This window comes from Excalfactoria chinensis, chromosome 2, assembly GCF_039878825.1.
Source record: "Excalfactoria chinensis isolate bCotChi1 chromosome 2, bCotChi1.hap2, whole genome shotgun sequence".
NCBI classification, from domain to species: Eukaryota; Metazoa; Chordata; class Aves; order Galliformes; family Phasianidae; genus Excalfactoria; species Excalfactoria chinensis.
In genome coordinates, this window is record NC_092826.1 from 140,624,646 (window position 1) to 140,692,302 (window position 67,657).

Sequence of the window (67,657 nt, forward strand, 5' to 3'; positions counted from 1 at the left end):
ACCCTCAGCAGGTTTACCAATGACACCAACCTGAGTGGTGCAGCTGACGTATTATAATGAAGGAACATTACTCAGAGGAACCTCAACAAACTCATAAGGTGGGCCTGTGTGAATGCAAGAGGTTTAAAGTGCATGGTTTTGCACTTGGGTAGGAGTAATCCCAGATACATATACAGACTGGGAGGAGCAGGCCTTGAAAGTAGCTCTGCAGAGAAGGACCTGGGGCTACCGGTGGATGAAAAACTGACCATGCGCCAGCAGTGTTCTCTTACAGCTCAGAAAGCATAAATGGGATCCTGGGCTCCATCAGCAGAGGGGTGGCCAGCAGGGACGGGGAGGGGATTGTCCCTCTCTATTCTGCCCTCATAGGGCCCAATCTGCAGTGCTGCGTCCAGGTCTGGGACCTCCAATATAAGAAAGATCGTTGTGGTCTCTTCTAACCCAAGCCACTCTATGATTCTATGATATGATTCACACATAAACCACCAGAATACAGCCTAAAGTATATGAAGATTTTAAAAAGGATTAATAACATCTAATTGTCTCAGGCCACTGGAAGAGTGGAGGAAACCCTAATAAGCATACAATAAATGAATATGCCGAGACCTTAAATTTTTCCTAAAAAAAGACAATAATTGCAGCTTTTTTTACTGACATTTAGAAAATGAGGAGCTTCCAAAACTAGACATAAACAATTGAAGTTAAATAGACAAGAGTTCTGGGAAGACATTGCTACAGCTGCATATTTCCCATGGCTCACACCCCAAAAAAAAGGTACTGGAATTCAGCACTGAGAAAAAAGCTAGAGTAAGCATTTTGCCCTGAACTTGTGAATCCCATCAGCATGGCCAAAAGTAAGTGGAAATGGAGTCTGGACTGCTTTTGTGGTCAACCAGGATTAGATCCATGGGGAGATACCATCATGATGAAGTTTGTAATCCTGCATTCAAATCTACTGCAGAATAAATTGGAAATTTCAGTCTCTAAGGTTGTATTTCTGCAGGCTTCTATTGCCATGACAATTCTTTCAAACTATTGAAATTTAGAGGAAAGGTGTGGGAGGAGGGGAGGGGGGGGAAAGTTGGGTCTAAGTCGTTTAACCACAGCTCCAAGAATAGGCGATTTTGTTGTGCAGACGTGACAGAGGAATGTTTAGTTTTTTAACAAAAAAAAGAAAAAAAAAAAAAAGGAAGAAGAAAAAAGAAATGCTTGAAACGGCGCAACTTTAAACAATCCAGAGCTTCGAAAGCTTTTAGAAACAGGGCCTTGAATTAGCATTTAAATAGTGAAGATAAAAAATGTCCAAAGTGAAAATGACAAAGGAATTATTTCTTCTTTTCTATGCAGTGTATGAAAGGGTGATCATTGTACTTGCACCATCACAGCAAACAAGTGGATTTTAATAAAACCTCCTATGTGAAATGTAGACCATTAGTTTGAGACCACGTTACATAAATTTTTTAAGCTTTCATATAGCAGGAGTTGATATCAGCGTGTTTGATTGATTTTGTCTCTGCTGGGATACATTTTCTCACATGGCGGTAAGGCTATGGCACAGATATTTGAGCACAGTGCTAACTTCAGTACTTCTGCCTTTTTGACTTTCTTTGGGCTGCTTACTCCCTGCCAGAGCCATCTGTGGGCAGAGTGGGCAACCAGCAAGATAAAAATGTTTGCCCCCCGAAGAATCAATTTCCTTGTTCAACTCCCCTAGTCTCGTTAATGCTGTCAGTGTAACCAAGGAGGAAGCCCTTGGAAGAGGAGACAGGGCCAGTTTTAGCAGAGTTGATGTTGCTGAAACAAACCTAAATCCGCGTCTTGCTTTCCCACTTGTGTCTTGCCATTTGAGTTCTGTACTTGAAAAAATGCCTTATGGAAAATAAAAATAAAATAAAATAACTTTAAAAAAGCTAAGATAAACCAATGGTTTCTGCATGCAGAAATAAACTCAGGCACATGACCTGTGTGAATGATCAAAATAGACTACTTACCTCTTTAATGGCAACCCACTGCTGAAAAGCTGTGGGTTGAAGTAGATGCATCACATAAACTTATTGACTTTTCTTTATGTTAAATCAGTGATATTCGACTTGATTTTCTTATTTACATGTTAAAAATTTCCCTTCCATGTGCCTGTTTAGAAAAGTTGAGGCAGCAATGCAGTGATGGGGCTGTTAGTTTATATGCTGCCAGTTAATCTAAAGAGACTTCATCAGTACAAGTCCATTTTATAAACCTTATATGATATCAGATACTTCTAAAAATATCCAGGCATGGAAAAGTTTGCTATATTTTTTGATTGAGCAAATAGATATATTTTTAGGAATGTAATATTCTCTTTCAGAGAATGGTCAAAATGGAACGGAAATTAAAAACAGAACAACAACAAGCTGAAAAGAATACTGAAATAACTTCTTTTGTTGCTGTTACCAAAAATTCTTGAGTATAGTTGTAAAACATATCTATAGAACTGTAGGTTGTTGCTTTTCTTAGGGATAAATAAGAAAAAAGATAACGTGTAGATCCACTACGGAAGGTTTACACTGGATTTTGAGGTGGGAATAACATTTTCTAGAAACAGCTTTGAATAATCATTTAATTGACTTGTCCATTGATTAACAGTTGTTTAATGTCCACCACTGACTGTTCTTTGCACCACACAAATTAGGCAAATATATATAATATAGATTATCATATTCCTAACAGTTGGAATTAATCTAGAAAACAGGATTTAAGGAGAGGCCAGGAAACTGCAACATAAGGGGGAAAGGGCAGAAGAAAGTAATTGTTTTGTCTGAAGCAGAGAAGGGGACGCATGATGAGTCCTGTTTCATAAGAAGTCCTTTGAAAATGCAACAGGAATAATTTTGTCCATGTCCAACAGGACAAAAAGATTCCCTAAATCTAGAGGAAAGCTGTCATGGATTTTCAGGTGAAATTCTGAAGGTAAAATCAATAAATCCTTACATTAACCGCATTAAGAAAGCATGGACTCTCCACCTTTGAAGGTCTTTTGAAAAGGATCAGATAAACATCCATGGGAGTGATGAATGAGGAGGCCTTGAGGTTAACTTGAAGTCTCTTTGTCCACGTTACCCTGTGTTTTGAAGGACTTCCATCAGTGCCAACAAAATTCTCTTCAGGGCTGGGTAAATGGCCTTTGAAACAAATAAGAACCTCAGAGAATTCAGGGGCTGTAAGTTTATAAATTCATTTATGGTTAATGTTTCCTCTTCCGTGCCAAAATATTCTTTTTTTGTTCTTTCCCCACAGAAAACAAATTAAAACCTGGCATTACTTACCGTGCCATTGAGGTGAACTTCAGTATGAACTTCATCATGCAATTGTTACAACTCTTGCGAAATCACAAACTGTGTTATTTGTAGTAAGGACCAAGACAGAAGATGGTGCTGTTCTTAGGGATATTCTCCTTTTTGGTGATGGTAATATGAGTTTTCTATATTAATGCAAGTGAGTTAATGATTCTTTATATAAAGAACCAGTCAAAAATGTGGAAAATAACACAATAAGACAATTTCCCATAGATTTAAGAGAGATTTAGTGAAAATTTTATGACATTAAGTTTTTTGTTAATACCAGAGAATAGCAGAAGTGTATGTAGCAAAATCTGTTCTGCCTTCTAAATTCTGAAGTGTAAGAAACAATAGACAGTTATTGGTCCAGTCACTTACAATACAGGGAATTGTTTACAGCAGCAGGATGTTAATAATTAACCAAAATATCACAGAGAAGCATTCATTAGTTGTCTTTAATTTTCAGTGAATAGGCCAGTAGTGAGCTATGATTCTCCTCACTACACAAACTAATGTTGTCATGATCCGACTCTAAGCAATAAAACAGAGATGAAGGAACCATTAAACAGGTAGATAGCTTCTTCATTACTAACTGCTAATCACCATTAATGATTTTTATTCCCCTCATCCAGGAAGCAATTTTGTCCATTGAAGACACACTGAAAAGTGTAACTTAAAGTATGACTCATTCTTTAATAAAGCAATATTTAATACTTTTGAGCCTATTTTTATCTTGGGAACTATGAATGCAAAAAGATTTAGGATCTCAGTATTCTGTCTCGCTTTCTGGCCTGCTCATTAGCAAACCTTATTCTCTTTCTTGTTAACACACAGTATTTCTGTCTCATGATCTAGGCAAAACAATTGTGTGGTTGGACTTCTGCCCATTAGAAATGGATAGCTTTTTTATTTCAAATGATAAATTGCCTCCTTACATATTGAAAAGATCTCTATGGACTTCTGTGAGAATTCTAACATCTGGGGCAGGATTCAGTTACCTGAACATATGTGGCTGTTGATATCTTAGATGTTCTGATTCATCCTATTTACCTTCCAGCTGGTCAGGAATAGTACAGGTGTTCCTAGATGCACCAGTGTGAGTGTTTTCAGTGACCTGGGGTTTCTCAAATGGCAATAAATATCGTGTTAGGACAAGTAACAAATGGCAATAAATATCATGTTAGGACAAGTAAACAGAGCACCTTGGCCAGAAATTTCATCTTCTGCATACGCATATTTAGATGGAAAAATAAGGTGCCTTATAAAGTGGATCTTGCCCCTAACCTATAAATCTAACTATGACATCTTTTTTCTAGAAGAAAGTGAATCTCCTCCAGAAGATGTCAAAGCTTGGGTGAGTTTCTTTGTCTGTTCTTCTTGTTATTTGATTTTAAGTTTCAAGGACTTGGAAATTCTTAATCATATGTATACAGTACCTACCAGAATGGGAGCTCAAATTAGAAGAGAAACCAGCTCTTATTGCAGCCCAGTAGCTCAAGCAGCAATACCCAAATGGTGGTCATGGTGTTGACCCTCCAGTTTTAGCACCAGCAGAAGATAAGTCAAGTATTCACCATGGTGGTCCTAGGACCACAGATTAGCCCCAAGACTGCGGTTATTCTGCAGATGGCTGAAAGCTGTAAAATGTTTGACCAAAAAGTAGGGGTTCTGGTTGCATTGGTTACAGTCGTAATGAGAAGAGCAAGAAACATATTATTATTTTGATTACACAGTAGTAACTGAGGAATTACACAACGTGGTAATTCAGGAATGTCAAAAGAGAAAAGGGAACCATAATTAACTAGCCTATCTTGCAACACAGTCCCTTATTTGAGGAAATGACATAATAACATGGAAGCAATCTTTCCTACAAACCTAAGTACTATCGAAATAGTTCACATCTCAGACAATTTGTTCACCTTAGAGAAGTACTGCTATGTATGATATGTTATCATATCTTTTGAAGGAAAAAAACATGAAATATGTACAGATGAAAGTATTAATGAGTGTTTCAGTGGGCTAAACTATGATGATTGTTAGACATATATATAAGTTTTGAGGGAGAATATATGCTGTGATTTTTTTTCCAACCAGTCATCTAATTCAACGTCTCTTCATTTATCGGTCCAAACTTTCTTTCTAGAAAGCACGGGGTTTGATTTTAATTTTGAAGACTATGTAATTAGAATCCTAAAGCCACCTTTGGGGTTCAGGAGAAAAACCAAAGATGAAATCAGCCCAATAAGGAAAAACCTCTGAAATTGCAACTCCAACCTCTTTTTATATATGTATTTCTTTATGTCTTTGGGATAAAGCTATCTGTGACATTTCCTTCTCTTTTTTTTTCCTCTTTAAAAAATTCTTTGTTTTCTTTTTTTTTTTCTCTATATCAGAGCCAGGAAAAAGCAGCTCTGTTGAGTCACTCACTCTGGAGACTTCTTTTGAATGCCTTGTCAAACTTGTTCCTCCATTAGCACCTACTTGTGACCAGAAAGGCTATGAAGCTCCCTCTGAGGATGGCACAGAGTAAGAAACAACTTGGAGCATTTTACACATTATTTCAGAATATAATCTCAGCTACAGCTCAGCCCAGGAGACACAGAGGAGTTCATGCAAGTGTTCAAGCTGTTCTGCACATCAGTGCCTTCATTCCTATTGAGCTTGAATCTGACTTACTGAGGTGTCTCAAAAACTATAGAGGAGGAAAAGTAAGGTACTTTTGTTGTTGTTTATTCTAACATTCCACAGTAGCTCTGCCAGCAGGGATTTAGGTTATATTTTTAACTCCTCCTGGATGAAAAGATCGTGTTTGGGGAGGACCTGTGATCTTCTATCTTCCGCTTCTGAGAATTTGTTTCACTTTGTCCCTAACACATTTAAAGTGCTACTCAGTCATACCTTTAAATGTTGACTACAGCTGACTGGTGCATGGTGCTTCTCTGTGGCTTCCTGCCCTCTCTGCTTGCTGAAATCACCAATTCTGTAGAACACTGGGGTTTCCAGGTCACTGAACTATCTAGAAATATTTAACATCATTGTGCAAAAGAAAGTGATTCTGCTATTATGTTCTCCTATCTGACCAGAAGTTTGCAGGAAGTTGGGCAGAATGCATTGTCTTCATTTTGTGGCTTTCCGAGCTTTGTTCCTCATAGAGACAAAAGGAGTCGGTAGAGAATGACTGAGCTCCACTATCAGGAATGGACAGTGTGACCAACTGACCTCAGAAACAGCAAGTCATAAAACTTCTCGTTTGTTCTCTGGTCGGATGGGGGAAGTGTAGTAATATCCCTCTCTGATTCTCTTCTTGCTCTGTTAGGACACCCACATACTAGCAAACACCAGGTCCATACAAGGGGGGGTGCGGCAGAAACTTGTACAGGAAGAAATAAACTGCATACAAAGCAAAGTTGTAACCTTATCGAAGAAGCCTTGTCGGAGGCAGGAAACCATTTATAACTCCAGTCCGTTGCTGGAAAGTCCATGTTGTCAGCTGTAAGTAAGGCAGCACTTGTGGCAACAGTGATTCTCTTCTGGCAGGTTCCATGAGAACGAGCAAGGAAAGTCAAGCTGCATTTTGTATGAGACACTGCAATGAGGTGCAGCAATCAGCATTAACATGCAGGCAGGGAGGAACCTGGTTTAAGAGCAAGAGTAGATCCTTGCACCTAGGATGGAATAACGTCATGCATCATTACAGGTTGGGGAATGAGCTTCTGGAGAGGAGCTCTGCGGAGAAGGACCTAAGGGTTGTGATGGACAACAGGTTGATCATGAGTCACCACTGTGCCCTTGTGGCCAAGAGGGCCAAAGGGACCTGGGGTGTATTAAAAAGAGCATGGGCAGCAGGTCAAGGGAGGTGATCCTCTCCCTCTACTCTGCCCTGGTGAGGCTACATTTTGACTGCTGTGTCCAGTACTGGGCTCTCAGTTCAAAAAAGACAGAGATCCCCTAGAAGGATTCCAGTGAAGGAACACAAAGATGATTAAGGGCCTGGAGCATCTCCCAAATGAGGAAAAGCTGAGCGACTTGGGTCTGTTCAGCCTGGAGAAAAGAAGACTGAAGGGAGACCTGATCAATGTTTATAAATATCTGAAGGGAGGTGGGAGGAAAATGGATGAGGCCAGGCTCTTCTCTGTGGTTTGTAGCAATGGAACAATGAGTAATGGCCTAAAACTTGAACATTGGAAGTTCCATACAAATGTGCAGAAGAATTTCTTTAAGGTAAGGGTGATGGAGCATTGAAACAGCTGCCCAGAGTGGTGGTGGAGCCTCCTTCTATGGAGATATTTAAGATCCATCTGGACACCTACTTGTGTGACCTACTGTAGGGCACCTGCTTTAGCAGGGGGTTGGACTCGATGATCTCTTGAGGTCACTTCCAACCTCTGCAATTCTGTGATTCTGTGATCGTGTGATTTAAGATTCAGAATGAATAACAAACAGCATTTCACATGACTGGCAGTTGCAGTGAGATGTATTGCTTTGCCCCAAAGAGTGCAATGAAATGAACATTTTCTCCCAATATGAACAGCCAGAAAGATGAAATCTGTCTCACAGACTGATTCACCATTTCTATTAATAAAATTCTATGTATCTCAATTCCTGGGAAGTTCCACGCAGTGAAATAATTCTTGATGTCTTGTTCCTACACAAGAACAGTAGTAATGAAACAGTCTGAAGTTTGGATGGGTGCAAGAGAGCAAAGGATCATGAACTGCTTGATTTGTGTGATGCACTGCACTTGAGAGCTGCAGATTTCAGTGCTGACAGCACTCATTTCCCCATCGTTATTAGATCACTCTGTGCCTCTGATCACACATATCCACATGATGTTATGGAAACACTGAGCATCAGCAGAGAAGGAAGTTGCCTCCAGATGTTAGAGTGCAAAAAGGACATTTTGAAAACCTGCTAGATGAAGATGTCAATTCATCTGTCATTCCAGATGTCCAAAGATGTCAGAACAGGTTTATCTTTCATCTGTTGCTCTGATAAACTACACAAGTTACAGGAATGTGGTTTCACATTGCCTCCTTAATAGAAATGGGTGAAAACAACTCCCACATCATATCACTTACCCTCTATTCTGTTCAAAGATAATTCCTATTCTTTAAATAATTTGAGACAGTTGGAAACAGGAAAAAGTGAGTAATGCTTGTGCCCTGTTGTGCCTCATAATCTCTGCTTCTTAGATTCGTGTCATGAATTCAAGGTACTTTAATTAGTTTTTCTACGTAGATTTTCTCCACTGGGTTATACTGAGAAATACTTTTCCCCTTTTCTCTGCTCCGACTGCACCAGTCAGTATTTTGTGATCTCTCAGCAATGCTTTTCAAGCAGAAGTGATCCTCAGACTTCACTTCATCGTGCCAGGCTCCAGCCCACTGTGCAAAAGCTGCCAGTTCTCTTCAGCTTTTCTGCAAGATCCAGCCTGGCAGAGGCATTTTCATCAGCTCTGAGTGTGAGACAGCTCATCCCTCACACCGATCTGATTCACACTAACAAGACATACATGGGCAACTGCCAGTGGTAAATTTGCAGCCCTGCCAGTTTCCCAAGAATGTGTTGGTTTCTGCGTAGCTCCATGAATACTATCTCTCACATTTGAAAAGGTCAGAAGTTTGTTCCCTTTAAGCCAGGCCAAATGAAAGTCTTGCAACCGAAGATGAGACGTTGAGCAATAATTCTCAAAAGGGTAAAGAGAAACAGCTGTGAAGGAGAGAACAGAGCTGTTTATACAAAGTGGTTCATTGTAAACCTTCAGTGAGATCAGAGCAGTGCCAGCCTGGTGGTTAAAGGACACGAGTGGGCTGAGAGCTGCATTTAAAAAGAACTAAACAGCATGAACTGTATCTTTATCTGCTCAAAAGCACTTATAACATTATGAAGGAGAGTGAAAAAAGAGATTCAAAAGGCACAAAGAGGGCAGAAATACTGGGTCACAGTGGTATCAGAAACAAGTCAGGTATCTTACACACCCAAATCTATAGGTGCATTTGTGTTATATCATGTATAATGCTGTTTATCATATGGCCATCCCTCTTGTTTGGACAAGGAGGTAACAGTGGCTTTGCTACATACTTCTTCAAAGCAATATTTTATTGTTCCTTTTTTTCCCCTCAATACTTCTTCTCAAGGGAAGTGTGGATACAGAGTTCAGCAGGTAACTTGTTGGGTTCCTTCACATTCAGCCATTGCAAAGAGCAATATTTTGAGTAATGAAGAAGAAAACAAAAAATGTAGGTAGTATAACTGAAATTCATTTAAAAAAAGAAGTTGTCAAGTCAATGATGAGAGGAAAGACAAAATTTCAGAGCAAGTGTGACACCAGAATATCCTTTTAATGTGCAATGACTTCTTGGGTAAACAAATGCTATAGCTCCATGTGTTCCTCCTTCTTTCCCTTGACCTTTGTTGCTGAGTGTGATGCCATATGGGATGGGACATCCTTTTTGTCAGTCCAACCCCCCAGCTCCTTACACACTCCTGGCCTAGAAGCAGAGAAGTCCTTGGTTCAGTGTGAGCTCTGCTCAGCAACAACTGAAACATCAGTGTGTTCTCATCACTGTATTCACCAAAAATCCAGAACACGGCACCATACAAGCCCTTATGAAGAAAATGAGCTCTGTACTAACCAAAACCACGACACAGAGATTTATAATAAGCTATAAATATTGGCTCTAACATCATCCTGTCAATAACATAATAGCAAGAATGATCTGAAAACCAAACCTGAGTATTTGCAAGTCAGGAAGTAATTAAATGTCCCAACATCTTTCTGAGGTAATAAAAAATAATATAAATAAATAAAATATAAAATACTCAGGCAGAGCTTTCTGCTGGTGTCCTAATTGATGCATAAATGCAGATAACTGTTTTCCTATGAATTGGGCATAGATATTATCTCCAAGTCAGAGGGAGGGAAGCAGAGGCAATGACATATCACAGGTCAGATTTGCAGAAGTATATGAATGAATTAGGAGCAGAAGTCCCTGGAAGATGGTGTACAGATTTGAATTCCTTATTAAGTCAAGTGTCTTTGAAAATCCCACCTCAGGGAAAGAAAAATGAAAGCTGGGTGTTTGTCTTCTACATCCTTGTTTAGGTGCATACTATGTTTTTACATTAGAGCGCTTTGAAGCTCTCCAAACATTCTCCAGTTTCATTTACCACTTTTACATGGACACCAATTTCTTCTTCTCCGGTTGGCAAATATTGCCTAATGTGGTTTGCCTGAGACCAGAAATGGAATTGGTGACTGGGCCAGAAGCAAAACCCAGGGCCCTTCCTCCACTCCTATTTTCTAGACATTATCTCATTTTATTTGAAAACTACATGTTGCAAGTTCACTGCTATCACAGCCTGCATTAAGCTTTAATATGGGATGACTTGGCTCCCGTTGTGATTAAATTGAACTCTTATCATAACCCAAATACAAGTTCTCGTGTGTTTTCCCAGAATACAACAATATTGGCTTAATACCAAGCTGGCACTCTGCACTCTGGATCTTGGATAGGAAATGATATTTATAGACGTGTACACATGCAAGCACTCCTATATACACACGCACGTACATGCACATCCACACACCATTACAAGCATCAGGATGTGACAGTGACACCAGGGACTCAGAAATCTCCAGAAGACCCATGGAAGCTGCAGATTTATTTGAGACGTAAAAAGAAGCATTCATCCAGTCTGAAATATTTAATCACCAGTCCCTTCTCTTAATGGTTCTGAGGCAGTTCCCAGTATTCAGAGGCTGGCATTGAGTCCATGTCATATGGTTGCTCAAAAATCCTTGAATACTCTTTAGAAAATGATTAATTTTGCCTTGATTTGTTCACAGCCTTGCTGGTACCCAAGACCCTCACCTTCTTCCCCTGGGGATATTTATTAAAGGCAGGCAGCCCTGCTTTCTAACGCTTTTGTAAGTAAGGATGGAGAAACCACACTGAACATCCCACCTTTTTGACTACTCTGGCAACTCTCTCCTTGTTCTGCTTGTTTGCCGGACCTATTTTTTTTAAGGAACGGAGCCTTTCAGACTGATTTAGCAACACATTGTGTCTCAGGGAGCCAAAGGGACAACAGAGGTGCTTTGTGCAGGCCCAGACTGGCTGCCCTTCTTGGGCAAGGCCCAGCCTGAGGAGAAGGGTCTAATGTAGAAGTGCACTTGGATGGCACTGAAAGCAGTCTGTCAGGCCATCATGGGGTCTCTGCACCTTGTCGGAGCCAGTCTGGGGGGAAGGAGGAGGGAAATCTCCATCCCAAGACTCCCTGCCACGCTGAGGGACTTCAGAATCAGCCTTTGGCCTTTGTAGAAGCTGGGAAGGGGAAGGGCAGCTGCGGGGAGCTCACTGTGTTCAACACACTTAGGCTGACATCCTGGCAATTTACCCTCATCTTGGCAAACCCTATTTATCTTATACTTCCCAAGCTCTCCAGGATGCTTTTTTATTGCCTTCAATGGGCATTTCTCCTCTTCTGAGTCACAATGTGCTTTGTTCATCCCTCTTTACCAAACAGTGGAAAGGATGCTTTACAAGAAGCACCCAAAGGAACTAAGTGTAATAAACCGTCTCGGTGCAAGAAAACAATTGTCTCAGAGGACTCTGACACACAGCAGTCTGAAGGCTGAATACAAAATGCACTTTCCACTACAGTGAGCCTTTGCTTGGCACAGCCTTTAATGAAATGACTTATCTATGTGGGCAGCAACGCTTCCCTTTCGGGCTCATTCTTCCAGCCTCCCTCTCCCAACTCAGCCATTGTCAGCCTTCCAGTCACAGCTGCACTGTAGTCTAATAGTCATCATTTCTTTTGGCCCCCTTTCAAACCACGACTGTGTTTTTAAGTTATCTGACAAATCTCTAGCAGGTTCACAAGGCCCTGAAATGACTTAATCTGTGGAGGAAAGGCTGCAGGTTGCATTTGCTGAAGTAAATACTTGTTTTAAGTTTCCTGCCCTTCACTTAACTCAGATGAGGAGGTGTGTTCCCCTGTGCCATAATGCCAGCAAGCAACAAATTGAATCATGTATGGTGTGAACAGACTGAATGATGTAAAGTGTGATTTTCTGCTGCACACATTTGCATTGGTAGTGATCTACAAATGGCTTACAGGCTTCAGGTCCAGCCCTGACAGACTGGGGCAGTGGTTTTCTCTTTGTATTTCTTTCACCAAAATGTTCAGTAGACCTCCAGCAGCAAAGGGATTGCTCATATGTTGTGATTGCTTAATTGTTATGATTTAAGCAATGCTTTGCCATTAGAATCATAGAATGGCCTGGGTTGAAAGGGACCTCAAAGATCATCTAGTTTCAACCCCCCTGCCATGAGCAGGTTCACCAATCACTAGACCAGGCTGCCCAAAGTTACATCCAGCCTGGCCTTGAATTCCTCCATTAGCAGGACAAGATGCAAGCTGTGCCGTTAGTACCTAAGTTTGTGCTATGTCATCATTTGCTTAGCAAACCAATTTTCCTCTTCAGTCACCTCTTAATACCCTTTAGCCTGTATCTTACACCTGAATTAAATGGACAGCACTTGTATTTCAGGAAGGAGGTAGAAGGGGAAATTCTCTCACAGAAATATCCATGTTATAGCACACCATGACCTCAGGGGTCCTAACACATCAGCAAGGCAAAATATAAGGTGAAAACACATTCCCTTTAAATGGTAGCAACCTGGGTGCCTCAAAGTAATGCTCTCTGTGTCAGCCTAACAGGACCAGACTATTTGAATTGCTTTGCATTGCCTTTACTCCCAGATTATGCTCTTTCACTTCTCAATAGAGTCCAAATTTAGCCTTTATTTGTTAGGTCCAACCTTTCACTCCCCAGTGACTCCTCAGTCTCCAGTATTGTTTCTTGAAACACCAGAGAAGGTGATTAGTGAGAATTTGAAGTGAGGAATGTGGGGGAACATTATATCTGTCAAATGAAGGAACATTAGAAGAATTTGGGAAAAGGGGGGAAACATTTCTGTATAACTCTAAGAGACAGATTGTTAGAAATTACCTTCATCAGGTCAGTCCATAGAGGCCCAAGTCTCTCCAAGTACTGATGATCCTTATCCCTCCCTTCTACTCCACTGTCTGACTAGTACATTTTACCTATTCCTAGATGTTTCACTTTTACAGTTTAGGCTTTAATCCAACTCCGTGCTCAAATCCTTTGCCAAGTAGGGGCATGCTGAAATAACTGGATCAGTGATGATCTGAGAGAACAAAAAGTAGAAAGAGAGATAAGAGTTCAGGTTCATACAGTGATGGATACAGGATGGAGTAAGTTCAGAGAATAGTGAGTGTGCCAGGGAGGTACAACATCCTGAAAAATAGAAGGTGCCAGAAGCCCTGTGGAAAGGATGGGAGCTAAGCAGCCTGGTTCCTGTTTGTGAGGTATGCTGATGGATGAGGAACATCTGTTCTGAAAGGCAAAGAAGAAAGATGCTGCAGAACAAATGAGAGCTGAGTGAACAAACTCCTACAAATGCAGTGGCAAAGCTTTGAAATCCACCTTCGTCAGAGCTTAGCAAAAGTGCTGATCCAACAGTATATTCCAGTACAAAGCAGCAGATAAGCAATTCATACCGAGATAAGTGCTAAAGAAAAAGACTTGCAATCAAAGAGGACAGAAGTGTTATAGGGTGAAGAGAGCAGAAGAGATGCAGAAGAGATAAACTGTTTTGACCAGGGATGTTCACTTAGAGCAGCAAACTTCTTCTGTCACATCTCTGGTCTGCTCAGCTGAAGGGGAAAAACAGAGCAACCTTTCTGAAAGTGTGTGAAAAGAATCAGAGAACAGTTCCCACTGTGGCTCGTTTTTCTACCTCCATTTCAAACACACTTGGTCCTGTTTGTTTCCACAGTGCAGGGCTGACCTCAAAATCTTCCACAAGATTTGTATCGTGCATGCCAGCTGGCTGCAGTGATCCTGCTGTCTACTTCTATTTTTAATACCCCAGGTTGCAGACAATTTTATTTAGCCACCACTCTTCTTGGGATTGCCTTAAACAGCACTGTTCAAAGCAGCAAGAGGCCCTCTGATAACATCCCCAGGATCCAGTGGTATTACAGGGCATCAGAAAAGGAGGCAGAACTGATCTTGTGCAAGTGAGGGTGTTTAATGGAAGATCAGTTCCCAGGAATCTATTCCTCCTCAACTCTGGAGGAACTGATTGAGGTAATGCTTCCCTGCATAGGCATCGAGCTGCAGCTGTGTCAGCTCAGTGAACTACCAGCTGAATCTGGGACAGAAAAATATGGGGAGAAAAAATGTTGACTTTTATAAATAGATTTTTTGTTTGTTTGCTAGTTTTTTGAGTGCCACCTTTACAAAACAATTTTTTGGATTTAGGTGGTGTTGAAGACCATTAACACAGAGAAAGCTCACTTGCCTGTCCATTATGAACATTATTTTATGTACCTAGGTTCAAGCATTCTCCTAGAGCCTGGCAGGCTGCTATTTCCTCTTACTTCTCTGTCAGAGCAGGATTTGTCTGCAAGCACTCCCGGGGAATGATCCAATTCTGCCTTTGATGTCTTGTCCTAAGTCTCACGAATGACTAAGATCTTGAAAATCTTAACCAAACAGTCAAACTGCTTCCACCAGCTAAAGGGGCAGATTCATCAGATGAAAGTACACTAAAATGACAGCATTATCCTAGTTTTCTGTTACAGTGTAATCATGGAATTACAGCATCATCTAGGTTGGAAAAGACCTTCAAGATCACTAGGTTCAACCATCAACCTGACCTACCAACTCCCATCACTAAACCACGTCCCTTGGTGCCACTCAGTTTCTATCTAAACCCACATGTGACAGGGAGGTGGTTGATACAACTGAATAGAAAATCCTATATCAGATTGGTTTTTGGACAAGACTATACTGAATACCATTTCAAGTGCTTTAAATTCAACATGACGAGGAATAATGTTTTATTTGTGGTTATTATTTGCCCTTGAGGTGATAAACCAACCTGTAAGTTCAAAACTGGAGTGCAACAATCAATTTAAAACATTGTAAATATTCTTACTCCTGTTGAAATTCTTATTTTTAATTTCTATTTAAAACTTAGGTCCTGTATTGGTGTTCCTTTTCCGTATGTATGAATAGGCACATGCAGGTGAGACAGGAAACTAAATTCCTACTAGATAAACAAGACCTCTTCAATAACATTAATGAAGCCTCCGGTTAATTCAGCTAACTCTAATTTTGTCATCTGAATAGCTCTCCATGTTTTTCTGGCTAATTGCAGTAGAACTCCAATGACTTTTGTGGGAGCTTAGAAAACTACTAGTGAACTCCTAAAATTGGGTGACTTGGCCTGTGCGTCAGAACACATTTCTGCAATAATGGAATTGCATTCCACCTAAAATATAAAAAATACATAAATAATAATCTGTTCTGAAACATTTGTATGAAAATAAGTTTCCCATACCCTAAAAACATGACATTTAAATTATTAAGACATATCTGTCCAAGCCATACCTGTATATACAGAACCAACTGCAATCTGAGACTCAAAATTCACACAAGAACTGTGTTAAATCTTTCCTGGAATAACAGGAGTTTGAAAAGTGTGTTCCATACAGACTCATTAGTACTTTTATATAACTCTGGCCTGTATATATGGTTTTGCATATGTATGGCCACATGCATTAAAGTTTGTACACCTACACGTACACCCGTTTTACTAAGTCACATGGAAGTCATACACTAGCCTGAGAATCTAGTTTGGCACAGTGTGCCTACCACAACAGAGTGTGATCCCATGGTGCTTTCTGTGCCTCCGCTATCACTCATCTTTAACTTTTCCAGTTAACAAAATTTACAGACATTGCAGCTCTTGCATTTCTATTCCACTTTCTTTATGCGTGCAAAACACGCAACTGAACTCTATCAGCTTTGCTGATAGAATCAGGCACTGTTTAAATCACTTTCTCTGATTCACATTAGGAAAAGAAGTGCCCTAGTGAAACTCCATAGTTTTCTAAGGCCATTATTAAAAATTAACAATGTTTCCAATGTTTGAATGGGCTCAGGAAACAGCTATTATTTATAGAGAAGCTAAAGTCAAGGCTTCTTAACAATATTGGACTGGACTGACTAATTGGACAAACAATCCCTTAAGAAAAGAAAGAGGCTATTGTTCATACAGTGAAAAACCTAACATAATAATTAACCACTCTGAGCATTTTGACAGAAGGTCAGATGCAATAGAAGAGAGACCAAAGTGCTTGAAAAGTAATGTGAAAATCCTCATGTGACAAGGGAAAGTACTTGGAAGTGGACATTATCGGTACTCTAACACGCAAGTCTGAAAGTGCCTAAATCACTTACTCAAAGCAGAAGTTGACTTACGATCCTTTAAAGACTGAAGTTTAAGTTTCAACAGCTTCACAAATTCGCTCCTGCCAAAGCTGGAGGCAGCCAGAAATCAGTTAAAAAGAAAATAGACGTTCCCAGGCTGCATTTCATCCAAGTCCATCCCTGGTGGTGTTCAAGGCCAGGTTGAATGGGGCTCTGAGCATGATCTGGTGCCTGATTTAGTGATTGGCGACCCCGTCCTTGGCAAGAAGTTGAATCTAGATATCTTTGAGGTCCCTTCCAACCCAATCATTCAGTGATTCAATGATTCTATAACTGATTCTGTGATATCAAGAGGATTAAGATTAACAAAGCTGCCAATTACTTCACTTGATTTTAGTTTTCTAAGAGTTAATTCATACATATCCACTGTGCAGAGGTAAGTTACAACTGAAAGCAAATCATTCTGTACTGAAAGTGTCACCAAGGCATACTCATTTATTTCACTATACATTTGCAAGAGTAATAAAATTGTCCAGTGCTTGTTTGCTGGGCTGAGAACAAGTTGTACCATACATTTGCAACCATACAGCTAAACTCTCCACTCTCCAGTCCAGAGTGTCTTCATTCAAACTGCAAATTTAGAGCAACCCATGCACATGCTACCTCCTAAACCTGTACTGTATGAAACAGCAAACTTTTCCTGGTAGTAATTAAAAGGGTCTCAACACTACCAAGACTACAATAGAAAACACGTTCTGGTCTCCGTTAACCAGTGTAACTCCAGCCTATAAAAGCACCAGTAGATCTCTAGAAGAAAAAGGAAAGTTTAGAGCATTCGTGAGTTGGAAATAAAATGTACTGCTGATGGACAGTGTTTCAGAGAACTCCATATATAGCTTTCTAATTCATTTGTTTATGAATTGTATCCTAATCTCTATTTGTAGTATTTTACCAACTGAACAATGAATGACAGATCCCTTGAGGAGGATTAGTTCAGATGCAATCATACACACTGGGGATGTCTTCATGTAGACAAACAGAATATCTAAGTATGTAGAAGTCTTTATTAACTCTAATTTTGAGATTTCTTCTGTATAAAAAAATGTTGTAGTTCCTTTTGCATATATAGAATATATGTGAGAGTTCCTACCTATGGCATTTAGACTTCCTTTAGGGAATTTGTTCCAGTCTTCTAGCTTTTGTAACCCAAAATGTCCTTGTTTCACTCAATCAGAATTTCTGCCTTAACAGATATTTTACACAATACTGAGTTAGATTTTTAAGCACTAAAAAATTCACCAAATTCAGAGACTACCAAGCTGACTCCTTTTCTCTACGAATCCTTTGAGAAGAGTGTTCTGTATCTGATCTTGTCTAACTGGTCTTCCATTATTCTTATTAATTACTTTCTACAGTGTCATTGCATCTCAGCTGTACTGTATCTCAGTGCTTCACAATCACTACTACTGACACCAGGCTTTTGTGAAGTAGGTTAATGTTTGACTTTATGAACAAGGACAAAAAGGCCAGGGATGAGCAAAAAACATGTGATGCCCTCACCACTGCAGCAGATGTGATGAACTTCTTCCAAGCAGCTAGTCAGGACTCTTGCAGAAAACAATCACCAATTCATGGGAATCAACACTGGGATTTATGTTCTGCTATGGTGGGGTTTTGGTTTGCTTGTTTGTTTTTTTCATTAAGGAACAACTTAGATAAACACTTTCTTAGATAGAAAGCACTATAGTCATCTTTGGCTAACATCCCAGATATGGCATATGGCAAGAATTTTCTTGACATTCGCAAGAGTAGGTGAGATTTTCTGGTTGTTTTATTTTTCCAAGTAATGAATTACAAGTTTCACATTCCTTACAGTCTTTTACTTACAAGCTCTGTAAATTGAAATGTGAACCCAGATTCATAAACCATTCCCTCTATATCAGGCAAAGGCTTGCACAAAAAGATGCAAATCTCAGCAATGACAGGAGTGAAAGAATATTTTAACATGAAATACCCACCTATGGCAAATAAATCCTAGTCTATCAGTTTGTTTCTCCTTCATCAACAATGAATGTAAAGGACAACTTGTTGAAGTATTTCCTTGTGTTCAAGGAAAGACTGGATGTTGTGTTGAGGGACATGGTTTAGTGGGAGCTATTAGTAATAGGTGAACAGTTGGACTGGATGATCTTTTAGGTCTTTTCCAACCTTGATGATTTTATGATTCTATAAGTACACTTTGAAGTTTAACAGAAATGGACTAACACAGATTTGCAAGCAAGAAGACCTCTAACACCATACTTCTGGGTAAAAATGCTTCTGGTATGACATTCCAGGCTTCCCCACCAGCAGCATGTGACTTAGGGCTGTTTGGGCACAAAGTAACATGTCAACCTGAAACCCTTATGCATTACAAAAGTGCCTAAGATTCACTCTTCTGCCTGGCTAATGAGCAACCAGAACTGAGATCAAATCTCAAACAGGAAACACAAAGCACTGGTATCTGCTACCCTGTGTCATAGAAGACATCGTGTGCTACCCCTACAATTTAAAATTCAAAAGCCATAGTTAGAATGTGATTTAGCTCCTCTTTCACTCCTCAAACAGTGATTAAAGGTTTCGGAGTAAAACATGCCTGGCTCCAAAACAGAAGAGTCACACTTACAAGTGACCTCTTTTCCCATTTTATATCAGTAATCTATAAAATCAGACAGGCCCAGTGCTTCCCCCTCTTCTCTTTAATTCATGCTCGGTTCTTTTTAATGAGTAATAATATAAAATGTTGAAAAAAGGAAAATGCTGAAGATCCCCATAGGAAGGCAAATGAGTACTACAGCTTGTTGTTTTTATAGCCACAGCTGCCTTTTTGCTGGATTGCAACCTGCAAGTGCTCCATTTACTTTTCAGGGAAGGAAAAAAAAACCATGACTGCTTCCAGCAGCAGCCACTTTTTGCCAAGAGCTGTTGTTTGGCTCTCAGGCTTCCAGAAAACATTGTTCTGTTTGTATTCAATGGCAGAAAAAAAGAAAAAGAAAAGGAAGACAAAAAATTAAGAAAAAAAAAAAAAAGAATGAATAAGTGGTCCCTCAATGTTTTTGTCTTAGGGAAAGGGTATGCCCTTTAGAAAAAGGGAGCTTATCACAAGATAAATGGAGAAGCATTTAGATGGAGAGACCACCTCTAACTGTGAGCAGTCCTTCTCAGGGTGTTGAAAATGAAGTGTGTAGGAAAAGAAGCTTATAGAAACAATACAAAAACAGTCAAATATTATCATTAAATTGATCAGTTTTTTTTCACAAGCTTCTTAGCTCCTGCCCTAATACAAGAATAGTAACAGAAAGGAGGAAATGGCACAATGAGGGCAATTCCTGGTAAATTTTAGAGCATGACAAATCAGGAAGTTCAGGAGATCATAAAAAGGGGAGTGAGTTGAGTTTCTAAGGTTCTTTTCTTAACCAAAACCTGTAAGTCTATTAACAGAAAGACTGAGAAGACTGAAAACCTTTCATTGAAACAGTCATGGCTTATGGGCAGTGGGGTGTATGCTTCAAGTGGGGTGAAGTGAATCTCTTTGAATACTAATCAAATCTATAGATCAGTTGCCTTTTCTTCAGTCTGTTACTTCCCCCCATGCATTCTTCGTTGCTGTGTTCATTTTGTGTTCTGTCTTCTTATTTCGAGATACAACAGTTATCATGGGATTACAGGCAATTGGGCTGAGGTCAGATTTGATGTGTTTTCATATACAGAACTGTGTAAGGGTTGCAGCATGGTTACATTCTAGCATATTCTAGTTTATTCTCTTATATGCATACACTATTTTTCTTCACTGCCACAGAACCCACAAGGTGTCCAGCAGCACTTTATGGTCAGTGACTGCTGTATTTCATGACACATACTGTTTATTTGTCTTCTCCTTCAGTGTAGAAGAGAAATATGCACAATATAAAGCCTCGTTCCGTAGGTGGAGTGCTGAGTTGTGCCAATATGTGTTTTTCTGGAAGACACATATTTTGTAAGATGTCTCTATAAGGGGAGACAATGTGAAGAGGATAGTGGGATCATCCGTTTGGACATAAGTTATTTAGGTTCCATATGAATTCCATATGAAATTAAGAACCTTGAATGGTTCTTGTTGCAAAGAAAACTAAACAATATAACGTTAGAGATGGATTCAGTGTGATTATGTGCTGACTAATATTTGCAAAGAACAGATATAATAGGCAACTGACCATTTTAAAGATCAAAACTAAGGTCATAAAAGTGATTCGGTATTCTAGACAAAATAGAACAAAATAGAACAGATTTAACACAGACTTTCTTTTTGAGCACATGTAAGTCTGGGAGCTCCTTGTTGATTCACAGAGGCCTCCTGACATTCTTGCCTTCCTTCCTTTTTCTCAGGATACTTTTGGGCTTGGAGGAGATGATCCTTGAATAGCAGCCAGCTTTCTTGGGCTTGGGTTTCTGTCAGTTCATCATCTATCCCCAGGTGGATCTCCATGGAATCCAGGTAGTCACTGAGAGAGGGCAACACCCCTTCCCCACCTCCTCTGCCTGTCAGTCCTACAGAATATACACATCTATCCCTACATTCCAATTGTGAGTGTCATCCCACCACATCTCAGTAATGCCAGTGACATCACAGCCCTATAGGCATGCATATGCCTGCTACTCCTCCTGTTTGTTCCCCATGCTCTATGCATTGGTGTACTAGAGCTGAGTTCCCATTGAGGCTGATTTACCAATTACCATTCCCTTACTCTGTACCTTAGGCACTGTCTTATTGGCCTATGATCGTACTAAAGACCCAGGGCATCCATTACTGCTGTCAGCCTCAAAGTGCAATGATTTGAGGATCCCCACCCCCAGCATGTGTTCATGGTATTTCTAGTTGCTTATAAATTCTTGCTAGTTGGAATCTCCCAATACTGAAGAATTCATGACCAAGTATGTCATCTTGATTTAAGTCAACTGAGAGGTGGATACCATGTGAATAACAGGTTATTGCTCATGCTTCAGGAAGGAACAACATTTCTTAGGCAATTGGTGATAATAGGAAGCATTGTTGAGTCCTATAATAAGAATATAGGGCCAGTAAGGGTTCAGAAGCACTCTCCAGAGATGAGTTCACTGTGTCAGTTGTACAACCAGCTAAAGGAACGCCAGGTAGGTAACTAGCTCCATTAACTGCTTTTACCTGCCCATCTTTCTTGCAGATGGTTTATACAGGTTGCAGAAGATTAGGAATGGCCAAGGGCAAGGATCTATGATTACTCTGAACCTCCTAAGTACCAGAGGTTTGATTTTACGACTTAGGTTTGGAGAGACTATACAAAGATGCATTTGTCCTCAAGGGTAATTCTGGCCAAAACCATTTCTATCACATAAGACAAATTATACGCTAAAAATAACATTAAAATAATAATAATAATAATAAGGTGTTTTCAATGACATCAGGCTTCAGTCAAAAGAAACTCTACTGTTCTTGACACAGATGTTTACTAGAGCCCAGACTGCTTCTGAATCATAACATCTGTATTCTTAATGGGATCTTATTGTGTGACTCTTGGCACGTTCCAACTTCAGCTGGGTAAATGGAGAGAGAACACTGAAACACTATGAGAAACTCCTTATTGGTATTATTGTGTTATTTTAAATTTTAAAAACATTAAGCTGTGAATTGTGACTGGTGCAGCTGGTGGATATGGAAAGACAATGGAGGCTTCCTGGCTTATTGGTTGTCATTATGTTATGTTTCAATCGCCTTTCTTTCCTTGAATGTGTTAAAAGCCAATGTAAAAGCAATGTAAAATCTAAAATTAAATTGCCACAGCTACAATGGGAAGGTAGAGCATGTATTTACTTCTAAAGATAGATGACTACATTTAGGATCCATATCTCCTTCGATTGTCTATAGAATTAAAGGATTGGCATGAGTACATGCAGGCATGAATTCAAAACACTTTACTTGTGCTTCTTCCAAACTACCTTGTGTTGGTGCATGCATAAAACAGATTTGTCAGCACTATAAACCACCAGTCGAGTACATCTCCATCAGTGTTGCTGTCTGTCCAAGGAATGACTGGTGGGACTCAAACAGAAAGAGAGGAGAGTGGATCATCTTCACACTGTTCCTCTCTGCCAAGACGTTTGGGAGAGCACAGCTTAGGATGACCTGTGCAGGCACAGACAGCTCTGTTCACATTGTCTGGGAATGGACCCTGTGCTGTTTCATTTACTAGCATTTGTGTAGCCAGCCTCTGTGAGTATTTGATATGCCATGAGGTACCCAACAGATTGGATCTGAGACCATGACAGGTGGTCCTCAGCCAAACTATGGAAGCATCTGCCTTTGTTTTTTCATCTTTTCCTGTCAGGACAAGTGTTAAATACATCCCTAGGAAACATGAAAGCAGAGATATGGTCTCTTTGTCAAAAGGTCAGGAACCATTAGTGCATAAAACATAGGAGCTCTTTTAAACAGCTCTGTTCCAGACTTCATCTTGATTCCAGGGAGATTTTGCCGGGTTTCTGGGCAACGTCATGTAAATACATTTGACCACTTGACATTTGATAGTGGGTTTCGATACTTGCTGCTTCGTGCTTTTAATACCTTTGCCTGGGTAACCTCCAAATATTTTAATGTGTGCTGATAACTTTTAAGCGTGCTTGTCCAACATAAAGCAAAATCATTTGTGCCAGGAGTGGGGAGACCATTCGTAGCTATGGCTTTGCATTGTTTTGAAACTACTGTTATCATATCAGGATCTGAGTGTTAGAAAAGCACTTTGTGCAATTAAGATTTTCCTTCTCTAAAAAGAAGTGGGAGCAGATTTAAGTCTGGAATTTCACTCTAATGTGTTTTTACATCATTTCCAGGAACTTTGGAAACACTTTCAGTCTGAATACACTGACAAATAACACTTCATTTGCTTTGATCTACTTTTTGTTTCTTCACTAGGGAAATAGTTATCATACATCTTTCCTTCTATTTTGTTTGTTACAGGAACAATCAGCAGCAGCAGCTAGAGCATTAATATGACATAGGTTTACTATAAACATAATAGGAAGTCAATGTTGCTTTTCTTCAATACTTTGTGCTTTGAAGAGCAGAAAAAAAAGAGATACTACTTTGTGCAAGAAGTAGAACACATTTTGAATCTGCATCACTATCAGTGTTAAGTTGCTTGTCAAGGAAAGCTATTTATTTTGAATAATTCCTCCAACTGTTCTGTGCGGTCAAGTTTGTAAGGAAAAAATAAATAAATAAAGGGCTGATTTGGGGTCAAAGGATGGAATTTGGTTCTGGAAATTCTGGATTTGACAGGTTCTGGGAAGTAGGCATGCAGTCTTTGTACCCTGCTTTATTTCTAAGTATTTTTAAATAGAGTTTGATTCTAGGTGAGGGCCTATTTTGCCATACAAAGAAGCTTTCTCAGTCTTACAGATGGGCACCTGAAAATGCTATAGCAGAGGAGATACAGTGTGCTGTAGAGAAACAAAAAAAGGAACAATGAACATTTCATGTGTTAGCACAAATGATTTTGTTTATTTTTAAACCACCCCAAAATCCAATCATGCTGTATGTACATTGACAATACACAGGATAACGCACCAAAAGTAGACAAGATAGATTCTGGTTTAGTCTGATGGCGTTTCGTTTTTGTTTTGTTTTGGTTTGTTTTTTTTTTTCTTTTAATCTTGTACATCTGCCCAACTAGATGAAATGATCCAACCTACATGGATTCCTATGTCAACCCTCTTTCATTTTCACTGCCCACACTGTCTGTTCACCAGAAGACATCTGTCATTCATATTACCTGTGGGGTGCTTGTCCAAGGGGTTAACTGTTCATGTAGGTTTCTCTGGGCCTCATTCCTTATGTAAAATGGTTTGGTGCAGAACAAGTATATCAGCACCTGTCTGCTTCAGCTATAGTCTATAGTTAGTATGTGAGACCAGCTACTGTTATGGGTTATTCAGGAAATCAAAGGTAGCACACACACAAAAACAGAAAATCGTCTTCCATTTTGTTTAGAATGTTAGTTTTCTTCATGTTTCCAGTGTAATTTATTTTGCTAAGCTCTTATGAAATTCTTTCCACTTGTTTTCTGCTCTTATTTTCTTACAAAACAGTATACTAGGCTTTCTGTATAAAACACATATATAAACATTTATATATATATATATATATATAAAAAACAAAACAAATCAAGGAAATGACCCTCCAAATGGACTTACACACCTGTATGTATTTGTCCCTCATTAGAAAATATACTGCGTGTATATCTATCAATTGTCCCTGAATGTCATAGCACTTGCTATTAAAATGGGGTCAGGGAGAAAGGAGTCTTTTTTTTTCCTGGTTTCTTTTCAAATATAGAGTTAATTTACATAAGAGAAGCAAAAGTCGAGCAGTCACGGAAACAATCAGGTCCTGTTTACATATCAGCACCAGGTTGTTCTTGTTGCTGTTGTAACTACTGCTCTTCAATCTCACTTCTAGTTATTACTTCCCAGGAATTCATATGTCCACACATTTTTTGGTTATCCCTTCACAATTGGATGCAGGTTCAGAGAAGATGAAACACTGAAAAATGTAGATAGATCTTGAAAACCTGGAGCTTCTTGTTCTGCTCAACAGTATTTCTGGTCCTCTTTCTTGGAGATTACCAACAATTTAGAAAATTATGGTTCTTTCTACATAACAAATAATTTTTAGCAGCCTTTGCTTCCAATATTCTATTTCTGGGAAATGCCTAAAGATTTTTTTTCACGTGCATGGCTGACATTAAATACCAGCCTTGCATTTCTGTATAGATACTTTTCTCTGGTATAAACTCCTATTAATGGTACAGATGAAGTTTTATCTCAGCAAACTACTGCATGATGTGCTGGGAGAGCCAACCGTGCTGAACACAACAGCAAATTTGATACTAGTGAGAGAAGGGTTAAATATCAACCCAATTTGTATAGATCATTCTAATGAATTCTTGGCCTGAAGATGTTGTAATTGAAAGACCCCAGATATAAAAAAGCTACGGAAAAACGGAAAACCATATTTAATTACAAAACAAAGTACTTCTTGCTGGTTTACAAAGAGTCTGTAACACTGATAAAATCTTCTAAAACCAATGCGTTTCCCCTCCCTCTTGTCCTTCTTTATTTTGGTTTCATTTCAACTCTGGAGTTCATATCATCTCCTTCCAGATCATACTCTTCTACTTGGCCGCTGGTCCACACCTTCACACGATCAGTCAGGTCACTGCTTCTGGGAGCCAGGATGAAGTCATAGATCAGGGCAGCACCTGCTCCTCCAATGATTGGGCCAACCCAGAAGATCTGGAACACAGTTTCAAGCCCAGTTAATACATAAAGTGATACTGAATTTGAAGCTGTTCTGCAAATTTCCACTTTTCTGAATAAACTTCAGAGTGAAACCACAAATTGGATAAGAGACCCAGAAGTGGATATCTGTGACTGTATTGTCAACTCCTGTTATTTAAAAGCAGGTATCTACCAGTAAAACATCTCTGTTGCTCAAGCTATATTTGGCAGGCAGAGGGGAACAATCTCTAAAAGCAAGAAAGGCATTAGATTCATTTCTCACAGTAACCTTCAGCGATAGGTGAATTTGAAAGTAGTCTTTAGTGAGTGTCTACTTAGGGGCCTGATTAGCTGTTAGGTACTATTTAGCTAGGGACATTCTACAGGAGGCAAACAACTCTTGGAGGAAGATACAATAAATGTATTGTAGGCAACAAGATGATTTTAATAGAAATAATAGATCATTTTGAGGGATGTAAACGACCAAAGTGATACTGAATCTGAAAACGTTTTCTTTATCCAGTGAAATCAGTGGTTTAATAGGCATTATTATCACTCCCTATTTTTCTTTCCCTCTAAAAAAGCAACACATTTTTCCTACACAGTTCTAAAAACACTGTCTCCTTGCTTAGCTTCATTATCCTAATATCCCAGTAGAAGTGTCCAAGTGGGAGATAATTGTACAATTTCCACAGTGTCCTCATTTTGGAAGTATTACTCTTTAGAATAAAATGGCATTCATATCCAAAATTTCATAGCCTCATTGCAATGTCACTGAACTTCCAATAAATCTTGTGCAAATAGCTGCTAAAACGAGTGTGAGTTAGAAGAAATTACACTGAGTTTTAGTAATATAAGTAAATGTTCGTGAAGTTCCTCATTTTAATCACAGAGAATAAAGATCTGTAATGTTCCCAGTGCACTTATCCATGGGATTGCATAAGCAGATATTTACAATAAGAAGATATTTACATGCATTTATAATAAGCAGATACTTATTTACTTACTTAAATAATCACAAGGGAAAATAACCAGAGAAAATTAACTGCATTACTTTGAAAATACACAGTCATCTTGAGGAATTTGCATCTCCCAATGTTAGTCAGGAGCAAAACGAGATTATTTTTGTTCAGTGAAGTAGGAACAGCAACTCATCAACAGCTAGTTATTTGGATTTACATATTTCTGATCTTGTAAATTGTGCATAAGCAAAATCTCTTGAAAGTTAAGCAAATTTTTTCAACTTACCCAATGATTTTCAAAGTTGTTGGCAATCAGTGCTGAGCCAAAAGATCTGGCTGGGTTTATTCCACAGCCAGTGTAATCAATCTAGGAGTCGAAAAGAAAAACAAAAAAAATAGTGGTGAGTTATCAAAGTACACATGGCATCTTGATTACACAGCATTACCACGCACAGTGTAGAATTAAAGTCAGTCACTGAGGAGGAGGCAGAAGGATGGAACTCCTGCCTTGCCAATTATCTGCCTTTTCTTCAATGGCCCATATTGAGGTAGAGCACTGCACACACCAAAGGTAAGAGCTAAAACTTACTGCAAGGAGATGTCCCAAGGCAACAGAGAGACCAATGGCCAGAGGTGCTGATCCTGAGACATCATTCCTTCTCCGGTCTGTGGTGGCAAGGACGCACAAAACCAGCTGGAGAGTAGCAATGATTTCAATTCCTAGTCCTTGGCCTGCATTGATTCCTTTTGCGAGCTGTATGGAGACAGGAAGGAAAGAAAAAGTCTGATATTTCTATCTGCCTTCACACAGAACAACAGAGTTTCATGGGATGTGGTAACTCAGTTCAGACCTCTACAATCATTTATTTACTTGTGATTCCATTTCTTAACAACAAAAATGAAGAGAAATCCGTTGAAACACACAATATTGCACTCAGGTTAAGGTATAACCACCTTTTGTTAGTGAGAAAACATGGTGGTTGCATCCAGTGTGTCCAGCCAATGCAAACACTCAACCAGTAGACACAATGAGAATGTACCTGGTGTACATGTGAAAGACAAATCTGTTAATGATTTGTCTTCAGTAGAATACATCTGTAAAAATGACCTCTGGTGCTATAAGTTATTTATTCATTGCTTGTGAGAATGAGGATGCTGTGGTCAAGTTAAACATTGACCAACTTGCCTTTAGCAACAATTGCCAAACAAACAGGAGCATGAAGAGGCAATGAAGAGACAATCAGAGTAAGAAAGTAGCATAGCTCTGAATAGCCTGAAGGTACCCATCTGTCATCACGTCACATTAATCTTTTCTTCTGCTACCACTAATTATTTTCTATTGTTCAATATGAACTCCTCAAAAAAAGGACCTTATGATGGCAATTTCCAGCAAAATACAGGTAACAAGGGCCAGATTCCATACCAAATTTTAAGTCACCTGTATGCAGTTTAGTTGCCTGGAAATGCTCCTCTAACACCATTTGAAATATCCTGGATTGTTCCTGGCATTCATGTGCTACCAATAGATGTGACAGCAGTTCTACAAGAGGCCATGGGTATTTCAAATGGCTCCAACTGCCAGTTCAAGCACTGTACCTCTGAACTTGGAGACACAATGAGCAGTCAGCAGGGATGAGCCAACTCAATTGATGTCATGTTGATGATTATTTGAGGGATGAGTGAAAAGCTCTGTCATTTTTGGCTATATTGACTAGATTTCATTTGACTATAACAAGAACTTTAAAACAATTCCAGTATAGATTAGTTTTAGGTGTACCTTGAACTGAATCCCACCCAATGTCTTTGGTAGGTAGAATAAGCATCCACAATACGGAAATCCTAAAGGGTTGATGGAGGAAGTATTTCAGTTTATCTGTGAGATAAAGTAGGTTCTCCAAAAGAACTCACACTGACATATGTAGATATTCCTATTGTATTATTAATCATGGAATCAGTTGAGTTTCTTAATAATGTATGTGTTGTAGGACATATAGAAACAACAGAAATTTACATAAATGAACATTAAAAAATAATGGCCTTTTCATTTTTCTGTAGTACTATTATTAAGTTTTCTTCAACAAGTAACCATGGATCTAAATTAATTATGATATAACAGGTTTTGAATTCTGTTTCTAATCATTGTGTTCACTGGTGTCTTCGTTAAGACAAATCCTTATGAGCTGAATGAATTGTTGTTAAACAGAAGTATCTGCATTGCATAGATGGGATAAAATATGAGTTTGGACACATGTCAGAAAAACTGAGAATGCAAATGACTCACTGTAGGAAGCATGAGCAGCAAAACTTACACTCAGTAACAGAGCTATCAGTAGGCTGTCCCATCTGTCATAGCCTCTGTGTTAAAAACAGCAAGGCCATACATAACAAAAACATAATTTCTCATTATGGTGATCTGTCAGAAAGAATGAAACTGTGGGAAATCGTGTATTAAATCTCTTTTTGTGGTTTTACATTGCAATTTTCCTAAAATTAATACTTGAAAAGCCTTAAAACTTCAGAAGGTTCTGTTAAACTCCTTTGCTTTCCACCTTTGCTATTCAGTTTTCTTGTTTCTTCTCTGTAACACAGAATAATACCATATTTGTAAAAAGAAGAGAATATTGTCTGTCTTCAGCTAGCAAAAATCCTATCAGCTACATTAACAAACAGTGAAAATGTATTAATTTCTAAGAAATGACATCTGAAACATAAATAACTTTGTATCTTGTTCTTTGAAATGCAGAACAACTAACCCTTAAGTTAGAATTCATTTATCCATGGATAGAAGAGAATCTTGGTTCAAATGATGGATATTTTGGTTCCTACCACATCCATACAGTAGAAACTAAAACCATCTTCATGGTCTATGTGTGAGAAATATAAATTATGTACGTGTGAGTTGGCAGTGAAAATGACACGATCTAGAAATCCATACTGAACAGCTGATACAGTACTAAATTAATATTCTATTACTTTTATCCTTTCCTTTTTAAAATAATCACTTCATTTGCTGCAAAGACATTTGGGTTGCAACTCAATAATTTAAATTTCAAGTGCATTCTAGTGATAGAAAAGATTCTGTACTACAGAATCTGGAAGATCTTATCCTACATTTGGAAGGCCTAATGAAAAACAAGCGTATATGTAAATGAGTGTATACAGATGTCCAAAAGTGGATATGAAACTAAATTCCCCTCTATCATAATGCAACTTTCAAACCCCAGAGCGTCTAGATCTGAGATCTGAAGCATTCATGTTGAATTATGAAAAAGCCTTGGCATTTGAAATGAATAAATACTAATCTAACATGGGACTTTTCCTTTGCTTAGAAGGTCTTCAAGAAAAACAAACAAACAAACAAACAAAAGACAAAAAGAGTAAAATTATGCCTTCAAAACCTGTGATAATTCTTATCTTTGAGAAGAGGAAATCATAGTTTTCCTTTCCTGCCAGGAAAACACATCCTAAGGTTGACGTGACTTGAGGTCATTCTCCCTGCTAATCAACACTTATTGATGGGCTGTGTGGAACCAAATAAAACCTGGAAATATCATAGGAAACCTTTTGCTTTCCTCTAGCGTGTAATATTACGCAGATTGCCAGGGATGTAAGATTCTCCACTGTGAGAGCAAGAACTCTGGGCCATGTTCCAACTGCAGACTGAGGCAAGCCTTGGATGTCCCAGTTTGCTGTGCTTATAAGTATACTATCACATATGCTGATTATTTGCCTACTTGTCAGAGCTATGGTGTCACTACAGTAGTAGGCTGACCCTCCTAGACTACAGCAACATATGGAACACCACGAATCTTCACCAAAGTTAAGGTCTCCCTGCACAACAGGAGTAGTAGGAAGGTTCATTTTCTAGTATTCCATGTAAAGAGACGTCAAATTAAAATGAACAAAGATGTACACATGCATATATCTGTATTTATATAGTCCTTGGTCATAGTGGAGTTCAATATACACAATGGTAAATATAACTGATCTTAACTGATCTTAACATCTACTATTCTGCTGCTGAGTATAGTCATAATTTAAGAGGACCATATCTTCTTAAAAAGATGGAAAAAATAGTTCTTAAATAGTCATAATAATCCCTTGTGCAAGATGTAGTCACCTCTACTGTAGCGCTGAAGTGAAACCGTCCTTTTCCAGTGATGTGTACCACACTGAAATAACATTCTCTGCTACACTGGTAGGCTGATTACCAGTGGTCATGACCAAATATGTGTGCAGGAACGTGGGCTGCTTTTGTCCTTGATGTATCTCTGGGAAAACGCCTGGCTTTTTTTCACTTTACTCCAATAACTCCCACACGCTAGTGTCATTTTAGATGGCACTTTGTGTTCAGATGAATTGTTTCACTGAACCTAATTTCTAAATCCCTGCACTGTTTTGACAAGAAAAGCATTAGAAAAGTACCTAAGAAATGGGTTGCTTTATTGGCAAGATCTGAAGATTGTAGTGGGACATAAAGATAGCTGATCAGCTGACTCACTGCCTTGGCTGCAGTACTTTGATCTGAATAATTCCCCCTTGACTGCAATAGCACCAATATCATAAACAGAAGCATAGATGCAGACAACCCACATGAGGTACATCCTTCCGTCAGCTGAATCCTGCCATCAACATTTTTACCTGAGTTCAGTGTGACTCAGAACAAGTTAGTGGGGAATAAAAAACAAAATGGCTGAGGTTTTCTAAATTAATAACATTCCTATCTCGGTCAGAAAGCACGTGGCTCCAGAGAAGAAACTGGTTGGAAGCTAAGTACTCAGGCATGTTGAATACTGAGTTCTGCATCACTGGAGATATCCAGCCATTACATAAGGAAACCTGCTTGAGGTGAGCAACTGCTTTTTGTTTTTAGGGACTGAGTAGCACTTGCTTCCATCTCTCTACAACATCAAGTAGTTGTGATTTATCTGCAACTGAAACCATGGAAGATTCAGGTAGGTGCCCGTGACTGCCACGTTTAGCTGACTGACTTCCTCAGCTTCCAGCAACAGTGTGGGCAAATGGTATGTTTTCTTTATTTTTCCCTCCTCTCTCCTTTTTTTTTTTTTTTTTTTTTTTTTTGGAACAGGATATTTATTAGATGTCTGCCTTCAAAAGAGAAACAGGGACAGGAAATTAAACTGGCCCAAGGTAAACCCAACTGTGTACTTCTCCAGTGGCTTCACATTTTTCTCATCAGGAATCAAAGTATATCAGGCTCAAAGCTGTTTCCCGTTAGATGGATAAGAGAGTTGTTATGCAAGGTGGTTTCATGATGTGATGCCATGCCTGCCCCATATCATCCAAGAAACTCAGCAAAAGGCAGCATCTTCTAGGGTTAACCTTGCTTTCATATACCAGGGATTAGTTTCTCATTATTCTTGAAAAAGATCAGGCCTCTGGAAATGTGGAAATCTATTTTTCAGTATGGGAATGTCAATAGTTATGAAACACTTCACAGCAAGCAACACAGGCTGATGTTTTTTCAAGACAGAAAAGTGAAACTACGGCATCTCCTCAACATTTATGCATTACCTTTCCTTAATGTATTTTTAATATTCATGCTGGAACAAGAACTGCTGCAACAAATAATATCTTTATGTCAGAAGAGTCTTCTTTCTCTGTGTATCAAATTCAAATAAGCTGCCATTTGCAGCAGGCCTGATGTTTTCAGCACTCCAAGTTAGGAGCTTTTCTCTTCAGTGGTAGTTTTTTCTTAAGGTAAAATTTCTGGCATTTCTTTTCAACCCAAATGGAGTCTCCCTCCCTGGCTATTTTACTGGCAGACTATTTAAACAAATCTTTTAATGTTTTCTTCTTACAGCTTAAGCTTTCCCATATTAGACTTTCGTTGCTTTCCTTGACAAGAAAATCTTTTCACACTGGTTTAAATGATTTATGCTCTCCTTTTCATCCTTACACTGGAAATATTAAATACACTTCTTCATACCAAACTAACATTTAAGTGTTTCGCTGGGCAGTTATATGATATGCTGCTCTTTGAGTGCAATCTCAGAAATTAATCTTCCTATTTCCTTCAAAGCTGCCTGTCGTTTTGTTTGCCTCTCCTATTTCTTTCAGCTCTAGGTTCTACGATGCTCATAACTTAATAACTCCTGTCCTAATAACATCCCCCTCTCCTACTGGAATAGCTGTACATCTCCCTTTAACTCACAGTCCAGATGTATCCTTACCTAGTTAACCACAGCTATTCTCTTCTCTCCTTGCAATTTAATAACATTACTCTAAAATTGATGTTTCTATACTCATTATTTACTCATTAGGGATTCAGAAAGTAGAAAAGTCACATTCCTTTAGTAAGTGGAGTGAGGCAGAGATCTGAAGGGTTTCATTTAAAATTATATGGCAAGAACACTCAGATGGAGCTGCTTATGAGGCAAAGGATTAGCTTTGGATTGAATCCTAGGTCAACAATAGAAGCATTCAGCAGAACCTAGGGACAAAACATATTGTCCTTTGTTAGATTATCCTTCCTACAAATACAGCCTTAAGAGTTCTAAAGGGGGCACGTTCTGTTCCCCAAGCGCAAATTATGTTTTCCATTCTTTGGTCAGCAGACACCCTGCAGCAACAAGGCTAACCTCCCTCCCACCCCATCCTCCAGCTGATGGGAACCTGGCATGGGCTTTGTCTTGCAGCAGCCTGGGATGCAATAAAGAGAAGAGTGATGGCCAACGACATGCAGTAAAAGCCAGTAACTGTACGGGACTTCAATTTAACACAGATAGTTGGAGAAAGGCCATTTGTTGAACAGGCTCATTGTCACTTTGACTTTCTGATGTGACTCTGAGAAACAGATCTTTTCTTTTCTTTTTTTTTCCCCTATATGAAATAAAAAACTACTATTCAAATGATGCAGAATAGTAATATTTTCCTTTGCCTGGCCAAACACAAATAAATTATTCATTTTCAGTAGAATATATGAAGCATTCATTTATACCAGTGTACGGTTTATGGACTCTTGTATTGTCAGCCCAAAAGGAGATAGTGTTTCTTGAACTCAAGAAACCTTTAGATCTTGTACTAAGGGACATAGTTGAGTGGGGAAATATTGGTGGGCAGTTGTCCTGTACTATCTTTGAGATCTTTTCCAACCTTGGTAACTCTATATTTCTATGATTCTATGATTCAATGGGGAACTGAAGACATATCTGAATCTTGAGTTTTGTGCAGTCTGCCTTTCAGAGTTGCTCCTGGAATCACTGTCTAGATTCAAACAAAAGTCACAATATAGTCAAACTTCCCACTTCTGAGGTAGTTTTAACTGTCAGTCTTGTGCAGAACATTCAATGACTTGACTTATTCTTATTCCTAGTTTTTCAAATGCATTCATCATTAACTCCAAGGTAAATTATGTGAATATATGTAAGGAAACTTGTACCACGCTTCTGTTTTCAAAGCCTTCATTGACTTGTCCTGGCACAGAAAGTGCAAATAGCATGGAAAATTTGTTTTCTGGTGGTACCTCTCAGTGGTTACTGCAGAAGGGATGCACAGGACTCTGCTTGGAAAGTACATGGAGGATTTCTTGGCTGCTTTCCCATCCTCTAACATCAAAAGAGAAACCCCTTGCAGAGCTCTCAGCCTACTTTTTTGGCCTCCTGCTGTTTATAGAGTTTCCTCCAGGATGCCTGACAGGCCTGTATGTTTGATTTAACAAAATAATGTTGTGCCATAGCTTCAGATATCACGGACTCCAATGGAGCAGCAAGAGGTGAATACCAGCACTAGTTTTGGCTCTGAATGCCAGAAAGGGTAGTGCTTTCCAAACAGGTCGTATGTTAAAAAATACACATACACAACATACAGCTTCCACACAGGGCAGGAAAACCTCTAGCAGGCATTCACTTGATCCATGACATAGGCATTAACTTTGTACTAAGGGTTCTGAGGAGCACACTGAATACAGAAAGGCAGGGGAACACAGAAACTGAGAAACAGGCAAGAACTGTGGAGCTGTGGAACAGTGGAATAGTTTGGTTTCTTTAACTAAGGAACAAAGATCTTTTTTTTTTTTTTTTTCTAAGAACAAATATTTTTTTGACATTTTTAAATTACAATATCAGGTAAAGATCTCTCTTTTATTGAATACTCTCAATTAAGTTAGAGCATGACAATTAAGCAAGAATGTACTACTGCTCTAAAGAAAACAGGCAATTTCCTCTTGAGACAAACAGGAAATTTTTCAAGGGCTATTTTTTCTTCCTGTAGTACTTGTAATGTGTTTCAGTATCCTTGTTTTAAGAAATGCTTCTCTTACAGGTAACAATATACAAGCCAGATAGTTGTACTTCTTAAGACTCTCCAACTAAAGAGATACTGTTCTCAACACACTCAAAGGTCCGAATTATCTCCTAAGATACATGAGTGTTGCTGCAATGACTTGCTGTTTTTAACACTGTATCAAGAGGAGATCCATAATATTCACTCTAACATTTCTTATGGAAATTTCCATTTGTCCTTAGACTGTGATTCTTGCCATAGAATCACAAAATCCTGAAATGGTTTGGGTTGAAAAGGACCTTAAAGTCCATCTAGTTCTAACCCTTGCTATGGGCAAGGGCATCTCCCACCAGACCTAGCCCAGGTTGCCCAAAGCCTTATCAAATCTGCCCTTGAGCACTGCCAATGGTGGGTCATTGTAGCTTCTCTGGGCAGCCTGTGTTAGGATCTCATCACCGCCACCATTTAGGCCATGCCAGATCTTGATTTAAAATTAATACTCACTAACATATATTCTTAGTGTACAGTAAAATTAAATTAGAGTTAGAATTACCCAAATTAGAACTTGGGTTAACCTGATCTGAAAAGTCATTCTATATGTCTGTCTGTCTGTCGGTCAGCCTATCTAACCATGTATCTAACCACATATCTATCTATCTATCTATCTATCTATCTATCTATCTATCTATCTATCTATCTATCTGTGTCTCTCTCTATCCTTCTACCCATCTCTTGTGTGTGAGTTTGTGTATGGAAATGTGTGTAGCCCAAAGCACAAAATACCCCAATATATATGACATAATACATAGAGTGCCATGGAAAGGAGAACAAGTTTAGCTGTTCATTCACCAGTCAGGAAGGGCAGTGGAAAAGTTATTTTCCTTCTTGACTTCCTTCATACTTATTCCTACTTATTTGGACAGCTGGCAAAAAACAGAAATATATATATATATGTTCCAAAAAACCCACAACCATGAACTAATTTGAATTACAACATTGACCAGTCTTACAAATTAATAGTATTTTTAGCTCTGTTCCACCTCTGGATGCTGACCCTGTTCATGGCTTGAAAACTACTTTGGACCACTCTGTTTTACACTCTGATTAACATGTAGATGGGTGATCAGTGAGGGCTTCATCATATGTCACTAACATCCACTCTACTGCACCTCTGTCAACCATTTATGGAGGCATTCCAGAACTGTGGAGATGCGGCACTGAGGGACGTGGTCAGTGGGCATGGTGGGAGTAAGCTGGGGTTAGACTTGTGGATTTTAGTGGTCTTTTCCCACCTTAGAGATCCCATGATTCTGTGTAAAGCTTAGGACATGGTTCCCTCATCATGGAGCAGAAGCACTAAGCCGGTTTTTGCAGAAACAAAAATAAAAATAACTTCTGAGTCTTAAAAATAGAATTAGAGCCATAACCCTCGTTATTCTCAAAGGTACTTGGAGGATGGGCGATAACATCAGTTTTCAATCTCGGCCCAGATATTTCTGCTCTCTCGTGTGAACTCCTTAGAAAGCAGCTGTGGCTGTGGCCATTCCTGAGCAGGTGCCTTTCCTATGTTCCACCTTCCTGGCATGCTGTGATTCAATACAATGCTGGCAAGCCATAAAAGACAGCTGCTGCAAGATTGAAATCGAATAAAGAGCTATTGTTGTGCTGCTTTTTGTTAAGAAACAAAAAATTATGGACTAATCTCATGTACAGGAACCATTTTGCTCACTCTGAAAATGCAGCTGCTTCTGATCCTGTGTCACAGCCCCAGAGCTTAAGCACAGAGATATCCAGGCAGTGTTGGCCTGAGGATCCTAAATGTGATCAAAAACAGGGAGGTGATAACAGGGACTGAAGCTGATCGCATGGAAGCTGGAGAAGGGCATTAAAATATCAAGGGAAAAATATCAGGAAATTTTGAATAAGCACAAGAGTTCAGGAATGCAACAGCATATCTCATCCATCCAGTGGCACCCTGGCAACCACATTCTCTGTACTGAGTCAGAAAAATAGCGGCATCATATAATTCTTAATCAATCACTGACTCAGTTGTCCACTCATGCTGTCAAGCTCTCCATTTATTTTGGAAGCCCTACCAACGCAACCAGACACTGCTTAATTTGAGGCTGAAGGAAAGCAGACACTGGGTGTGGGCAGAAGGAGAGGGAAGTCACAAAGGGAAGCACTGAGTCACCAACACCAAGCATTCAAGTCCTACTCCCATGGTAGGAGGGCCATGGCCACTATGTTTCATAGGACTATATGTGGGAATTCTGGAGCTTCCTACAGCCTGTGATGCCTTACAAGGCAGCTAAAGGAGGCAGAGACTCAATCACACTGAAAACCCAAAGGGTGTTCCATGAGCAAGTGACTTTCCACATTGTAGGAGTGGTATCTATCTGGCTATCCATCAGTTTTAAATAAATACTCCAGACCTCCAAATCATAAAATCACAGCATGGCCTGGGTTGCAAAGGACCACAGTGATCATCTTGTCTCAACCCCCTGCTATGTGCAGGGTCGCCAACCACCAGACCAGGCTGCCCAGAGCCACATCCAGCCTGGCCTTGAATGCCTGCAGGGATGGGGCATCCACAGCCTCTCTGGACAATCCACCAACCACACCTCCTCTGGCTGTTCTGGAAAGTTCCTCAGTTCCACAAACAACGTTTCTCAGACCGTGAAGCAGTTTTGAAAACAGAGTTCTTCTATTTGTTATTCTTGGTTGTTTTCTTTTTCATTGTATCGACCCTGAGCAAAACTACCTGTGGGTCTGTTTTTCTTCCCTACAATTTTTGATCCACTTGGAACATTATATATATATATATATATATATATATATATAGTTTTTATAAGTGTTGAGGCAGATTTTTCAAAGTATTTCCAGATGGTGGCTTATGAAAGCAGAGTTCCTGGCATTTAAGTCAGTATATAGAAATGCAGAAACTAATGAAAATTATTAATCTGCAAAGGAGTGTCTGCATTTTTTCAGAAGATGATTATTTTCACATGAAATGAACAACAAAATGAAGCAAACAAATAACAAAACAAAAAAAAGAGAGATAGATAAATTTGCTCAGCACGTTTTTAATTGCATGATGACAGTTCTCATGATAAACATTGCTGAACAGCAAATATTGTGTTACCTTACAGGTCAGACGTCTCCTCTCACCCGTCTTTCCTGCTTGAGCTCTTTGTTGGACATTAATTGCCCATGATGAGTAGTTTCTTCCACTATCCAAACTACAGATCTGTCCTCACTCGACAATAGCCAGCAATAGCCAACTCTGTTGGCAGATGAGTGCACTTTGGATTATGTTATCTCTATTCTTACATTTTTACCTAATGGAGATTTGTAAAATGAAGTAATGCAGTTGCCAAAAAAAGAAAAAGATACTAGATGATACAAGTATAAATATTCAGACTTTTAGTACAACAAACACTCTTTCCGATTTTTCAGTGCTCAAAGTTTTTGCTTTGGCAGCCATGCTACTACTGAATTACATGGGAAGTTATGTCTTAGAAGGATATAATAATCCAAGCACCTCTCTGAATATTTTCCAGAATTTCTTACTTAGAACCATCCAAAAGTTAAAAAAAAATATTCACTGACTTCAGCTTAGATCTACGTCCTCATATGGGACGGTTTTGCTTGTCTCTAAAAATAAAACAGACCTCCATATTAAATAAAGTAGCATCCTGCTTTTTCCTGCTCTCTTTCTCTCTTCAGCCCTGTACCTTCCATGACTGTTTTCTGTGCTCTGTTTTTGCTTGCATTTCCCTTTTCCCTTTGGGCAACAAGAAAGGCACAGATAGATACATCACACAATCAAGGTTCCCAAGGCTGGAGCCTCATCATACCAGGTTTCCTCTACAGTAAAGGAGGAAATCTAGGTCTCTCTAAAGGACAACAGGGAGGGTCTAAGAGATGAAATACCTTTATTTGTCTCTCCTCTCTATGAGATGGCATAGTACCTAAAGAACTGGTATCAGCTCTATGGCCCCTGACCTAGGACCTGCACTTGGGCAGGATAAACCAGAATTTATCCCACCCATACAACCCAGCATCAGTGAGGGCACTGGGTTGCCACTGACTCCATTAACTTGTTCCCACTACAATTTTCCTGCAAAAACAAAACAAAACAAAACAAAACAAAACCACACCCTTTCAAGTCCATGGCAAGGCCTGAACAGAAGAAGCAGTCATGCATACCCAAGCCATCTTCCCAAACCTTGCCAAAATGCAGCACTCCCTTTCTTTCTATTCTTTTTCTCAGTAGTGAGTCTATACCTAATTTTCTACCGGAAGAACAAGAAGACAGAATAGGCATCAGGAATGCCAGCTCTGCCTCTCCCCTCCTTGTCCTCAGCTTGAAAAGCAAGCAGACATAAAAGCAAGTCTCTGTGGCATCCCCTTATGCTCTGTTTTCTGAAGGAGGCAGTGCAGTGTGACTTCAGGATGTGCCCTGTGGGGATCAGCTCTGTGTGAGGACAGCTGTTCTGTTGTCCCCATGCTGGGCTCAGACCCACTGCCCCCTCAGACCCTCATCTCCCCTCCCCAGCTGGTCCCAGCTGAGTGGGAAAAGAATGGATTCGCTTTCCTCACCAATTCTTTCTTACAGGAGAAAAGAACAGCTGCTGTTCTCCCCATCTCCTGAGAAGTCCTCCCCCCGCTCTCTTCTATCCAGAACATTTATTGCTGGATGGGAAACAGAAAATAAAAGATCAAAACTCCGAGTGTTTGACAATAACAAGACCAGGGCTTTTCACAACGTTTGGGAATGATTTCATCCACCAATCCGCATGCAGAAAGTGTTGCCAGATTTGTAAAATAAGCATGGAGGAGACTTAGAGTATACATTCTCCTATCATTAATTTTATGGTATTAGAAAAGGTGCACTGAATGTATTCCAGAAGGAGGGGCAGGGTTTCCACTCTTGAATGCAGTTATTGAGATTCACAGAGTGATTTTTCCATCTCTGACTTCTCTCTACTTGGATGCCCTTGTGCAGAGATCTGACTTAAATCTTTGTAACCTGAAGAATTACCAACAGCGGAGCAAACTTTTGGGGTGGTCCCCTACACCCACTTTGCAAACAGCCATTTTCAGAAGCTTCAGGGCAAGGGAAGGAGCCAGCCACTAGTGTTCTGTGGCAAGCAAAAGGCAAAGACCAAATGGGAATGCTGCTGAAAGCAGACCTCCCGCGTTCAATGGCAGCTGGCAGCCAGACCTCTCTAGGAAACCACCGGGGCGGGTGCCCTGTCCCATGCGGTTGAGCACTTCCCTCTGCCAGTGGTTTCAGAGGAAAGGATCACGTCTCACACACACAGCCAGAGTCCTCTGGAGTTAATGAAAAGATTCCCTCTTCTTCCCCAAAAATCATTTTGGATGATCCCCAGAGGAGTTTCCAGATGGGTGGCAGGGTGGGACCCCCTGCAGGGAGGTGAGCAGCCAACACACAGAGCAGCATGAATGGGTGGCGCTGACCTCCTTAATGTCAGCTTCTATATTTTCAGAAGCTCCTCTTCCTCGTGCCACAAAATGCTTAAAACTTATCTATCTATCTATCTGTCTGTCTATCTATCTATCTATCTATCTATCTATTTATCTATCTATTTTTCCTCCAAAATGATTTCTGAAGTGATATTGTGCTTGGACCTTTGTGCCCCAGTGGGCATAAGTTTTCAAATACATCCAAGTTTCAAACTGCATTGACTGTTTTGCAAGAAGGGGGGCATAGAAAAGCTATGAAATACACATTCTTAATAGAATCAGGTGAGATAAGTGACCAGAAAGGAATTTCCATTTATAGCACTCCTCTGTGTACTGCCTTGCTGACATCCACTGACAGTGGGATGATTTCATGTTGAAAAGCGTAACTGTCCTTTTTGCTCCTGTTATAGTTCAGTGGCAACAGCAAGAAAGAATAACGTGTGAAAGAGGAGGGGTTGCCACCAGGCAGCTGTTTGTATGCTGTAATGGTCAATAGCTGTGAGAACCTGGATGAGAGAGGGCTGAAACCTGCACCTCTCTTAAATGCAGATTCCTCACCTCATCCTCTGAACCACACCTGAGAAATCCATTTTTCCCCCCATATTTGCACAGCAAAAGTAGGAAAAAGAAGAAAAGTGCAGCTAAGATTCTGCATCAGGCAGGATGAGAGCACTGTGCCAAATGCAACAGATGATGTTCACACCTTTGGTGACAGGGTTTCTCCTGCTACCCATCTCTCTCACTGGTCCCGTAGGTTCTTACACTGCACTCATCAGGTTACACAAACTATTAATGAGGTATTGAAAAAGAGCCACATTCACAGAAGTGACAACACCAGTGTATACACATTAACCAGCATCACGAGCCAAAGACATGTTACCTGAGACTTTCAGAACCAGGAAAGAGACTCAGCCATGCAAATATCAGCGATGTTACATTGGTACCAAAAGGCACTTTTCTGCAGCATGGATATGCAAAACTGAACACGAGCAAAACTGATAATGACCATAAAGCTCTGAAAAAGAACAGGCAGAAAGGACCATCCCTACAGCATCTCTCACCAAAGAAAATGATTAAAATAGTGCTTCAGCTGACAGCAGTGAATGCACACATCCTGGCATCAGTCAGGACAAGCTCTCCGCCTGAGGTCACCACCTCCATCACACACATTCTTACAGGTGTTTCCCTCACCTTTCTACTCTGGAAAAAAGAGTCAAGGGGGAAAGCAAAGTTTCAGCTTACCGCATTGAGCCCCAGGGAGTTGTTGGGCAGAGAGGAGGTGACTCCAGACAGGATAGCAGTGGCCACCACTGCCCCCAGGCACTGGGCGAGGATGTACATCAGTGCCTTGAAGATGCTGATCTGGCAGCTCAGCAGGAGACCCAGGGTCACTGCCGGGTTCAGGTGGGCACCACTGATATGGCCCACGCTCTGCGCCATGGTCGCGATGGATAACCCAAAAGCCAGCGAAACCTTCACGTTGTCCTGAGTTGCTGATGTCCCATTGACTGACACTGGGAAATTAAAACCCAGAGCCGAGCCAATGCTGATAAAAATAAAGAGGATCATGGCGAGGAACTCGGCCACCACCGCCCTCCAGAACATTTTCTTTTTGAATTCACTAGCCATCTCTCCTCTCTCTCTGCCCTCCTCTCTCTCTTCTGTTCCTTTCCCCTGCCTGGTATTTTCCCTTCGAGGTCTGAAGAGAAAGCTGGAGAAAAAATACGGTCCTTGGATTATTTATAGGGCTTTGGGTGGTCTGTAGGAGGGAAGGGGTGTTGCACAAAAGGAGGAAAGAACATCTACATCGATGCTGACTGTTAGATTGATGTAAGACACTGCACGCTTGCCAAAGTTTTTTCTTCCTTTTTTTTTTTTCTCCCTCTCCCTTAACTGCCTTCGATCTCTGCTGCTGTTTTTAAGAGGCTTTTTCAAGCCCTCGGAAGAGCCCTTGGGAGTGCCCCAGGAATGTTTAACGTCCCTCCTCATCCTTTGGGTCGGAGCAAGGGCTGTCGCGGGGTCTCTGCCTGTCACAGGGCTGAAAGGAGAAGCACTCAGTTGAATTACGGCACACAGTTCCGTGGCAGCTGGGGGACAACGAGCAGTAGTAAACAGAGCTGATAACTAAATCCACGCTCCAGAGATGGAAAAATCCCTGTTTCATTTGAAAACAGATAGACAAGTCTCTCCTGCTGGCTTCCTGGGGACCGAGTACATTTTGGATGCCATCCTGGTCGTGGACGGACAGACACGGAGCAACATGCACTGATCTGAACTGACTGAGGAAGGGATCTCTCCCCCATCTCCGTGACCGCTGTGTAAATCGAACCAGACACCACAGCAAGGGGAAGCTTTCCATGGCCGTGGTTCCTGGGTGCTGAGGGATAGATTTATTTCTATTAATATTTAATTATTTAATTTACCTAATCTCAGGGTTTCTTGATCAGCAAAAAGCAGCCGCTCAGGAACTCCCCAGCCCACGTCCTACAGTAAAAGTGAAGAGGAACATCAGCTGTCACGGGGGAGACTGAAACCGGGACGTAAGGGGAGCGACAGGGAAAAGGGGCATTACATGCTTGATTTTGCAGACAAAATGAATCAACAGACAAAGCCAGAATATCCTCTGCTGCAAAAGGTCTCATCGCTCCGGGCTTTATTGCGGCAGGACATGTGTGCATGCCTCAGATTAACCCTTGTGCTCTCAGAGTGCTGGGCTTTGAGCGGCTGCTGATAGCTTATTCTGTAAGCCAGGGGGCTTCCTTGGACTTACAGCTGCTCAGCATAAGATCCAGAGGCAGAAACAAACTCCCCAGACACAAGTTTTGAAAGAAGAGCACTTAAAATCATCCCACTGCTTTGCCTCCTCCTTTTTCTTCTTCTTCCCTCGAAGCGCCGCTACTGACTTCTAAACTGCACTTACATTAATTTGAAGGGAATAAAACCAAATACAAACCTGGACAGCATTAGATAATTGACAGATGCTTTTTCTTAAGCATATTCATCTTTCTGAACATGAATTCAGATTCAAGGCAGAGCTCTGAATAAAAATCCGGATATCCTCAGCCACTGTCCCCAAGTCCTCATTCTTTCTAGTCTTCAGATGCTTCTGATTTTCCGAATAAGTAGTTTTATTTTGTTCTGTTTTATAATGTGCTTACACAACAGCACTGCACGAATCACACACAAACACAAACACAATAAATAAATTAAAAAAATAAAATAAAATAAAATAAAATAAAATAAAATAAAATAAAATAAAATAAAATAAAATAAAATAAAATAAAAGGGGGGGGGGGGGGGGGAGGGAGGAAAAACAACGAAATAGGGACAAATTATTGCCTTCATCCTTCTAATTACAGTGGAACTGCAATGAGGCACAAAGTGACAGACGAATCAAAATTCAAATTTAGACAAATTTCACGGTGGAATTTTAAGATTAAAATGTCAATGCTGGTTCAGAACTTCTTGTTTACTGTTTAGCAAACAGTTCTGAAGACCTGAAGATCATACGTGACCAGCTCCCATGGCCCTACCACCAGATGCCCAAGGCATACATCACACACCTCCGGGAAAGAAGAGCTCTATGAATAGTTTACAAGAGCGAGTACTTTCCATGTGTCCCAAATTGGCACCTGTGGGATGGAGCTGCCCATCCCATTCACTGTGTCTACAGGAAACTCCCTCTTTACTCACTTCTTCCTACAATTAGGGTCTGGATGACCAAACAACCTCTGTCCCAGTACTGATAAGGTGAGAAGGAATCCCTCAAAGGAAAATTACTAGAAGCCAGGAAAATGGCCTGGGAAGTGTTGCAGACGCCTGTTTGATTCATTCAGTCTCCCCTAGGTATCCCTGGGAGGCCAGTAACAGAGATGGAGTACAGGGCAAGCAAAACGTTTAGTCTTTTGTGAGACAGCTTTGGCATATGTGTGTACTGCACAAATTCGATGTTTCTCAAGAGCAATTGGTCACCCTCCTTTAGAGTTAGTTAAATTATTTTCCTCCTGGGACTCCTGATAGAGCTCTCTGTAACTACTACCCACCCCTTCATATCTTGGAGTGCCACCAGAAAACAATTAATGATTAACACTGTCATACAGACTTAGAAACAATATTTATATATATGTATATATATATATACACACACATATTCTAATGAGCAGAAACAAAATAAAGACAGAAAGTGTGACATATAAACATGGAAAATGCACAGCTGGGGAGCTGTTAGCCAGCCTTACCTGACATGGACCATGTCATGATCATCACTGCTGTCTTGTTAACTAATTACTGACATGGTGGTGATAGCAGTGCTGTGCAGAGGCATGCAGCAGACATTGTCTTGTATTTATAGATGAGCCTCCAAGGGGAGATGGTGTCCAAAGAACAAATATTCTGCACATGAAACTGAGGGAATTGGCAGAGTCAATAAGTTAAATCAATGATGTAAGCACAGTAGGAAAGAGAAGAGAGAAAGCAAGAGTGGAGCAGCAGCGCATCAGTGGAAGATTTAACCCAAGCCATGACTGCTATCCAAGGGCGCCATGGCTAATTCCAGGACAATGCCTGTTCAGAAGTGTCTTCTACCACACAGATCTAAGCAGTCCTCAACTCACAATGTCCCCTTTGCCATAAAATGATTTCCACTCCATCTTATCCAGGCTAATGGAAAATATCCCAACACTTGGCCAAGGGTCATCTACCCAGTGTCCATAAACAAAGCAAAAAAGGGCAAAATCCACTGTCCTTAGTATCAGATGATTTGGGGTGAGTGCAGAAAATTTTTATAGGCACGACTTCAAGCTTGTGTGCCAAATTATACACAGAGGTAGAGTTTGAGTTTTCTGGAACTACGTATCTAGAAATAGCTATGATTGCCAACCTTCTGTAAGTGTTTAAGATAGGCAGTGAAGAACATATCTGATGGGAACAAGAGGCAGAAAGTAGCTTCTGAGCTGATGAGTGATTCTTCACAGATGATTTAAATCAGTGTCCTCTCAACATTATTTAGTTACACAAGAGAGAATTTAGCAAAAAATCAAGCTCACAGAACTGGAAATTTAATCGCCAAGATCCCGGGGCCAACTCATCTGTTGTCTGAAACAAATCAGGTTCTAAAGGGCTGTAGCACAATCCTCACTTAGCATTTCAGCCAGAAAACAAATGCACTTGTTGGTTAAGTGGTAAGCTTTGTTCTGTGCTCCCACAAGTCCGATTGTGCAGGATCTCTCTACTATTTGAACAAGAAACAAATGTCAATGACTGCAAATTTGGTCTTGGCTTGAAGGACTTCTCTAGGAATTTTCCACTTAGGTGAAGGAACAGTCAGAGTTGAAGTGCAGAGGGAATGCATGTTGGTCCAGAGGCAAAACAACCAAAGAAACCAGAGGAACTTCAGCAAACTGCCATTACTCTGCCCTTGGGGGGAAAAAAAATCATATCCTTTACCTCTGCTGGTGTAATAGGAGGCAACCAGCAATTGCTAGGACAGCTGTAATGTTCATAGTTTTGGAGGCAAAAGCAATTCCTCTGTTCTGCCCATAGATTTTCACCCCCCTGAAGCATCGCTGATTTTCTTCCCACTCTGAAGAAAATCAAAGCCAGTCTGAAAGGACTGTGTGTTTGTGTTCCAACAGAATGGTTGGTTTGAATGGGACCTCAAAGAACATCCAGCTCCAACCCCCTGCCAAGGGCTGGTTGCCCCCTCCTGGTCAGGCTACCCAGGGCCACATCCATAACCTCGGGCAGCTCCAGGGATGGAGTGTCAATGCCTCTTTGGGTAACCTGTTCCACCACCACAAAAACTGAATAATAAAAAAAAATTCCTCCTAACATCTAATCTGTATCTCTTTTTGTTTAAAACCACTCTCCCTTGTCCTGTCTCTATCTGCCCCTGTAAAATGTCAGTCTCCCACATTTCACTCACTTGTGGATGGAACGAAAACGTTTTCCTATGTATCCTGTTCAGTGTTCTCCATAGAGAAAGTTGAAATTCAGAAGACAAAGTTTCCTACGAGAATGATACTGACATCCGTAGTTTTACACAGGAGCCGCTTAGACTTCACTGTCTGGTTAGGAGGAGAATCTGTCCCAATTTCCTTAATTTAGGAAAGAAGAAATATCTCAGACACATCCACCTCCCCAGCATGTGCTGTCAGCTGCTCTGAGCACCCACTTGCTCCATATGCTGACTGCTGGGAATCCCCCTCCCCACGTCTGGGCTGATGGTTCCCTGTGCAGGAAACTGAGTTGGCAATATCCTCTTACCAAGCTGGCCACCTCAGCCCCTCAGTGGGGCTGGATCTGAGCTCTCAGGAACTCCCCTGGTAGGACCAGTGGTTATTTATGAACCACATGAATCACCTGGTGTGCCAGGAACTGAGATGGTGCATCACCCCATAAAGAGGAAGATTCCAAAGCATAAAGTCCATACAATCCATTTTAATGTGGGTATTTTATGATTCAGAGAAATCAAAGCAGGTTCTAAAGGCTGGCCATGCTTCTCCTTTTCTTAGGAAAAATAAATCTGTACATTCCATCATGTTAGCTTAGCTATTGTAATGCTCTTTTGACAGATTTGTTGTTGTTTTTACATTTATACTGCATGTCAGCATCCTTACTATGAAACTTCCCCATTTCTGCTCTTTCTTTCCATTTTTCTTTTCTTTCCTCGCTCTGGGGCGTAAGAGTAAAGAGAAAACATATCAGTGAATACAGAAAGGGAAAACGAATAATGGAGGAAATGCAATATGAGAAGTGGTAAACATATTTACATCGATGCCCAATTTAGTGGAGATTTATAGACAGAGATGATGGCAATGAGACAACAGTTTCCTCTTGAAGGCCGTATCTAAGGCACCTCAAGAGAAAATCACTCAAGAGTGTCAACTTTCATTTGAAATTCTTCTTTCCTCTGAGAGCAGAAGATCATATTTGCTTCCTGATTAAATAAAAAATGCAACAGTGGATGTGTTGGCACAGCAAACTTTTTCACCACGAGTACAAGGAAATCCCAAGGATGGCATTTACCTTCCCTCACTGCGGATGTCTGCCATGATAACATCTCCACCCAAGCTGGCGTCCTTTGGCTGACTCTCAGTGAATGCAGGGTGCGGGTACAGTCAAGACACAATCACATTGCTTGGCTTTAAATGTCTACACTCGATTGGCTCCATTCACAAAAGTATGTGGGGTTCCCAGGCTGCCTAGCTCCAGAGTAAACATTTACCTTTCTTTGGAAAGCCCATCTGTATGGTCATGAGAGCTGTAGAGATGGTGATGGTGTCAGTGAAGCCTGCAACACTTTCTTAACACTTCTGTGATATGAAATAACAAAGATGACTGTCTTCCAACTGGGACACAAAAGGGAATTTCCCAGACAACTGCTAAACAAGCTTGCACCAGAAGCCTGACTTCCTTTCACCCTGATTTTCTCAACTCCCAGTCCACCCAAAAGGGGAGGCACTGGAGGTCACGATCCTTTCACACCACCTGCATAGTGTGTAGCCTTAGAGAAAGGGAATGGCTAAGCTGGCTTTCATCAAGATCATCATTTATCTGATGGTGACTTCCCAAAACAGGTATTTCTTCTCCCCCAGCTTATGCTAGGGACAGACCCAGAAGCTCTGCTCTCAGCAGCAAGCAACTGTTGTAGCATTAACGTCCCAATGTCCCTTTTAGACAAGCAAACACTGATGCACTTGAGCAAGACATTTTTGCAAGAAAGGAAAGCACGAGTGCTTTGCCCCAGTGCAGAATAAAAACTTGTCCTTCTCACACATGTGCTGTCTTGAGGTATGACCTGTTTCTATGGCACTCCGCTGAGGGTTAAACTCCAAGCATTATTCTTTTCCTAAGCAAACATATTTAGCAACAATTGTGCTGTTGAGTTTCCTGCACCCAATGCATCACTGGGAGGTTGACCAATTTCTTTTTTTATTTCATTTTTTTTTTTTTTGCCCTGCACATTGTGTTACATAAAATGACAAATCTGCCAGGAATACCCAGCATGACACACCAGTGAATGCTCTAATGAAAGCCTCGGTAGCTCGTTACAAATACAGGAGGTGAATAAACCATTGTTAATGCAGTAGGAAACTTTTTGGTATGGATCACCATTCACTCGCTTGTAGTGAAAATCACATCCAGTCTTCCATTGCCAGGAGCTGCCACTGAGATCGGCAACGGACCAATGCCTATTAGTTTGTTGTTGTGTTAGTAGCTTTGAGGCAGAAAGGTTTTAGGCACATTTTCATGACTTTGTTACCCAGATTCTGCTGTTACTTGCTCCTCCATGGTTGGTTTCACCACAGCTCAGCTGCTCAGGCTCACAGCTTTTCTCTGGCACCATCTGAGATGCTGATTCAGCATCAGAGGCTGCTTTGTGATTGTGCATTTCTTTTACAGCTGCCAAGCGTTATAGGGCACTGGCTGCTGAGATGATGTGAAAATAAAATGGAGACCTTGAGGTGAAATTTCTGACCTAATTCCCAAGCAGGAAAAACCCTTGTGGTGAACTTTGTCAGGGTGATCACACAGCAGCAGTTGTTGAAGTGCTTTGAGAGGTGTCAAATCTATGGGATCCCATTGCAGCAGCAGAGTCTTTCACCACCTTAGCACAGGCTGCAGAAATAAAGCAACAAAACATTGTGCCCATAGGCAGAGCACTGGCATGCCTTGCAGAGGGCTGTGTCAAAACACCTTAGATAATGCAGTGATTTAGGAGAGTATTGAGTTTTTCCTCTATCTCCAATACCACTTACAGTGCTCCTCCTGAAGCAGTTTGTTTGAGCAACTGATTTGCTTACAACCTCTTGTATTTGGTTATGTATTTTTGTCTTTATCTGTAAACACAGTTCTTCCCTATTGGTTATTCATATGGTATATTCATCAGTATTCATATGGTTATAATGCTTGTATTTTCTCTGTCAGAAAGCATCTGTCACACATCAGACCAGTTTTACAGTCCAGAAGATTCACCTCAAACTCTTATTGTGCACCTCCAGGTTACTGCCACATCTTATAACTGAATAATGCTTACAAATTCAGCACCTGCTCACTGCTCTGCCACTGGGGATACAAAACAAGTAAACAACATCACACCAGAATAAGATCCTAGAAGAACCACTGCTGCAGTAAACATGGCAATCAGTCATTGATATCTGCATCTCAAATGCAGTTTCCCAAAAGTTACACACTCATTGCAGTTTCCTAATTCATGTGATGTTTTCCTCACTTGTTTATGGGAGCAAAAAACTCAAAATTTTATTTACATCAAGAGATGACACATCTATCACAACTTACCTATGTATAAGCCTTAAAACAATAGAAAATCCTTAGCAACTGTGAGATTCATCTGACTTCAGAGAGCTAGCCTCACGTCAGTTGTACGTGTTTCCTGTACACCCAGTGGAAAGAAACACATTTTTTGGCACTTGACTCAATTGACATCTTTATACAACCACTTGGGAAGCATGACACCACAGGCAACACTATATTGACCAGACTTATTTACTTCAAGTTTGTTTGTGTCACAAATTATTATCAAGATCTACCATATTGCTCCCGGACCAAGCAAAGAGTAGCGTGGCCTGGGGAAGCAGTAAGATCTGCCAACATGGTCTGTTCTAATGCCATATGTTAGATCTGGAAATGGATTACGATCCTGCAGACGTGAATTGTTAGAGACTGATTGAGTTTTCTGATGCTTTTTTTTTCAGCAGAAAACAGTACTTTTAGCCATCTGATTAATCAGCACAGACAGTAAGTCTATGGAATCTCAGGGACCTTGTTCTGCAGTTCCTTTATAGATCCATAAGGTCCAAGTACAAGGGCATTTGTAGGCAAAGCACTTGGTAGCCTTTGGGGTAAGATTTGAGGTATTTCCACACTAAGTCTCAAACTGCTTGCATTCCGTTACGTCTGCATTTGCATAGTCATGGCAAGAGAGGTAATGACCATTTGTTTGTTATATAACAGTCATGCAGAAAATCCCCTTGTGATCTGTACATGAAAGGACTGAAAGGTCAATAGGGTGGATTAAGAGGAAATGTAATGACCTCCACCTTCAGGAGGTTACACCTTTCCTCTGCCACATACCAGGATGACACAAATCATTTCCAGAAGGTGCTGATCTTCCTTCACTGGCTGTAGATGGACCTCAGATGATCAACTCATACTCAGTGCTAAACTTGAAAGGGGCTTAAATTAGGAAAAAATTAAACACTCCAGTGAATATTTCAGGCTGAGAAACTGCATAACATTAAGTATTTCTTAATTTAGGAGCTGGAGAAGGAGTTGTCTCTGGCACAGCCGTCATAGCACAGCTCATGCTTTCAACCCAAACCATTCTATGACTTTATGATTCTATACAGTGCTCACTGACATCATCTCCTAAGGCACTTTTGGTATTGAAGTTCTTGTATCCATTGCTTTGTCTTTTAACTGAAGGTGCCATTTTCTGAAGTTCCCATTTCTGGATATGTAGGAAGAACAGCAGTTGGTGAAACCTGCACACAGCCATATTCCTTCTTGAGCACATCCCCCTTTCTCTTTCACCTTTTGTCTTTTTCTTTTCTTCCTTGTTTTTAACAAACAGATTCACTCTTTCTTTCCAGGTTTGAAAATCTTGTTCATCTGAAGCCAACTTCATATGCCAGGAGTGTAATCCTTTGATATGTCTTGTGTTATCTCTAAATGAGAACATGATGACACCAGCAAAGCCATCAACATCGGAGCCTATTAATTAAAATGAAACAAATATTGTGAGTAACCTTCAACTCTCTCACTACATGATAACAATCATGGCAAATGTCTTACTGTCATTACAGCTTGGGATCCCACAAAATATGTAGAAAACTAAAACAATTAAAATAGATGAGGAGAAAGAGATGAATTATTTCATGCAGTGGTCATTCTAAAATGCATATAACCTGAATATTTATATGGACCACCACTTTTATTCCTAGCAAAATAAAAGTTTAAATTATATCCCAGGTCTCTTCAGAGACGTAAAGCTGAGTTTTAGGAGGCATTAAAAGTTTTCACCTTCTGATAGAAGGAACCATGAAATGTAAATAAACAAAAAAGAAACACCTGGACACTGTTGCTTGCACATACAGGTGGAGTTTTGGCCAGGGGCATTGTTGCACTCATTATTTGAGATGTGAATGCCAGCTGAAGCTCAGCATTTCTTGCTAAATATCCTCTCTTAAAATGAGGTATCCACTAAGACCTTTTCCACCCACATGGAAAAGTTCCTGTGTTGCTTCAAACGTGAGATCAAGGCTTGATTTCAGGCCCTGTGAGAACACTGAGCTGGATTTGCAGCCCTGTTAGAGCCATCTAGCTATAAAGACCAACCATAGATTGGATCTCCAATGCTCTCTATCTTTGTAAAGATCATTAAATCACCCTCATAATTCTGGATGTTCTTCACAATAAATTGCAATTATGTAAAACAACCATTTCCTTCTCCTCATCTGACACACCATGACAGGGACTGGGACCAGCACAGACCAAGAATCAAAGAAATTAAAGTAATATTTATAGTCAATATCACATTCTGTCTTCCTTCCTCTCCCCCTGCACTGCATAAGAAGACTGGAATGGGCTGCGAGCACACAGTAACGATGCAAATTGCAGTTTTACATCAATTGAGTGCATAATATTGCAGATGCTGAGTTTTCCAGCGGGTTGACAGTTTGCATTATTTTGTTCACAATTCATCTCTTCCACTCCTAAAGAGTAATTAGAAAGACTTTGTTGGGGATGTTTTGTGGACACAGAAAGAAGGAATGCAAAGTAGATCTCAAGGAATAATGGACTGCCATCTGGACAGCCTGAACATGCAAAAAGATGTAAGTTTTGGATAGAAAATTCTGGTGCCCCACTCTATCTCAAAATGTAGTTGAATGTAAATACTTAAGGGTGATGAATCACAGAATTAGCGAGGCTGGAAAATAACTCCAATATCATCTGGTCCAATCCCTTTCATCTACCAGAGAGCCGTATATGAAACCTGATACAAGATTTCTCCATTCTCCTGGAGATAGGCAAGATACTTTGAGGTGGAGCCATTGGGACTGCTACACATGGAGAACCAGAAGCTTTTTTCATTAGATAGCATTATGCCTTAGCCTTCCATACATCAGTCTGAAAAAAACTTCTTAGGCTTCATACTGAGAGATTTATTTTCCTACTGTGGGTTGTATTTGCAGCTCTCCATTGAACTATCTGCAGCTGTCATAGGAAACTATCCTTTCCCTGAAACGTGGTCTCCAGTGATAGACATATTATTTTACAAACATTTCAATTAATGTAGTTTATGGAATCCAGGACTTCTCCCGGCTTCTACTGCACAAACAAAAGTTACACAGGCCTTTTCTTTTGGAATAGTTCATGGTGGGACAGCTACTGATACTTCACTTGCCATTTGTCAGACAAATTTCTCTCCTTCTACATGTAAAACCTGCAGTCTTTTATTCCAGACATATTGCCTTCCACATAACTTCTAGTATTTCAGCACTCTCTGTTCTATCCTACTGATTATTTGTTAATCTACCTTTGCTATGGCAACAGCAAACTGACCTCACAAAGATAGTGTATTCCCATGGAGTTGTTCCTAAACATTAGACAGCATTGGACCAAGTCATCTGTCACATTATCTATCCCCTAGGTGTCCTCCTGAAGCCCTGGGGATCTGACAGCTGTCTGGGAAAACAGATGATGCTAAATCATTGGTTAAGATCAAAAATCACTTTCTAAAGCGTCTGTTCCATTGGCCATATGATCTTGATATAGGGTCCTTCATTTTCCTATCAGGGGAAAAGATAACTGTCTGGATTAGGGTTTTATAGTACATTTTTTATTACAGATAATCTCTTTCTTACCAAGGTTGGAAGGCATTTATAAGCCTGCCTGATACCTACTGAGTACATGCCAACCAGTTTAGCACTCCTTTCTGATTCTCTGAAGATTCATTTGCATTGACTATTCCAAAAAAAAGGTGCTCATAGTGTCATAAAATCTATGAAAGAAGAAGAGGAAAAACATACAATATCAAGTCTGAAATGAAAAACATCTTTTACACATATGGGAACTTTTGCCTGCAAAGTGGTGTGTACATTTTTGTTCTAATTTTCCATAGAATATATATACAACCAATTACCTAAAATCTTGATATCTTTGTCAGTATCACATAAGTAATGATTCCATTTGAATAATACATTCTTGAACAGTTTCTGCACTGTAGTTTCTGCACATACATTTTCTATCAACAGCAGACAGAGAACATTTATATGCCCAACTTACAGAGGTGGAAGGGAGAAAGCCAACAGATTGCTGACATTGTCTTGGGTTCTTCAATGGAAACGGGGTATAAAATGCTCGTGGGTCAGTAGGTTTACAACAGCAAAGAACTCTACATTTTACTCATACTGCCCAATGAATTTTGTCAGCACAGTGAGTGGACACTGGGGAACTGGTATTGGATCAGTACCTGGTGCCATTCCAAGGTATGTGGAACCATTTCATGCACTGTGGTATCTCAGCCTTAGGCATCTCTGCCAGAAATCATAGAATCATAGTATCACCAAGGTTGCAAAAGACCTCCAAGATCATCCAGTCCAACTGTCCACCTACCACCAGTATTTCCCCATGAAATCATGTCCTAGCGTACAACATGTATGGGTCTCTTGAACCTCTTGCACTGTCTCCATTATGTCTTCCAGCCTTCTGTGGATATCTCAGCTACTCAATGCTATGGTACATTTTCCTAGCTTAAGTGGCTAGATAATGGGGTGTGGGAAGTTGGAATGCTCTGGTGTAAGACAGTCCCCTTCACTGATGACAAGTTCCAAGGTGGTTAGAGCCAGTGCACTCTGTTCCAGAGCAGTGTCCAAAAGAGGGGACAGAAGTTGTTCCCTGGAAGTACCAGCCTCTTCCAACAGAGGAAGCTTCTCCTTCATTTTCAGATAGCAAAAGGCGAGTTGAGTCCTCAGCTTTACATCACACTAAGTGAATATTTGTCAAATACCATTTGTCTTAGCACAAGGCAATACAAGGTAGCTTGGCCATAAGGAATCACCTCTTCCCCTTGGAAAGGCTCTCTGACGGGCACAAGCAGGCTTGTGTTATTTTTTTGCACTTTAAGAAGCATACAGGACTGGCAGAGCTTTATGCCAGTGTTGGAAATGTAATTAATGGTGTGTCAGAGTGACTCACATCAGCACTTCCCTAACGTCTCCCTTTCTACATCTTAACTCCACATATTCTCATTTTCCAGCTGCCACCTCTGAGCAGGTGGCACACAGAACAGTCCACTGAAATCTCAGCCTGCTCAGTGTGGCTTCCTCTCTTTGCTTTCCTTTGAGGAGCTGAAGATAAGCTGCAAATTTTCATAGGGAGTACATACATTTCCATGTTATATGATGTCTTCTTTCAAACTACAGAATGGAAGGTCTCATTTCGGCTTTCATCATTATCATGTATCTTCTTTCCAGTCTTGACCCATGCAACCTTACCCTGCTGGTAAGCACATGAATTTTCCTTCAGTTTTCTTTAACTGAGGACTACTGGAAGTCATCTTTCTCCCTAGATTCCTCATCTCACTCCCTTTAGACAACATTTTTGTTGTTCTCTATCTGCCTACCCACAGAACCATAGGATGACTGAAGTTGGAAAGCAAGTCTTCAGGTCATCTGGTTCAATCAGTTCAATTCCCTCCACTGCCCAGTACCATGTCCGCACAGCTTTTGAACCTCACTAAGGACAGAGACTCCGCACCTCTCTCTTTGAAACCAACTTTCATTGCAAAGCCCATAAAGCTCAAAATGATAAAACAAAACAAAACAAAAACAGCTTGTGCTGAGTTGTGAGACAAACAACCAGTGTAGCTCTGTAAGAGAGAAGCCAGTAAGTCATTTTCACAGTTAGACTCTTCTCCATAACAGGTGGTTCAAACTTCTGTGACAGTAACACCAACAACGTACCCTACAGTAGTTTGTATATGGGCAAAGTACTGGTAACTGCCAGAAGCCCAGGGGGTACAATCTCACACACTCTTGTTTCATCTGATGTACCTCTCAGATATTACATGAGTTGGTGTTTTAAGAAGGACATAGCAGTGAGGAATTGTGATGGAAATACGCCTTAATTTATTCTCTCTCTGTATTAAGTGATCGTTCTGATACTGGTAGCCTTAAAATCTCTCTTTGAAAGACTTTTCCAGTGATCATGACAAGATCATTTTATAAAATGAGCATCTCAGAAACTCTTTCAAAAGAAGAAAATCACTATGTTGAATCACAGAATATCTCCAGATGGAAGCGACCCAAAAGAATCATCAAAAATGTATTGTGTACATCAAAATATTTGCAGTTGCTAAGAACTTCATGTGTTTTAATCTTAATTAACAGCCATTTCTGATGACACTCATCTGAGAAAATCCCCAAATCACAATGCTCAGACCTGCATATAAGCCAGCTGCCTAAAAGCCCCTTACATTCAGTTAACACACTCAGCTACCTTAATATTGGCATCAAGATGGCACATTTTTATTGCACAGACATTTGATATTCCTTCTTTCCTACGATAACCAGTTGCCTGTCCATAAATCTACAGGTTGTCTGTATGGCCATTCTTTCTGAATAGATCCCTTTCAAATGACACAAGGCCTTATCTGTAGGCAACTTGCTGAATAAAACCAATGGAACCTAAGGTGTTTTTAAGCCTATGCTGTAGGAAATACATAATCTGATAAAATAAATTATTCTCTGGTTTAGGCTGGCCAGTGTAGTAGGAGATGGGACAGTTCCATGTAGACATCTAGATGTAAGCATCCAAATGGAGGTGTCTTGGTGTCTTAAAATAGGAGGTGAAACCTAGCTCATATTCCTAGACAACCTCCTTCACATTATGCTGCTTGAATTATATTCTATTTTGCTGGTAGGGCATAACTGTAAATAAAAGTTAGAAAAAAATAAAAGCAGGTGTGCAAGAAAAATGTAATATGTTTGTCACCTATTCTTTCACAGGATCGTTTATTTACTTATTGTTGGAAGCAGAAGGTTTGGAGATCTTCCAACGCAAGTGTTGCCAGTGTATCTTAGGTTTTGTTCAACAGCCAAACATTATGGACTGTTCCAGTTATACACAAAACTAAGAGAGTCATATTGAAAGGGTCAGTTTATTTCTTGTTTCAAGAAACTTCTCAGAAAGAATACCTGTACGTAAACCTTGAGAAGGTAAATGCATTCACTTCAGACAGTTGTGAGTTTATTCTAAATGCTTACATTGATTGTATGCCTTCTTACACTATTATTTCCTCTGACCAGCCTGGACATAGACCTCTACACTTAAAGTTATTTTTAACAACAGTTAATAAAACTGTTTGAAAACCTGACAGATATTACCACTATAAAGCTCTTCAGTGCACTACACTTAAATTAGTGCAGGATCACTTTTCCTCTGCTGCACATAACCCCTCTCATTACTTTAATATTGCTCGTAGGCCCTTCAACCACTGTTTAAGGTTCTTTATAGAACAGTTTTACTGTAGACCTTAGCCCTTTCATTGTCTTTGCTGCTCCCCCAAATTCATTCCAGTCTATATCCAGCAAGATATTTTACATTTAATGTAGCTGCTAACTGTTGTTCCAGGCACAATGTGTCATATGTGAGTATTAAGAAAAAAAACACCAAACTTGTCTTTCTGTGAACTGTCCATCTGTATTTTAGGAATATGATATTGCTATTTCTTGCACATTTAGCATCATTTGTTATTTGTCAAGCATAATAAGTCTTAGTGTCTGAGTTCTGAGTCGCATCAGTTTTCAAGCATTCTCGTCCGTAAGAAGCTGTATCTGCTCTGAAAAGAAATGAGAGGTTCTGCATAACGTTTTCCATCATGGATTTACAGTGCCATTTGGCAAAGTAATATGCCAGTTATTCATAAGAACAAAAACAGAGGGAACTTAAAATATCCAGTCTACTTTTCTTACCGCAGGTTAAAATTAGAATAAAATAATCGGCTAGATACAAACTTGGTGAACTTAGAGTTTCCAGCTGCGTTTTCCTTTAGCATCTGAAAATGTGAAGCTAAAATCCACGGGTCTGATTTTAACCTTGTTTTACCCAGTTGTAAATAAGCACTGTTGAAATGGGAAAAAAAGCATAATGTAAGAATAGCAGGTTGAGACCCCTAGGTGTTACTAATTGCCAGCATAGATTTCCCCAGCACAATAAATGGAAGTGATGCAGGTGAAGAAAACAATTGCACTATCTATGGTGGTGTACTCTGAAAGAATAACAAACAGACAAAATAAAACAACCAACACTGTTGTGTTTTGAAGAAAGCAGCCAGAGTTTTAAGGCTACCCTTCTTGTAATGTGTTTGTGGTCCTGTAAACAATTCTTTGAGAAACAGACATAATGAATGGGTTTTTATGCAGTTACTTACTACAAGTTCTTTTCCAAACCCCTGTGTGCTTCACCTTGCTTGTGGCGTGAACAAGTTGGCCCTGTGCCCTTGTCTGAAGTCTAAATTACTCTTCAAAGATGCTCCTTGCCAGTGCAGTCCTCCCATACACAACAAATTGTGTATTTGGGCCATAGTCTACAGCAAAGCCTGCACTCAAAGATATTAAATAACAGATAAGCTTTCTTCACGGCAATATCAAGTGATGAAAATAACATAGACTACATAATATATACTAAGTCCTTCCTCGCTACACAGCAAGCCTATCCTCTACTTTAAGTCATCTGTCAGCAGGACAGTGTCTTGACTCTCATGTGCATGGTCATAAAAAGAGGGGGCTGGGAATCATACCTTCTGTTTTCAAAGATCACATTTTTTCCCATTTTTATTATCTCTGTGACAAATAGCAGAGGTTGAAAACCAGATTCTTGGATTTCGCTTCACTTCCTAAGATGTGCCCATAAAAAGTTGTTATAGCAAAATATCCTCAATAGCAATTTCTGTGATGACAATACATGGAAACAGAATATGAGAAAAGAGAGCAAAAAGGAGTCCTTGAAAATAAGAAGCAGAAATTCATCAGTGATACATGGCCTTGTTGAGGATACAGAGTGAAAGCAGATTTCTTGCATTGTTTTGAAGGTTTCTAAGTGGAAAAAAATATTTCAGGATGGGCTTTAACTGGTATGTGGAAGACTTCCAGTAGTCATGGACTGATTAGTTTTTGTGATTTAGAAGAAAATACAATTGGTTTCACAAACCACTGGGATCCTGTGAAGACCAAGAAAAGGAGTATTCCTAGCTCCCACCCAGATGAGATGTTAGAGAATTAAAGCCTGAAAACTGTTCTTAAGAAGAGAATCCCTTAAATTTTAAAAAGAAAAATGATATGGGAGGGGAAATGAAGATAGATATTGCAGATAACAGGCCTTCATTGTGTTATCAGTGCCAAGGGACAGATGGCATGCAGTGACACATGTTAATAATCATTTAGATTGGCTTTCAATGTACTAAATGTCAACAAGCATATAATAGGTTATTATTTTCATTTAGTGCATCTGGAAAACATGTTATTCAGATCATACTGTGCATCAGTAATAACAAGTGTTCAACTGAGCATGGCCCTAAGTGGTAGTAATAAGTATACTTCTAATTTTCTCTTTCATAAGTCATTGCATTCTCCTCCATACTCAGCAGGGACTTTGGGACTGTGGGTTTACGGGGCCTCACTAAGTTCAAATGCTGTAGTGCCTGTACAAGTGCCTTGAACAGCACATGCTGTACCCAACAGCAACTCATGGTCCACAAGCACATAGACTCTCACTCTATACACACAGTGGAGAAACCTGGATGAAGGTATCACAGGATATTTAGCTAGCGGTTTTCCATCAGCACATGTGACGATGGAAACAACATACCATTCTCACAACTGACTACTGATGGGACCCATCAAAAAAAGGTTCCCAGCTTCTGTGTTTCAGCCAAGGAGCCCGGTGGGCTGAAATCCTCCTCTGAGTCACTGTAGAGTTTTTAGGGATGCCTAAGATGGGAGACTACTTCTTCAAGCAGAAATTATGGTGAGCCAATCGCATCATGCCCCATAGTCTGCCAGCAACTCAATGACTGAAAAGGTTTTCTGCTGGTAACAGATCCCTGGCCCTGTTCAGTTTGCTAGAATAAACACAGGCAATGTTAATGACTTGGATCCACCTGGTGTCTACAAGATCTGATCTGTGGCTGGAACTACTCTGTGGATTTCCACCAAGTCTTTGTGCACCTGGGCAGGAAATAGGATCATGTGAACTATACCCCATTCCAGTATTTCTGCCGCACAGAGAAGGCCAAGACATCAGCAGAAGAAATGGTGGATGAGCATCTTTTCTACAGATTTCTGATTTGGAGAATTCTTTCTACTTCTGAAGTTGAAGGTAGGTAGGGTTCTTGCCCAAAAGGCTTGCTCTTAACTTCTCTAGTGAAGAAGATATGCTACAAGATACCGTAACAATTTATCATCTTTCCAGAAAGGCTGCTGTGTTTTTCCATTCCTTTTAGTTGACCTGGCCACAGAGCTTCTGCATTTTTTCATTTACTCTCATGTAACAAAAATATCAGGTAACAATATCAGGTGGTTGATTCACCACTGTTTGTTCAGTTATGGCAGCCATTGAGCAGCTTTAGGGGAAGTTGGGTGAAAGCAGAATGGGTTTGGTATGAGAGGATATTTCTAAATTCTTCACCCTTTGCATTTAGTATTCTGAAAATAAATAAATAAGTAAATAAATAAATACAAGTCTCTCTCAAGTAAAGGGCAGAAAAAATTCCTTCTGTCTTTTCTTAAACACTGGATTAATATAGCATGTCACTAGTAAACAGAAGAAGAAGAAAAGTTATTAGCAAGGAGTAGAAAAATACCCAGGATGGCAGCAGAGGGTTTGTGCAATACAGGAAATAGGAATAAATCTTGAGTATTCTCGCCTCAAATGTCAGTGTAGTCTAAAGCAAGTTGAAATCCTCCAGGCACAATGAACAAAGACTTTCAGAGCTACAGCTGTATTAAACAGAACTTAAAAGCTACCATCCTTGACACTGGCTGGCAATCTATAAAAGAAAGGATCAGCATAGGGATCACAAGCACAATTTTCCAATGGGATGAATTATAACTTGCTTCCAGTTCTGATTCCTTTATTTCAAATTCACGAGCTGACTGAAGAAAATGGTCCTGATCCTGCTGAATGCAATAAGCTGGACCATGGAGAACTTTTATTATGTATTCACCCCAAAAACTGACTGAGGTATCTACATAATTTTATCGAACATAAAACAGCCTTTTCATATGCTGAGGACTAGGGCCTGATCTCATAAAGCTGACTTCTGAAATCTTCCATATCCTGTCCCTAATCTCCTAAATCACATCAACCCTGGAGCACAAATATTAAAAAAATTAAAAAAAAAAATGGAGAGATACATTTTTCATTTCATGTGCTTCCATGTGCTTAGAGGTGAACACTGTCTGCAATATCTTAGACAGCCCATGTGCAAAGAGGACATTTGGTTTTGTTGGCATCTGTTTCTTGGAAATGAAGTGAGCTACATGACCTCTTCCATCAGCAACTCTTGTTCACATCTATCCATATGATATTCTTGCTTCAGTAAACACATAAAACTCTGTATTGCAAGTATTTAGCTCTTTCTCTCCTTCCTCTGTTTCTCCCATTAGGATAATGTTCCCAAATTTCAGTCAAAACATGCATGGGAACTTCTAATTTCAAAGCATATATACTTCTTATCAGCTAATCTCCACTGTTCCTATGCCACGTTTTACTTCAAACACTACTTCATGTCCTTCGTCTTTCCTCTAAGTTATTTCCAAGAACATCTGAAGCCATTCACAGTCATTACATTCAGCCAAGTTCTTAAGACCTCTGCTCTGAAGCCAAGCTGACTTAGAAGCAGAACCCATCCACAGAAGCTTCCACATGTGAGTGACTGTAAAAGTTACAAAGGTGAACTCTGACTCAAATTCCATTTCTGCTAAAGTTCATTCTGAGATATATCTCATACATATATCTCATAATCTGAGATATCCATTCTATCCATCTCTGCAATTTTAGAAGTCCTACGGTTATCAAGTGTTTTGACATTGAACATTGCCCAACCAGTTTCTCAGGTCTTGACTGCTCCCATACAGAGCATCCTTTTGGTATCATGTTATCCTGACAATATCCTTATGCTGTTTGGATTACTCTTTATAGAAATAAATCTGCCCTTGGTTAATACACTGAATGGGAAGCACCTTCTTGCTTTTTTTCTTTCTATGTTCACAGTTATAACAGCATTTCATTGGGCCCAGGCCAGTTTCTCTTTGCTGGTTGACTAAAGGTATATTGCTTTCACTGATGTTCTTTCTTCCTTTTGATTTCTTTGGTTTAGCTAATTGGACCAAATTGACACTATTGCCTCTTCAGTCCCTAAAGTATGAAAATCAGGCTGCCTGTATCAGGCCTCATCTCTTAGTGTCTGCTGAGATGAAAATTCAGTTAACTTTCACATGTCTGATAGCAACAAGAGAGGGATGCAGAAGCACAGTTGTTTCCAGCCAGCTCCTGGGTTTGGTACTTACACAGTGTGGTCACATTAAGCAGGGTAAAGTGGAAGGTGATAATTCATTCATGCTCCCTGGTTAGAAAGTCCCCATTTGGGTGTGATTTAGACAAATGAATGACGGGAATGATACACTCTTGAGATTTTGCAGCTACATCTTTCAGACCTTCTCTCTCCCTGGCATTAACAACATTGTTTTCAGACATGCTGTGGGCATTGTCCTTGGTTACTAACCAAGACTGTTCTGCATCTCTGTGCTCTCAGAGAGTTTTCAGGGCAGTTCAGTTGAAATCAGTGTTTTCCTCTGAGCTGAGCGGGAGGATATTGGAGTCTGGATTCATTCCCCCCATCCTCCAACACTGAATCAAATAAAACCTCCTTCCACCCACACATTGCTATCTCATCTTAACAACAAAAACAACCTGCCAATCTCTCCCTACACAGAAACCTCCAGACTTTTCATTAAAAATAAGAGAAAGGTACTGCAAAATTTCTCGAGCACACAAAGCAGAAATTGCTGTCATTCCTTTCAAATCATCTGCTCTTATTTTTTTTGAAACCGACGATGAATCAGATTGAGAAGAAGGGAGTGGGGTATTTCCTGTGTCCAAAAACATGCTACAAATAAAGATGAGAATTTTTTTGCTTCCCTCTAGAGGAGCATGCATTGGCCAGAGACTCCAGATTTTCTGAGCAAAAACATCAGTCCGAAGAGTCAGAGAAGCAAAAACAAACTCAAGAATGCACTTGTGGGTATGGGGGAGACTTATCTGAGCAAGGCTACAATGCTGATGACAAAAAGTGAACATTCTGGAAGTATCTGCTCTGAACAGGGACAAGAAAATGGACAGGAAAAGAAGACTGAGGTTCAATCTTTGTAAACCTGAGATTTAGGAAAAGCATCTAAAATATTTGCACCGGCATGGAAACAAGAGAACTGATGATGAAAGGTCAGGGTTTGATGGAAAGAACTGGCAAAGTAATGAACAGAATATTGGTCTTTCCACAGCAGATTATTGCTGTAGCTTTTGGAGAAATGGCTACAGCAAGCTGGGGAAATTAATGAACCCAGATGGTAATGGATTTGGAGTCATTCATTCATCCAGACTCTGGGCAAAGCAAGTCTTTGGGGCTTCTTATCACTTAATGGTGTGTTTAAAAAATAAAAATGGGAACTTATCTGAATCATTCACATTTTTACAAATCTTTCTCAAGATACCCCTCTCTAAGCTGCAAGTGTTGGCTTAGGCAATGAATTTATCTAGATACCAATACCAAGCATGTCTTTATTGGCCACATACACACACTAGTGAATAAAAGAGTTTAGAGACCATTCCCCAGACAAGTTACGGCCAAATTCTTAAGCCACCATCCAAGCCCTTAAATGTCTTTCTGCACCCCAGATAGCTGTATCCACTCCACCCATTGGCAATGCATTCCTGGTCTTTGTTACCCACCCACAGTACATCCCAACCCTTCCTAGCAAAGTGCTGCTCATCTCCAGCTAAGATACAATTATCAGGGCAAACTGGAGTGTGCACTATTGTTAGCAGGTTCCTGTCCTTCTTTCTTTTTGCAGGGTAGATATAGCTGAGGAGTTGGACATCCAGCAGAGCAAGAGTGAAGGTCACCAGCAGATACATGGGCAAAGGGGACTCTTAAGTAAACCACCATAAGAAGCAGTAGTCCTTATGGCCATGTCATCTCCTCGACAGACAATGTATAACAAGTACTCTGAATGGACAGAAGATTTTGGAATATTCATGAGCTTGAATGCTTTTATCCATGCAGGTTGTTTTGTTCCCACATTTTCTACCCCAGTCCATGAATGCTATGAGACAAGCTTAATTAAAAGATACACGGGATGATTCTTTACAACACTTGTCCCAGGTAACTAATAGTAGGATGACAGTTAATGGCCTCAAATTGTGCCAGGAGAGGTTCAAGTTGGATATTAGGAATAATTTCTTCTCCAAACAGCAATTGGGCACTAGTGTTGGCTGCCCAGGGAGTGGGTGCACCTGGAGGTGTTCAAGAACTGTGTAGATGTGGCATTTGGGGACATGGTCAGTGGGAATAGTGTTCTGAGATTAAACTAGATGGTCTTAAAAGTCTTTTTAGGACTCAACGATTCTCTGACTCTGTGATTCCATGATTCTGTGAACTGTTTCTTCAGTTCAGCTCCGTTTCCAGCTCAGTGCACTCTGTTGTGCCACAAGGTGCATAAAACAGAGTCTTGAAGCCCAGCTGACCCTTTTTTGTCCTTTGGATGGTTTCACTGATCTATTAGAGTGTGTGTAATTTTTCTTTATGTGTGTTTTTTTTCATAGAATCATAGAATTACCCAGGTTGGAAAAGACCTTGAAGATCATCAAGTCCAACCACAGCCTAACCAGTACCCTAACTCTAAAAACCCTCCACTAAATCATATCCCTGAGTACCACATCCAAACGGCTCTTAAACACATCCAGGGATGGCGATTCAACCACCTCCCTGGGGAGCCTATTCCAGTACCTAACTACCCTTTCTGTAAAGAAGTTCTTCCTAATATCCAACCTAAACTTTTCATCAAAGAATTCCAGATCTATTCTCAATTACATTTAAAAGATGGGACGAGAACTCAGAAATGGCAAATTCTTAAAACACTTATTGAAATAGGCAATTGAGTAGGAAAATCCTCCTAGTGAACATCAATGAATTTTACAAGGTATGAAAATATCTGCCTATGAAGAGAAAAAACAAGAGAAGGAAAAAATACACACTCACATGCCCAGAACAAACCAGTCTTCATTTATTCCACTGCTCAAAGAATTAATGTACTTTTTCTTTAAATTCAAGTTTCATTATATCTTAAGCCCTTTGGCATTTCATGCAAATCACCATGCAAGAAATCATATTGATTAAAGCTTCCCTGCCATCACCACACATTTTTAAATGTTTATACTTGAACTCAAATCTATGAGGAATATGAAGCTAATTGTTATCTGTGTTATACAGACGAGATATAAATTGTGTTATCAGCATTCAGGTTGTTTTAGACCTCCTTTGCTGCTGCTGCCATAATTTTCTAGAAGTTATTTGTAGTTTGCTGACAGATTTCTATTACTTAACTTTAGAAAGTGGAATGCAATATTTTATTTCTCTGTCTGGTCATTTTCCATTAATACTGCCACTGAAATGTAGATTTGCAGTGGGAAATATATATATATATATATATGAAATACCAACTCAAAAGCATAAAAAGAAAGAAGGAAAGAAGGAAAGAAGGAAAGAAGGAAAGAAAGAAAAAGAAAGAAAGAAAGAAAGAAAGAAAGAAAGAAAGAAAGAAAGAAAGAAAGAAAGAAAGAAAGAAAGAAAGAAAGAAAGAAAGAAAGAAAGAAAGAAAGAAAGAAAGAAAGAAGGAGAGAAAGAAAGAAGGAGAGAAAGAAAGAAGGAGAGAAAGAAGGAGAGAAAGAAAGAAAGAAAGAAAGAAAGAAAGAAAGAAAGAAAGAAAGAAAGAAAGAAAGAAAGAAAGAAAGAAAGAAAGAAAGAAAGAAAGAAAGAAAGAAAGAAAGAAAGAGAGAGAGAAAGAAAGAAAGAAGAAACCAGCAACAGAACTAGGAAAATGAATAAATGAATAAAATGAATATACATGTGTGTATGGAGTTATATATAAACTTGGGAAGAGAAAATCTAGGATAAATCATTAAAGTGGAGGGGAAACTTTACCCACAAGAGAACCTATTGTATAATAGCACCTCTGAGGAAGTGATGAGTGTGTTTTTTTCTGAAATGCTGAACATAAGCTTTCCAAAAACCTTATGACTGTGGTGCACACTAGAGAGAAATCCCCTGCTGGCAAGGAACTGGGCCATTTAATCGTCCTTTTCTGTCTCCACAGCTTCTGATTCTGTGTAGATCACTGGGGTCTAAAAAAGCTACAGGGATTTTGACAATACTTTCCTTTACTCTGTAATCAATCAACAGTGAGAAAATATTAGGGGAGTTGCTCCATCAGTCCATGGAGTTTCCCAGATCAGGTCAGACTAAACAACCTGTCACCATCATACGTGGCAGATCCAAGACCAGAAGTGATTAATACTGCATAACATCTAGCTGTGCTTTCCATACTGATCTGCCATAAAAAGCTGTGCTTTTCGTTAACAAATACATCATTCATTAATGAGGAAAATTCAAGAAAAATAATAATAATAATAAAATTGAAAACAATCAAAACTGATGAGGCAGAGGAATAGCATTTTTCCAAGCCTTCTTTCCAATGCATTGACCCAACAATCTCCAGGTTCTGGTTTGCACCCAGCTAGCCAAGTGCAGCAGGTTTGCTCAACAAACAAGCTTGTCTACCCACTGCATGTGGGTTTTGCTTATGAATCACTTCTGATGCTATTCCAGGACTTTTCTGTGCATTTTCAAAACATTCCAAGACTGGGATGGACATTGGACAGAAAAGATGTCCTGGTAGAAGAGTTGTATTTTTGTATGAAATTGCTTCAGGACTTATTAGTCTGAGGAAACAGCACATATGGTGCATTTCTGAGCATTAATTTATCACCGTCTAGGCACAGTTTTCACATAATTTATATTTCAGTCTTGGGATTTCCCTGACAAGCTTCTCCAAATCATTTCTAGCTGTTATCATCCTGTCAGATTTAATGACTCTGGCCTCTCCGACAGCTTTATCCTTAATTTGAAATAAATGCTTTCCTGATGCTCACAGTGTGTTGCTAATGGTGTGGGAGCTCAGTGTTTTTAGTCGAGTTTGTCTTTTATCCCTCAGAGGCTAATCAAATCTGACCGCTGAAGACCACAGGCAGAATGGATTCCGCTGGCTCCACCAGAAGTTGGGCCAGATGGGACTGCAGTGGTCATTGATGCAGATGTGGAGGGGGATAAATCTCAAAGGAAGCCACTCCTACTATATAGCTAAAGACAGAGAAATTATTTGAGAGACTTAATATTTTTGCCAGAGGTTGTAGGAAAGGGGAAATATCAGGGCTCTTTGGACATCAGCATTGGTCCAAATGAACGACATGAAGCCAAGGAATATAAAGTTTTTCTTACTAAAACTGTCTTCACTCTGCACAACCAAATAATCTGGTTTCAGAGTAGAAAAAAAATCTTGTCACAGTACCACAACTTGTACAATGAGCCCCTGTATGTCAACCACGGGGATTTACTCCAGATGCACAGAAGTGTGACATTTCTTTACTCAGTTTTTGCAAGAAACAATATCCTTGACTCATGTGAAAAATCTTTAGTCAGGCCTTCCTGATTCCCTCTATTCTTGCACTGTGGGACAAAACCTGCTCGAAGTACATTTTTGAGCTACAAGTCCTTGATCAGAGAATCACAGAATCATAAAATCACGGGATCAATAAGGTTGGAAAAGACCACTAATATCATCTAGTCCAACTGATGACCCATC

General features: G+C 40.0%; 1 protein-coding gene across 1 annotated transcript; it reads right to left on the minus strand.

Annotated features, from left to right (window-relative positions):
- Window positions 1–24,158: 24,158 nt before the first annotated feature.
- AQP1 (aquaporin 1 (Colton blood group)) lies at window positions 24,159–42,380 on the minus strand. Its single transcript, XM_072328314.1, has 4 exons — window positions 41,901–42,380; window positions 27,511–27,675; window positions 27,208–27,288; window positions 24,159–25,974 (listed from the first exon to the last, which is right to left on the minus strand). Exons 1-4 carry the CDS (start codon window positions 42,285–42,287, stop codon window positions 25,795–25,797), a joined length of 813 nt encoding a protein of 270 aa, XP_072184415.1. The 5' UTR covers window positions 42,288–42,380; the 3' UTR covers window positions 24,159–25,794.
- Between the last annotated feature and the right edge of the window lie 25,277 nt (window positions 42,381–67,657).

Excerpts from the sequence above, each read along its gene's own strand:
- AQP1 (XM_072328314.1), bottom strand. The coding sequence starts at position 42,287 with ATGGCTAGTGAATTCAAAAAGAAAATGTTCTGGAGGGCGGTGGTGGCC. Across the intron at positions 27,676-41,900 it reads ACTCCCTGGGGCTCAATGCG|CTCGCAAAAGGAATCAATGC; the intron begins GTAAGCTGAAAC and ends GTCTCCATACAG. Across the intron at positions 27,289-27,510 it reads CCTTGGGACATCTCCTTGCA|ATTGATTACACTGGCTGTGG; the intron begins GTAAGTTTTAGC and ends TTCGACTCCTAG.